The sequence below is a fragment of the Juglans regia genome, chromosome 9, assembly GCF_001411555.2.
Source record: "Juglans regia cultivar Chandler chromosome 9, Walnut 2.0, whole genome shotgun sequence".
In the NCBI taxonomy this organism is placed as follows: Eukaryota; Viridiplantae; Streptophyta; class Magnoliopsida; order Fagales; family Juglandaceae; genus Juglans; species Juglans regia.
In genome coordinates this window covers 5,221,523-5,293,611 of record NC_049909.1, presented here as the reverse complement: position 1 = coordinate 5,293,611, position 72,089 = coordinate 5,221,523, and the positions used below count along the sequence as shown (strand labels likewise).

The 72,089-nt window shown below is 38.8% G+C and overlaps 1 protein-coding gene, 1 long non-coding RNA gene and 1 other non-coding gene across 5 annotated transcripts; 1 reads left to right on the top strand and 2 right to left on the bottom strand.

Annotated features, from left to right (window-relative positions):
- Positions 1 to 20,811: 20,811 nt before the first annotated feature.
- On the bottom strand, positions 20,812 to 20,918 carry LOC118349538. The gene has a single exon (XR_004802493.1). It is a non-coding gene; the product is annotated as a small nucleolar RNA R71 (small nucleolar RNA).
- Positions 20,919 to 27,588: 6,670 nt separating this feature from the next.
- LOC108997342 lies at positions 27,589 to 30,658 on the bottom strand. Its single transcript, XR_004802385.1, has 3 exons — positions 30,267 to 30,658; positions 28,994 to 29,029; positions 27,589 to 27,819 (listed from the first exon to the last, which is right to left on the bottom strand). It is a non-coding gene; the product is annotated as an uncharacterized LOC108997342 (long non-coding RNA).
- Positions 30,659 to 35,227: 4,569 nt separating this feature from the next.
- LOC108997327 (ubiquitin carboxyl-terminal hydrolase 25) lies at positions 35,228 to 71,378 on the top strand. 3 transcript variants are annotated; one of them, XR_001997144.2, is made up of 9 exons: positions 35,228 to 35,768; positions 35,848 to 36,325; positions 36,426 to 36,501; positions 36,600 to 36,692; positions 55,372 to 55,458; positions 55,557 to 56,353; positions 57,157 to 57,285; positions 70,710 to 71,041; positions 71,136 to 71,378. XR_001997144.2 is itself a non-coding variant. In XM_018973546.2 (8 exons), the coding sequence occupies exons 1-8, from the start codon at positions 35,588 to 35,590 to the stop codon at positions 70,840 to 70,842; spliced, it is 1,965 nt and encodes a 654-aa protein (XP_018829091.2). In that variant the 5' UTR covers positions 35,228 to 35,587; the 3' UTR covers positions 70,843 to 71,378. The 3 variants fall into 3 exon arrangements, 2 of the variants coding, with proteins under 2 accessions (XP_018829091.2, XP_018829082.2); XM_018973546.2 differs by having other exon boundaries at positions 36,600 to 36,683; positions 70,710 to 71,378; XM_018973537.2 differs by having other exon boundaries at positions 70,710 to 71,378.
- Positions 71,379 to 72,089: the final 711 nt, after the last annotated feature.

Genomic DNA, 72,089 nt, shown 5'->3' with positions numbered 1-72,089 from the left:
TACGCACAAGGGCTTAGGGCCCAACGGCCCACTAAGACTTACGGATTCTTTCTAGAATCCGAAAACATGGCTAAACAAAAAGGAAAACAGAGAGTTGAGAGAGAAAGAAAGGTCTGCGATGGAGGCTCACTGAGGGAGAGGGGCTGACTCGAAGACGGTTCTGGGTGCCTGGGAATGGCTGGCGGCGCGACTAGGTTCTCTGGGTAGTGGTGGTATGAAGTCGAGAGGAGGAGAGCGGGAGTTGACGCCGAGAGGAGGAGAGCAGGAGTTCAGTCAAGCTGCAAACAAACCAAGAGAAAGAGGGGGACGACGATGGTCGTGGGCTTACCGGGATGGAGTGGGTGCCTCAGGGTTGTGCTGGTCGACGTGTTCTGTGGCTTACGGTCGAAGAGCTTAGTGCTCTATTTTTTGGGGGCTAAAACAGGGGAGGATGGCAACGGCTTGATGGCTTTTTTCCGAGGCAAGTCGAGTAGTGATTCTGCTATCTGGGCAACGAGGTGGTCAGAGGGAGGAGCTGCGTCGTGGTTATGGAAGGAGGCCAAGTTTTTATGCTCTTTTGTGGGGCTGGGGTAGTGCTAACGCACGGTTTCCGTCGTGCAGGTGGCTCTCGATTTCTTGTTTCCTAGACATGGCCTGGAGGCCTTGCATGGAGTTGGGGGCAGCGTGCAAGGGCTTAAGGAGTGTGGCTTGTAGTTTGGGTTGGCGTGGAGAGGATCATAGTGCAACGTGGGGAAGAAGGCATGGGTTTGGTTTCCATGGAAATTTTCGGAGAGGAAACAGCTTGGCGGCAGTGGCTATGCCTTTCATGCAGAAGAGAGCTTAACTATTTATAACCTTGCCAGTTGAGAGTCAAAAAGGAAAACCCTAGGATGAGAAACGTGAATGCGGAGGAAACAGATGAAGCCGTGCATGCATTTTATTGATACGTGATTGGAAGACTCACGGTGGAGGGCATTGTGGCTTGCATTCTTTGGTGAGTGAAACGTGTGTACGCATATATGTTTGAGATCTTAAAAGAAAACCCTAGATAAAAATAAAGGAATAGACGTGCATGTGCATGTGGGTGGCTTGTTTGAAATTCAAAGAAGAAAAAAATTCGGTAAAGAGGAGTTGTATTATGAAGAGGATTCAAGTGCTTGGAGGGAAAATAATAATAATAATAATAATAATACTGATGGAGCCTTGATAAAAAAAAATATAATCTATTCGATAAATTTCTAATGGGCTTTAACTCATTTATTGAGCTTAATAAAATTATTCAAATTTTATCCCTAAGAAAGAAAATATAGGGTCGGGTCGTTACACAAAGTAAATAGAAACTCAATCCAAGAATACACATTAATTTGTATAATTTATATTCATATATTAGCATTTTAGTCCAATAATAGGGTATTTAGAGTGCACTTTCATACACTCATCACACACCCCAACTTGCTTATTGCTAGTCCCTAGCAATTTCTATGCAAAAGAGATGAAAGAGACTAAAGCAAATATTAAAATAGCCCATCAATTCACATTTCCAGATTCACATATCAAAACAATCTAAGGAATCCAATAACTCATCAAGATCAATATACCTGTAGCAATTAGCAGAGTGTGTGTATTCTCCAAGTCAAAACCATCTTACCACAAGTCTTGACACATGCAACATCAAGAACATCTCAAGCAAAATGTCAAACTCCATAACTCATGGGTATAATAGTGTTTCATGTAAGGGCTCTCTCTATGGAGTTGAGAAGTGGTGTACACACAATCACATAGAGATTTAGGTAATTATGAACAAGCAACAAGCAAGCATTGATCTTATGACTGGAACACTAACAAATGAGAATTCAATCATTCTTTCCACAGGCTTACTTGGGATCAGAACGGTCAAAACAAAAGGTTGTAATGTGGCTTAGGTTAGGCTATATGACAAGAAAATGAAAAAGATTCAAAAACTTCCAAGTACATACCTAAGAAATCTTATTAAACATCTCAATAAACCACATTTCTTACTTGATGTACTTTTCAACCTTTCAAATCATCGAGTAATGCCTTTTTTCTTTTTCTTTTTCTTTTTTTGTTCTTTTTTTTCGATTTCTTTTTTATAATTTGGTGAACAATTATGTCACCTTGGTATTTTTCTATTTCTACCCAGCTTTGGTATTTTTGCCTTTGAAGCTCACTCACTTGAACACTTTGTAACTCATGTTCTTCCATTTTTTCTCTCTCTCTCTCTCTTTTTATTCCTTGCAAAAAATAAGAATTCTATATCTAGTACATACTTGGAAGTAACAAGGGTAGGGAAAATCAGTGTATAGGTTATACTCTAATGTGGAGAGTTATGGATAATGTAGGTATATGAAGAATAAAAAAAAATATTATGTGTTTCTTGGCTCAAAGTTGGATAGTAGGGATCTATAATTCAAAGGGTTGGCTTAAAAGGCTCAAATGTTAATCCTAAATTGACCTTCATCATATCCCAAGTATATCCTCCATTACACCACAAACCATGCAATGATATTCTCAAAAGAAGTACTCAACTCAAAAAATAATGAACGCTTATCACAATTTTCAGCATTTGTTGGTTCTCAATCCTCTCCAAAACTCACAAATAAAAGACTTAAGCAAAAGAGTTCTCTAGATACAAATGTCAAACCATCATCTTACCACAAAATTTAGATGAGTGCACTATAAATCCTGTGAATACCTCAGCATAATGATCAAAATGGGTTGTTGAATTCACTAAGATGGTTATGTTTGAGAATAAGTACACATGTGAAATGATGATGTACGTGTGATGCTAAAAAAAACTTTCTTGTCACAGAGTTCCAACAAACATTTGTGAATGCATAATTAGCACCACCCCCAACTTAAACAAAACATTGGCCTCAATGTTTAAAAATCAAAACTGAATGGAGAGTAATTGAAGAGGGTAGAATACACCTTATGTGTGACGTGGGCAGCCCGATAAACATAAGAGATGGCAAAATGAAATGGCAAAATGACACTAACTAGAAAACAGAAAACAAACAAAAAAACAACAAACAAAAAGAAAGAAAATGAATGAAATGAAAACAAAACAAAACAAATAAAAAAAACATACCTGCATGGTGTGGCCAAGGTTGATAGACTGGGTCTGCAAGTGGAATGTCTTTCACTTCAGACATTTGCCTATCAATAAGGATTTTAAGGTCTTGACCATTTACTTTAAAGACCCGGCCATCCCTAGGGTCCTCTATTTCTACCGCCCCGCTTTCAAAAATATGTTTCACTATAAAGGGGCTGGTCCACCTAGACCGAAGTTTTCCTGGGTGTTTGTGGCGCCCCCAGCCCCCGCATGGGATTGGACGATGATTGAGACATCGGGACATGTAACACAAGGCTACACACCCCTCGTACAAGACAAATAATATGCTATGCACTTAAGTACACTAGCAGTATGCAATAACGTAGCAGCGAAAAAATAGTAAAAGTCGGATAATCTAAGCAACGCGATAAGCAATTGCAAAGCACATGGCACCGTACTAATATCATATCCCAAACATTGCCCAAAACTTAAACATGTATCATAACGATATAACATATCATAGAGTTTAGTTTAAAACTCCCAAAACACGGGACCTCCTCAAAACATAGTTCCACAAAAGTTGAGGTCTAAAACCATAAGTACTGTTTTCTTTTCTTTTTTCTTCCACAAAATGACTTTAAGTTCCCGTACTCTTCATAACCATTGTCCCATCGGGAGACAGACACCAAAAGACCCCATGGGATTGCTGAGGCTCGGGCGATATCAAACCTAATTCCTTAGCCATCGCCTTTGAGTCAGCCAAGGCCTTCGAGGCTCGCTCCAGATAAGTAGACAAATGGTCCATATTCTACCAAAACTTCAAATTCTTAAAGGATTGGTAGATTGTAGTATCGATCTCGGTCTCACTAATACTATTTAGGATCTCCCTGAGAAGCTTAGCTGTATGTATTAATGCATCAGCAGTATAGTCATGATGAGCCTGAATAGTGTACTCGTCCTCTTTCAGGGAACTATCTAGGTTCATGTTTCTTGGGTATCCAGAGTACCTGTAACAACTTCTACCATTCAGGATGGGGAATGGTAGTGAAAACTACCACAATGAGATTTCAAGAAATCACAACAGGTAATCACACAACATATGACAGTTAACACAAGCATACAAAAGGTATATCATGAAATGCATGCATGGACATGTACTTGACTTATGCCTTTGACCAAAACTTGACTTGTGAACTTGACCATTTACAAAAGACTTGTAATAGAGACTTTAGCATTTCAAAAAAACTTCTTAACTTTTTCTTAATCACGTGATCTTAATCAGAACTTGTCTTATCAGAACATATCACAAGATTTGCATCGAGTGATCCTTAGCACATAAGCTTATATTCTTATTCAGAGAGTGGATACAACACGGTTCCCTTTAGAACCACATGTTCCTGCTAGTTACCATACCATCAACAGTCCGTACACCATGATGGTCATAAATAGAGATTCATATTAACTCGACCTTACTTCGTCGAGTTACATGCCTTATGCATCCAGTAGAGTTAGGCACTTCCTCACTCCAATATCTTTTGAAATGAATCCATTTGAGGCTCGTCGACGGTACTTTGTCAACCTAGGGGTTACCACTCAATTCTTAAACACTCTAGAGTAGACATAGGAGTTACACTAGGATAGTCACCCGCCCTAGCACTTGGGGTCATGATAAAACTTTTAAACTCTTTTTTTTAAAAAACATTTTCTTGGAAAATAGTTTTCGAAAACACTTTTTTTTAAAACACTTTACCAAGCATAATATGTTCATTTCATAGCATGATAACATAAACCATATGAGATATCAAAACACATACATGGAACCATGAGAACTTGCTTAGGTCGAAACTCATAGGTACAAAAAATGAAGAATCATCACTTAAACATATTCCAAACTTCAGGCATATAATATAGAAATCAAGACATAGTGAAACAAAACATGAAATCATAGGTTTTTTACCATGGTCCATAACTTCCAAGACACGTTCAAACCGAAATATCTTGTTGCATAAACCATCAACCTCAATTAAGTGAAAACTGAAATTTATAGGAGTATTTCATGGCATTTTCATCACAAATCCGAAGCATATAACTCCTTCCATAGATTTACTCAAGATCATATTAGCATATTCAAACAAACAATTAAGGGATAGCAAACAAAGCAATCGAAACAATGAAAGGATTTACACAAATATATACAAGCATTAACCAAGAGTAAGTTGAGTGTATACTTACAAAAATTCGCATAAAGAAATACTAGCAAGCTGTAAATCCGAGCATACTATATTAGAAAGAGTAACTAAAAACCCTATCTCATGTTCTTGAGTGTGTGTGTGTGGATTTCTAAGGCATCACTTGATCTTAACCCACTCGACATCAAGGGTTTTTGGGTAAAACCCCTTCATTTCACTCATGAAGTAAAACTATACCTAAGGTAAAGCAAAGATACATGTGGTGGTCAAAAACATGGAGGATGAACTCCCTCCACTAATCGGCTTCTAGGGTTTCTTGAAAATCTTAAGTCATTTTCCAAGAAATTGGTAGAAAGTGTGGATGTTCTATCATTTTCGAAGTCTAGTAAGGTTTGAATCTCATTTTCGAGTTGAGAAAGTGACATGTGTGCACAAAACTTCAGAGGAAACTGATCCTTACCTTGCCTATTGTTGATGGTGTCGAAATTCTCTTTCTTGAAAGGATCCTCCTTATTTGGTTGGAAAGCAAATACGAGAATGTGGGGGAACCTTCAAGTGAACATGTGAGAATTGTGTGGAGAGAGTGAGAGTTCATGCAATTTCCAAAAAATGGCAAGGGAAAATCCCCTTGGCGTGTACCCCTTCCTTTTTATAGTAGACTATTCACTTCCCTCATTGGTTTCTTCCAAAGTCCTTGCATGCATGGATGACAAGTGGCATAGGTTTCTTCCTCTCCTTTCTCTTTTGCCGAAAATGCCTCTTGGAATTCCCCACTTGGATTGCATTGGGAAGGGACATCTTGGGATCGCGTGTAGGGTTTCTCTTCTCTTGGCCAAAATTTCCTTCTTTCCCCTTTATGCCCTTCATTTCCTTAAGCAAGTGAATATTTCTTCAAGGGTAACTTGGTAAAACATTACATGTCTCTTCCTTTTCCCAACAAGTAACCTTTGGCATGGATGACAAGTGGCATTGGGCATGTGCCATAGCCCTAGCTGTCCACTCCTTCTTTTCCCAAGTTGATGCTTCATCTTCCTAGTGCTGCTTCCCTAGGTGACCTTTCATGTGCCATTGGTGCAAAATAATCTAAGTGGCAAGTGAATGGGGTGCTTGGGAGTGTGCTAGCCGAAACCCTAAAAGCATATTTGTCCTTGTTACAAAAGTCTCTTCACATATTCTTCTAGAAACTTGGTGCATGCTTGTTCGTAATCCAGTCTTGTGGGATGGATAGGAGAGTCAGAGTTTTAGAGGCCAATAGTCCGAAGTTTAATATTTAAGTTTCTTTCAATGAGGCAGATCGAGGGAGCAGAGACAAGAGCTACATGCTTCATCAATCGACTCCAACGAAGAACACTAGTTTTATTTTTATTCTTTTCAGTTTCATTATGAACTAATTTTATTTTCTAGAACTTTAATGTTGTCTAGGATTGAACATACAATTTATATTCTAAGTTATTTTATTTTCAATATTTTCATGATTGAGTGTTTATTTCTTGTTCGTAATATTTGCAATCTTCTAGCTAATTATTATTCGATCTATTGAATCACAATGAGACTAAGAAGAGATTTATGATTATAGCTCGAGGATTAAGCAACATTAGTTGAGCAAAAGTAAAGATATTTTACCGCAATTAGTGTGATTTTCAAGAAAAATCCAAAGAGCTTAATGAGTTTCCAATTAGTTAAATTCACATAGAGATATGAAGTTATTAATTGGAAATATTTTTAGTATTGTTCAAGAGAAAATATTAAATAGTTAAGGGATTTTTATCATCAATTTGTGATAATTAGAATTCTATAACAAGGAAAAATAAATTGTGTGGGATTTGCTAGGTGAAATCAAACGATCTATATCTATTCTTATTATCTTGAAAATCTTAATTTAATGCTATTTTCTTTAGTTTAATTTAGATAATCTATTCTTTAAATTTCGGTTTTCCAAATAGTAATTAATTTAGTAAATTTCAGTACTCAATAACATAATTAATCTTTGTGGGTTAGACATCCATTTTTTTTAAAACATTTTACTAATTGTTACAATTCTATGCACTTGCAGATATTTTCAGCATAACAAGTTTTTGGCGCTGTTTCCGGGGACTAGTTATTTGTTAATGATATTGATACTAGCTAGATTTTTATTACTTTGGATTTTATTTTTAAACAAAATTGGTTTAAATTAGATCTCAGTTTGGTTTTTCTTTTCAGGAACTAGAAGTGCATACTCTGATCTAAATCATTAGAACATACATTTTTCCATCCCGAGATTGAAAGAACCTTACTTCGGATTAATAAAGAAAAGAAGAAAGAGGTCACTGCATCTAAAGTTAATGTGGCCGACCAGGAACACAAAGCTTTAAAACACTATGATATGCCCTCTGTTAATGGGGCGACGTCTAGTCTAAGGAGACCTGTAACGCCCCGGTCCCGTAGGGATCGAAGAGTTACTCCCTATAACTTAAAACTCACAATTCATCAATAAATTTATAGACTCCAAAATATAACGTCATCAGAATACTACAAAGTCTATTAATAAAATCCGCCACTTCTCAGAAATCTTCTATGAGTAATCCACTATGCTTAAATAACCATCTCACCGATACTCCATAATCCTGAACCTTAGCTGGTCTATTCAAAAATCATCTGAAAAATGAATGGAGATAAAGGCTGAGTTATCAACAACTCAGTAAGCAGAGGACATATACCAGTGTGTAAACATGAGCATTGTCACAGAGTTCAGAATGCAGAAACAAAAAATTTTAGTATCAATATGCAAATCTCAAAAAAATACAAATTATTAGAAAATCAGAGCGACTTCTCAAATATTTCATATTCAGAAACCAACTTTCTTATTCAAAGACTCATTTGGCACAACATGACTGAACAACTTCGTCTTATCATATCATATCAGAACATAGACCATGTTTAACCCCCGTGGTAGGATTGTGCATCCTGCGGAAAGCCAAGCAGAACATAAATCACCGTGTTTCCAAAGCGATTGCACTCAGAACAGAAAACCACTATTATATCCCGTGGCGGGCCAGAGGTCACTATTATCTCCCATGACAGGGCCAGAGGTCACTATTATATCCCGTGACAGGGCCAGAGGTCACTATTATCTCCCATGATAGGGCCAGAGGTCACTATTATATCCTGTGATAGGGCCACATATCAGAGTAAAACAGAATCAGAATCACCATATCAGAGTCAAAATCAGAGACAGAAAGTCATGCCAAAGGTTTTTCAGATGCCACATCATAACAGAGTACAGAAAGGAACAGAATCAGATCACAAAACATACTTTATGTACAAAATTTCATATTCGCTCTCTTTTTCAAAGTTCAGAAACAGAATGTCAGAAATAAGCTCATGTATACACCAGTCATGACAGAAAATACTTTCTTCTTAAACAGAATCTCATGAGTAATGCAGAACAATTATCTGAGGTTGTTTTCAGATTTCTTTTCATAACAAAACATGTACATTTTCCAAAAAGGACCTCAGTTCATTTTATTTTAATGCAAAGTCTAGCATAGGAACCCCGCTTACCTGAACTTCTTAACTTTTCAGAATTTTCCTCAAAAATGCCGAACAAATATTAATCACCACCTATAAAATAATCACATAACTTTCATAAATTTCCAACCAACCACGTATTTCGTTATTAAAACTTAAAAATGCTAAAAGAACCTATTTTAAGAGCCTCAAACCTAAAATTCTCATAATACCTAAAATACCAACATTTTCTAAGACTATCAGTATCCACTTAATCGAATTCATACTGGAGAAGAAAATTTATCGAATAAGTATTATGATAATTGTAGAACTCAACAAAAATTAATATTCAAAATATCTAAAATACCAACAATATTTTATAACTAACAAGAATACATTGGTTAATAAACTTGTCCTAAAATAAATCATGAAAAGCTCACCTCTTAAGAAAAATAGATTTACTTACTTTAACTAACAATATTATTAAAATACAATACAATATTTATTGAAACTTAAAACAAAAATCTATTTAAATATAAACTCAACACAAAAATACTTCTCAGCCGAAAACTCAAACCGTGAACCTTCATAATATATATAAGGTTAAAACTAGTAAGTGCCCAAGTTAAAACTTTACTTATAAATATACACACACACATATATATATATATATATAAATATATATATAAACACCCTATACGTAAAATAGATGATAAACAAACAACAGAATAAACGAAAAACATGCAGCGGGGGCAGGGACTCACCGAGATGGTGAACTGCGACGGCACGGCGGGCGACGGGAGGTGGTGCACTCGGTGGCTATGCACTGGACGAGAAAGAGAGAGAGAGAGAGAGATGCACAGTGAGAGAGAGCTTACGGGATAGTAAACCAACGTGAGAGACAGAAAACAGAGAGGGAGATACCGTGCGGCGGGGCGGCAAGAGGCGGACCTGGGGTGACGGAAAACTTCCCCGGCGGTTTCTGGAGCCGCAACGTGAAGAAGCTCACGGTGGTTAAAGGTTGCAATGGCTCACGGTAGGAGGAGAAACATCCTCTATTTCGGGAGTGAAAAACAGAGGCTTGCGGGATGGCTATCAAAGGCTACGTGTTCATGGCTGGGTCACGGTGGCAGCGTAAGGCAGCGTTGAGGAGGAACAAGCGGCGACTTGACTTCCTTGGGAGGCTGCGCTTTCCAGGAGACGGTTGGGTAAAACCGTGAAGATGCAGGATGGCTTTTGGCCGTGCGCGGGCAAGTCTTTTGCCGTGCGATCCGCTTGCTCAGCGTCTCACGTGGCGCAATAGTTGCCCGCAGTTGCTGACCTCCTTGTATGAGCTGGACGCTCTCACGGTAATGGCATGCTGCTGCGGCTGAGGCCGAGACGGACGCGATGGCGCACAGAGAGGCGTTGAGCCTAGGCGAAGGACGCTAACGGTGGCGTCGGTTTTACGTACGTGGAAAAGGAGGTTGGCGTCGAACTAGGAGGGGCTGCACGATGGTGATCTCTGGAGGCTGGATGTAGCGAGGATACAAGGCAGTTTCGAAGGTCTGGATGAAAGTGTAAAATTATGCAGGTGCTAAGAAAAACCCTAGAGAAAGAAATGAGATAGACGTGCACCGTGTAGTGTCGTGCGTGGGAGAAAAAAAAAACAGAAATGAAAAAGAAAAAAAAATAATAATAAAACAATAACAATTAAAGTCCAACAATAAAATTATTCATTAAAGCAAAACGCAAATTTAAAAACAAACATTAAATAATATCACCAAAGCCCATCAAAATAAATTTCACAACTTAAAAATTATAAAATAAATCCAACGAGAAAAAATTCGATAAATTTTTAAAACAAGAACAATAATATTTAAATTAATTAAAAAAAACTTCCACTTAAAATAAATAAATATGCTAAAATATGGGGTATTACATCCTCCCCCCGTAAAAAAATTTCGTCCTCGAAATTTGCTTAGCTAACTGTTGCTACTTCCAAAGGGTTAATCACGCTTCCGCTACGCACTCTATGGAGTTGAATTCGAGCCTACATTGCTTTGTGTTGATTCCTGCCTCGTGCTGTGAAATCAATCCTCTGAGGCGGTTTGGGGTTCATACTCCCATCTGGTTGCTTTGGACAATCTCTGACGAGGTGGCTGTGCTTTCCACATCGAAAACATCGTCCAGTTCTCTTTCTGCAATCCCCAAAGTGTACTACATTGCATGACTTGCAGGAGTTATTCCGTTGATTGTCCTGCACCTGTCTCTGGCTTGGGTTCTTAACTCGCTTCATCCTCTTCCATGGTCCTTAATTCTCGTTCGAGGGAAACCCCAACGGCGTCGGCGTCGGCGTCGGCCCCTTCCTCTGCTCCTGAAGTTCAACACTTCTCTTGAGGCCTCGCTCGACTATTGTGGCCTTATCTACTAATTCTGAGAAGTTCTGGATCTGAAGGGCAACCACTCGCTCATAAATATGGTTATTTAGTCCCTCCTCAAATTTGCGGGTCTTCTTCTCCTCATCGGGTATAAGATATAAGGCAAAGCGTGATAGTTCAATATATCTGGCCGCATACTGGTGCACCGTCATAGTACCCTGTACTAAATCGGCAAAGTCCTTGGCCCTAGCGTCCCTAATCGATCTTGGAAAGAAACGGTCAAAGAAAATTTGCTTGAAGTATGGCCAGCTAACCACTCCCCTCCCATCAGCTTCCCTGATGGTTCTCTCTGATATCCACCATCATTTAGCCTCACCGGTCAGCTTGAAGGCAGAGTACAATACTTTCTGTTTGTCAGTACAATTCAAGACAATGAGTATCTCCTCAATGTCCTGGATCCAATCCTCAGCTAGGGTCGGGTCGCCACGACCATCAAAAGTGGGAGGATGCATCTGATTGAACTGCTCAATGGTGCATCCGTCCTCTTCATTTCCTGCATTCAAGCCCCCAAGACTTCGAACACGACGTCGAGCAGCCATCCTGGAAGACTCATCCTTGGTTAAACGTTTCAAAGGAAGAAAAAATAATAAAGTAATAACTGCACGAAAAATATAACTACTACTTAAGCTATAAATCACGAATCAATAATCTGTTACTTGTAGTTCGTAGAATTCTAAACCCCAATTCAAAAATTTATTTCCTAAAGTCCAAAATTTCAAGACCTCATATATCTGAGTCTACGGAACTTCAAACTTGGCCTTTGATCAAGCTTATTTGCACCTATAAAATCTAACCCTTAAATCTTATCAAAATCATTTTCTACATTCCATTAAAAACCGAAAGGATCTAAGACCTTAAACGTCATGAAGATCGGTTCTTGAAATTTACAAAGTTTAATACCTCAAATTTCCTAGAATATAAGCCTAAAAGCCTAACAGATTCTAAAACCTTAAATACAAATTTCATCATCTCTTAGTCCTAGGATTTCTCACCTCAAATCTGAAGTTTCTTCCTAAACCCACAGATATCTAAACCTCCAAGGTTTATAGTATGCAGAATTCAAACCTATCTCTGATACCAACTATAACGCTCCGGTCCCGTAGGGATCAAAGAGTTACTCCCTATAACTTAAAACTCACAATTCATCAACAAATTTATAGACTCCAAAATATAACGTCATCAGAATACTACAAAGTCTCTTAATAAAATCCACCACTTCTCAGAAATCTTCTATGAGTAATCCACTATGCTTAAATAATCATCTTACCGATATTCCATAATCCTGATCCTTAGCTGGTCTATTCAAAAATCATCTCAAAAATGAATGGAGATAAGGGGTGAGTTATCAACAACTCAGTAAGCAGAGGACATATACTAGTGTGTAAACATGAGCATTTTCACAGAGTTCAGAATGCAGAAACAAAACATTTCAGAATCAATATGCAAATCTCAAAAAAATACAAATTATCAGAAAATCAGAGCGACTTCTCAAATATTTCATATTCAGAAACCAACTTTTCTTATTCAAAGACTCCTTTGGCACAACATGACTGAACAACTTCGTCTTATCATATCATATCAGAACAGAGACCATGTTTAACCCCCGTGGTAGGGTTGTGCATCCTGCGGAAAGTCAAGCAGAACATAAATCACCGTGTTACCAAAGCGATTGCACTCAGAACAGAAAACCATTATTATATCCCGTGGCGGGCCAGAGGTCACTATTATATCCAGTGACAGGCCCACATATCAGAGCAAAACAGAATCAGAATCACTATATCAGAGTCAGAATCAGAGTCAGAAAGTCATGTCAAAGGTTTTTCAGATGCCACATCATAACAGAGTACAGAAAGGAACAGAATCAGATCACAAAACTTACTTTATGTACAAAATTTCATATTCGCTCTCTTTTTCAAAGTTCAGAAACAGAATGTCAGAAATAAGCTCATGTATACACCAGTCATGACAGAAAATACTTTCTTCTTAAACAGAATCTCATGAGTAATGCAGAACAATTATCTGAGGTTGTTTTCAGATTTCTTTTCATAACAAAACATGCACATTTTTCAAAAAGGACCTCAGTTCATTTTATTTTAATGCAAAGTATAGCATAGGAACCCTGCTTACCTGAACTTCTTAGCTTTTCAGAATTTTCCTAAAAAATACCGAATAAATATTAATCGTCACCTATAAAATAATCACATAACTTCCATAAATTTCCAACCAACCACGTATTTCGTTTTTAAAACTTAAAAATGCTAAAAGAACCTATTTTAAGAACCTCAAACCTAAAATTCTCATAATACCTAAAATACCAACATTTTCTAAGACCATCAATATCCACTTAATCGAATTCATACTGGAGAAGAAAATTTCTCGAATAAGTATTATGATAATTATAGAACTCAACAAAAATTAATATTCAAAATATCTAAAATACCAACAATATTTTATAACTAACAAGAATACACTGGTTAATAAACCTGTCCTAAAATAAATCATGAAAAGCTCACCTCTTAAGAAAAATAGATTTACTTACTTTAACTAACAATATTATTAAAATACAATACAATATTTATTGAAACTTAAAACAAAAATCTATTTAAATATAAACTCAACACAAAAATACTTCTCAGCCGAAAACTCAAACCGTGAACTTTCCTAATATATATTAGGTTAAAACTAGTAAGTGCCCAAGTTAAAACTTTACTTATAAATATACACACACACACATATATATATATATATATAAATATATATATAAACACCCTATACGTAAAGCAGACGATAAACAAACAACAGAATAAACGAAAAACATGCAGCGGCGGCAGGGACTCACCGAGATGGTGAAGTGCGACAGCGCGGCGTGCGACGGGAGGTGGTGCACTCGGTGGCTATGCACTGGACGAGAAAGAGAGAGAGAGATGCATGGTGAGAGAGAGCTTACGGGAGAGTAAACCAACGTGAGAGACAGAAAACAGAGAGGGAGATACGGTGTGGCGGCGCCGGCGGTTTCTGGAGCCGCAACGTGAAGAAGCTCACGGTGGTTAAAGGTTGCAATGGCTCATGGTAGGAGGAGAAACATCCTCTATTTCGGGAGTGAAAAACAGAGGCTTGCGGGATGGCTATCGAAGGCTACGTGTTCACGGCTGGGTCACGGTGGCGGCGTAAGGCAGCGTTGAGGAGGAGCAAGCGGTGACTTGACTTCCTTGGGAGGCTGCACTTTCCAGGAGACGGTTGGGTAAAACCGTGAAGATGCAGGATGGCTTTTGGCCGTGCGCGGGCGAGTCTCTTGTCGTGCGATCCGCTTGCTCAGCGTCTCACGTGGCACAATGGTTGCCCGCAGTTGCTAACCTCCTTGTATGAGAGGGACGCTCTCACGGTAATGGCATGCTGCTAAGGCTAAGGCCGAGACGGACACGATGGCGCACAGAAAGGCGTTGAGCCTTGGCGAAGGACGCTAACGGTGGCATCGCTTTTACGTACGTGGAAAAGGAGGTTGGCGTCAAACTAGGAGGGGCTGCATGATGGTGATCTCTGGAGGCTAGATGCAGCGAGGATACAAGGCAGTTTCGAAGGTCTGGATGAAAGTGTAAAATTATACGTGTAACGCCCGTCCTTGTGGTGGGACTTTTTCTAAAATATTTTTATAAAAAGGATGACGGGAATTACCGTCCTGTTTAAAACTTTTCACTTGCATCCCCAGGGTGCGAGACTCTACGTTTATAAATAAAATGTGCTTTGATCATAAAAGAGGGTTACAGCGGAAAACATAAATCTTATAATAAAAAGGCCTCGTACGTTTAAAACTCGTGCCTAGACTTCCGTGCTCTTCTCCATGGGCCGTGTCCGTCCTGATCGTGCAGTTCCTGTGAGGGGGAGGGACATGCATAAAAACTAAAATGAGTCGAAGACTCGTAAGCATTACTTCATACGGTTAGAATATAACAACATAGGTTTTCATTCATGCATTCATCATTCGTACATACTATTACGTGCGTGCCTACGTGTCTTGTGTGCGTTCGTTTGAAAACGTCACTGGACGGGGCTTTTCTTTATTTTAAACGTGTCCCCCGTCAGTGCCTTCATTTCGTCAAGAGTCGCTGTACGGGGTTTTACTTTAAAAAGGGCTTTCTCGTCGTAAAACGATTCCCCCGTCAGTGCCTTCATTTCTTAAAGAGCCCGTGCTCTTGTGCTCTTGTGCATACATGTGCGTTCGTGCGTGCGTGCTTACGTCCATTCTTTCTTATCGCTTTCATAGGCCAGTACACACAATTACGCCCCGTGTGTTTGGGGTTAGCGGTCTTCCTTTGGACCCGGATTCCGCCCGTGGCCACGGGTTGGAACCCCTTTTTCATAGAGGGCAGCACTGGGTGCACTTCCAGCGCTACTTACCCGGCATTGCAATCTGCCCATTCATCGGTACCCTTTCGTTCATGTCATGTGGCCGTTACGTGTCTTCATACATTCATGCTTTCGTTTCTTTCTTTCTTTTTTTTCATTCGTTCGTTCTTTCCTTTAACAGTCCTTTCTTTTCGTGAGAAAACATTTCTTTTCGTGAGAAAATATCGTTTGGGGCGTAAGCCCGAAAATGGTCTTTCCGTTTTCTTTTTCAATTTCATTTCGGTTCTATCTTCTCTTTAACAAAGAACATACATGGGCTTAAGCGTTAGCTTCCGTGGCATCCTATAAGTGTCACCTTGAACGTCGTCAATCATGGCATCCGCGAGTATCACCTCGTGGTGCACATGAGAGCATCGGTTCGTAGGATTCACAAAAGCATCTGCTTTCATGCCTTTCATGCATCTTCATCAGTTTATGGATTTTTTTTTAGAAAATACATACAATAGATACAACGTATAGTCATCCATTCACATGCGTACAATTAATACTTTTGGGTGCATAAAAAGGGGCTGCCAATGAGGGGCCGTACATACTTATACTTTTGAACATTTAGCATTTTCTTTCTTAAAACGTCTTTAGTCTTTTCGTGAGCATTTTAAAGGAAAAGCGTTTCTTGTATCTTTGATAACTTTAGAAGAGTATGAACGTAACACTTACCTGGACTCCATGTTACTTGCATGTCATTCAGTCCATTCACGTGCTTGTCAGATGGCAACCTACATGCATACACATAACCTTAGCATCATTCTCTATCTAATGCATAAGTAACTTAAACTATAAATAGAACCACGCTATACTTAGAACACTCTCCTTCTATCCCGTGCACTTATGTGCCCTTCACTATGTTAGATCCTTCGGGGACCACTTATGGTCACCACAACTTCCAACTCAAAATCTTGTCTCGAGTGCTCATCCACTAAAGTGAACCCCTTATTCACCTTAGGATTAAGACATTAGGACATTCGTCTTACTCTTCTTGCAACCACATTCGACGCATGATTCCGACCGATGAAATCACACATCTCAATCCTAACGATGCATCCGTCACTATCTTCATGCATCTTGGCCCACACTAAATCCTCATTCCCATCCATAAAGACACATGGCTCTAAGCCAACTCTGAGGCTTAAGTACCGTGCAACTATGCTCATGACAGATTACCCATTACATATGGTGAATCCGTCCGGCACGTGTCTCTCACCATGTTACACAGGTACCTTACCCCTTTATCACCTAAGATCAACGTATATAACACGTTGATCACCTGCTCGTAGGGACAAGGGCCATACTCCAATACCAATCTTCTTTTAACCCGGCTAGCATGACTCTTCACGCTACCCGTCCCTTTTGACAGTTCATCCCAACACTTAACACGACAAGACTCCATTCATAACTACGTTTCATGTCACGTTATATAGCCCGAGATTGCTCCAGTGCTACACCGTGACCTTGTCGTGTTACCTAACATTCTATTACATCACTCCTGACTCATCACGAGTACGGTTCCTCACGTACTCCCGTCACATCGTGACATCTCGTCACGTTCCCGTTTCGCCATTTCTACACTTCAACACTTCACCCATCATAAGCATGACTTCCAATAACCACGTCACTTTGTGACGTTGCCCAGTCATGCTTCCGCTGCGTACTCTTATACTTGTTCCACTACTTTGCGCATATTCTTGGCCATAAGTCCATCACAGTGACACCTGTCACTTCAGACTACAAGCTACACCATAACTACTTCGGGACACTGTTTCACAGTTCTCGACGCTATCCATCACATTCCACGCCCATAAATCACATAACCATCCTTATCTCTACGACACGCCACACGGAGTGTCGCTGCTACGTGGAGTACACTCCACGTATACTCCCTTCATACACACCACGTTACCATTATGGCATACCTACCATATGGTACATCACTCCATCACAGGGACTACGTTCCACTCGTACTCCCTTTACATAAGCTCCATCACCACTATGGCCTACACGCCATATGGTGCATCCTCAATCATATGGAGTACATTCCACATGCACTCCATCCATACACACCATATCACCACTATGGCATACCCGCCATATGGTACATCATTACATCACATGGAGTACACTCCTCGTATACTCTCTTCATACACACTACGACACATCACCATTATGGCGTCCTTGCCATATGGTGAATCACCCATCATATGGAGTACATTTCACATGTGCTCCACATACATACGACATCACCAATATGGCATACACGCCATATGATGCATCGTCCACCACATAGAGTACATTCTACAGGTACTCCTCTTACATGCACTACGTCACTGAGTACACTCCACTTGTACTCGTCCCGTTCCACAATACGCCAGGAGGGTATATTTTACATATACTCTCCTTGTCTCGCATTACACCACACATAAAGTACACACAGCGTGTACTATTCCCATCCCATATGCCACATCACCATTATGGCATATCCGCCACATGGTGCATTACTCCACCACATAGAGTATACTTCACGTGTACTCCTCACATATACTATACCCCACACAGAGTACACCCATCGTGTACTCCCTTCATACACATCACGGCATGTCACCATCATGGCGTACCCGCCATATGGTGTATCTCACCATCACATGGAGTACATCCCACATGTACTCCTTACATATACAACACGCCACAGGCACACAGAGTACACTCAGTGCGCACTGTATCCATTCCACATACACCATGCCACCATTACAGCACATATTCCCAAATCACACTACACAGCACACTTCCTAATTACGCCTAACACATCACAGTACACTACACGGCACAATGCACCTCCAAACAATACAGATAAGCCCAACACTTCACTACTCAGAATGCCCAACACTTCATTACAATGCCACAACTCCCCAAATACTAACAGCACAGTCCACAACCTAGTCAACTAATCAATATCCAACATAATTAATAAGGGATAGAGGGTTATACCATCGACGGGATAACCCGTGCGTTGCTCGTTGACCGTCATAGCCGATGATGTCGGAAGAGTCGTACGTGGCGGCTAACTCACGTACGGTGACTATTTAGGCGTTTAGATAGCTAGGTGTGGTCTTGGAAAGGCTCGTGATAGCCTTGTGATGATGGTAAAGAGCATAACATGGCAGATCTAGCCATGTACAGTGGCGGTCAATCACACGCAGTGATTACCCATCACATAAAGTGATGGTTTAGACCTAGGGCTTGGCTAAATGAGGTGTGGTGAATCTCGTGGTGGCGTCGAGGTGGCGCCACGGTGGCTCACAGTGGCAGATCTGGCCATTCAATGGAGGACAAGCCGTGGGAGAGTGAGAGAGAGTGTGCTCTCGTGGGTGGCAGATCGGGGCCGTGGGAGGTTGGGTTGGCTTGGTGGCGGCCTGAGGAGGCTGGACATCGCGGTCATCAGCCATGGGTGGCGGTGCACGGTGGTGCACGGCGTGCAACCCATGCGTGCGTGAGTGAGGAGCCGTGAGGTGGAGGAGGGGGTTTCTAGCCATGGGTCACATGGAGGAGCTCGGGGAAAGGGAGAGGAGGTCCATGGCGTCGCATGGTGGTCGTGGGTGGCCGCGTTCGGCGGCGCACGGTGGGAAATGGGCTAGAGACCCATTTCGGGTACTTGCCGTGGAAGGAGGGGGAGGATTGCTTCATAGGGGCTGGCTTTGGTGGAGGATGATGGCCGGTGGGAGAGGAGCTCGCCGTGGGAGCGGTGGAGCCATTGGGCGGCGCACGGCGGCGCTACGTGCACTAAGCCCATACGGGCTGTGCAGTCCCGAAATGGAGAAAGGGAGAGCGTGAGGGGGAGAGGTCGGCATGGATGGACTCGCCGGAGGGAGAGCAAGCCGTTGGTGCCGGCGGTGTGGCCTGGCGACGCATGGCGGCGCCGGGCTGTGCGTTGGAAGGCTTCGGCGTGGAGGGGATGCGTACCTCGTACTCCGAATGAGAGAGGGAGGAGAGAGAGAGTTACGGGGAAATGGGAGGGAAAGAGGGGGGTCTGGGTATTTAACCCAGTCCTTCCGTCTGGGGGTCTACACAACGATCTAACGACGAATAATTTATTTGAACTAACATTTAGCACTTTAAGGTAAATTATTTTAAACTAACTTCTTCATCATTAATAGAATGATGAAGTCTCACTTAACATATTTAAAGGGTTAAACCATTTATTTAATAAAAGTTCTCAACATAATTTAAATATCATAATATCTTAAATAATTGAAATCATTTTAATAATAATATTAAAATGATTTCCGGCAATTGTAATATTTTTGGAGCTCTTCAATAATATTATGATTGTCGTATTTAAGATCAAATATTAATTCAATAGTGATGAAAATACTCCTTATAAATATTTCCAGCATATTTAAAACACCGGGCGTGCCCTAGAAGTCACACGATATCTTTCGAGACACGCTATCATGGTTCGACACGCATAACGTGACTCGCAGTCGGTAGTGAGAAAGGCAGATGATCACATAATCTCTGCCATTAGGGTTTGCTTACGTCATCAAGACGAAACATACGTCAGAAGAGAGAAGCGTACGTAAGAAGAATGAGCTGGGTATTACAATACGGGTGCTAAGAAAAACCCTAGAGAAAGAAATGAGATAGACGTGCACCGTGTAGTGTCGTGCGTGGGAGAAAAAAAAAAAGAAATGGAAAAGAAAAAAAAGAAAAGAAAATAAAACAATAACAATTAAAGTTCAACAATAAAATTATTCATTAAAGCAAAATACAAATTTAAAAACAAACATTAAATAAAATCACCAAAGCACATCAAAATAAATTTCACAACTTAAAAATTATAAAATAAATCCAACGAGAAAAAAATCGATAAATTTTTAAAACAAGAAAAATAATATTTAAATTAATTAAAAAAAACTTCCACATAAAATAAATAAATATGCTAAAATAGGGGTATTACAAGACCAGCTATACAAGCCAATTACTTCGAGATCAAGCCGGCTATCATTCAAATGATTCAACAAACCGTCCAGTTTGGGGGGCTGTCACAAGAGGATCCTAATGCCCATATTGCAAATTTCCTAGAAAATTATGATACTTTTGAATACAACGGAGTGACAAATGATGCGATTCAATTGAGACTTTTTCTTTTCTCATTTATGAAAAAACCAAAAGGTTGGTTGAACTCTTTGCCACCCGGCATCATCACCACCAGGGAGGGATTAGCATAAAAATTCTTAACAAAATATTTTCCTCTGATAAGACAGCGAAATTAAGGAATGATATTACTACCTTCACCCAATTTAAGGGTGAATCATTATATGAGGCGTGGGAGAGATACAAGGATTTATTGCGCAATTGTCCACATCACGACCTCACAGCCTGGCTTCAAGTACAGATATTATACAATGGTTTGGGACCCACAAATCACTCTATGGTTGATGCGGCCGCGGGAGGAGCATTAATGAGTGAGACCCATGAAGCTGCATATGAACTTCTGGAAGAATTGGCATCCAACAACTATCAAGGGTTTGCACTCTGTTTCCCCCCATTAGCGTCGCAGATGGCAAATCTATCACAACAACCAGGTAAGATGAACGCTAATGCTATTCAAACTAATGTTGTTTGTGATCATTGTGCAGGAAATCATTCAAGTGTAGATTGCCAAGTGGAGAATCCTTTTGCCCAACCGAGTTGTGAACAAGCCCATTACGTTTCAAATTTCCAACGTCAAAACAATCCTTATTCAAACACGTTCAATCCCGGATGGAGAAATCACCCTAAGTTTTCATGGAGCAATAATCAAGTGCCAGCTAGACCACCTCAATAGTTTCCACAGCAAGAGAAGAAACTGACACTTGATGATATGTTTATGTATTACATGCAAAAGACCGATATAGTAATCCAAAACAACTCGGCTTCAATCCGCAATCTTGAGGCGCAAATCAGTGAGCTCTCAAACATGCTTACCAAAAGGACGGTAGAGACTTTACTGAGCAAAATTGTGACCAATCTAAAGGAACATGTAAAAGCCATAACATTGAGAAGTGGGCGAACATATGACTAGCCGCAAACAGTAAATATCGAGCAAGATGTAGAAGCTGTCGAAAATGTGGAGTCTGAGATGAAGGAAGCCGAGTCCGAGGTGAAAGAAGCATAGCAGGATACAACCAACTAGCAAGCTGAAAAGACTAAGGAGAATAAAGGGGTTGCAAAACCCAAGAAATCTAGGGAGTTTATATCTGAAACTTATTCTTCTTCAATTTATGATCCACCAATTTCTTTTCTGCAGAGATTAAGAAAAAATAAGATTCATAATCAGTTCTCTAAATTTATGAGTATATTTAAGCAATTGCATATTAATATTCCTATCTTTGAAACTTTGGAGAAAATGCCTAAATATGCAAAATTTTTGAATGATATATTATCAAACAAACAGAAGTGGGAAGAGCATGAGTTGTAATGCTGACTGAGGAGAGTAGTGTAATTTTACAAAAGAAGCTGCCACCTAAGTTGAAAGATCTGGGAAGTTTAACGATCCCTTGCACTATAGGAAATTCCTATTTTGATAAAACTTTATGCGACTTAGGAGCAAGTATTAATCTAATATCTCTCTCTGTTTTCAGGAAACTAGGTCTTAAAAAAGCAAAGCAGACCACCATCTCTCTACAGTTAGCGGTGAAAGTTGATACCCGAGAGGACTCATAGAGGACGTACTGGTGAAAGTTGAAAAGTTCATCTTCCTGGCCGACTTCATTGTGCTTGATATGGAGAAGGATAAAGAGATCCCTTTGATACTGGGCCGACCTTTCCATGCGACGGGGAGAACCTTAATTGATGTCTAGTAAGGGAAACTCATTTTGAGGGTCAGCGATAAGCAAGTCACTTTTGATGTGTTTAAATCTATGGAATTCCCTTCCGAGTTACATTATTGTTTTCAAATAAGCAATCGAGGCACAGTCAAGGCCGACGAGACTTATGGAGCTGAATTCCCAAAGCTACCACTAGACGGTGCATGGCGGCACAGCAATGTGAAGCCCATTTGGGTTGTGCACTGCCGAGGGAGAGGAAGAGAGAGCGTGAGAGAGGGAGACCGATGTAGGGAGGCCGCCGAAGTGAGGTGGTGCCGGCGATGGCGGAGGTGAGGCTCACCGGCACACGGCGGCGCCAGGCTGTGGGGTGGAGCAATTCGGGCATGGGGGTGTCGTGCAGTGCAAGCCGCGAGGGAGAGGGAGGAGAGAGAGAGAGGGCTAGGGAAAAAGTGAGGGAGAAGGAAGAGGGGCTGGGGTTTTATTCTAAAACCCAACGTCTGGGGATCTACAAAACGATCTAACGATGGAGAATTAAAACACTAATTTGAAAATGCATAAATATTAACTTAATTAAAAGCACTTAGAGGAATTAAGATAGAATATTATTTAAACTAACTTTAGTTTATAATATAATATTCTTTCATCATTAATAAATGATGAAGTCTTATTTAATATCTTCAAAAGAATAAAACCATTTAATTAACTTAAAATCTTATTCAATAGACTTAATCATTAAAGTGACCATATGGGTGCTACACAGGTCCTCTTGAGCCGTGTGTCCCTGCCGATTACTGCATCACATCACAGGTTTCTATACCAGCTGTGAGTGCGTTAATATGTACTCCACAGTTGTTGTGGCCCCACGTATTCTACGAGTCACAATTGCTGTGTCTCACGTAGTGTATGCTCCACAGTTGTTGTGGCCCCATACTTCATGCTCCACAGTTGTTGTGGCCCCATGACTTATTTGTTTGTGCCACACTTACTGTGGACACACGTAACATAATGTGTGGCACCATCGGCGTTAGTGCCTGACGCGCTCCGGTGACCAGCTAATTAGGCCCCATTCGCAACCTGCTGACTGTACTTCGTCAACCCAGGAAATTTCACACCTATTTAGATACTCCAGCGTGAATAAAGAAGTTCCACTAGGATATTACCCCATCTTAGCACTTAGGGTCGTGATTGACATGAATAACTTAACTGGCATACATGACATTTCGTAACGTGACGTGACATAAAAGACAAAAGTCTTGACGTAGCATAACGTGACATGAACGTAATATGACAGACATGACATACTTCAAGACATAAATGTAACAGAGTACATTTCATAACATGGCATACATGTAACATGCAATATTTCGTAACATGTCATACCATATAACAAACAACATTTCTTAACATGGTGTAACATGTGATAGTGAATATTACGTGACATGAAATACATGTAACAGATGGCATACTTAACTTAACATGACATATTTGCAATGTATAGGAATACGTGACAGAATATCTTGTGTAACAGATGAATAATTCATGACAGAATAAATTCTGTGTAACAGATAAATATGTAATGACTTAGCATGGCACATATGATAACATGCATACATACAATTTAGTTCCCTTACTTTTCACTTATATACATTAAACTGATAGTAAGTTAAAAGCTAACTTACCTCGATCGTCGCGTTCTACTAGAATAAAGCACGAAACACGAGGAACTGTAAAAGGGTATTCTAAAAGTTAGAAATTAATTACTAACAATTAGAAATGTGAAAAGAGACAACTTAGAGTAAAATTACCATTTTACCCTCTACATGTGGGCAAATGACCATTTACCCCTAACTTAACGATTTGACATCCTAATTCCAAAAATTACCAAAATTTACATTCTTCATGTAAATTTTGTTCCAAACTCAAATATCAACTCAGAAAAATTTAAAACCAATCACAACTATGAAAAATTCACTATGGTCGAAACTTACATAGATCATTTCTCTTGATTTTGGTTGCAATTTCTTCCATATTCAAAACTCATGATTAAACCAAAATTTTGTAACAAGGATCTTCCTATCCTAAGTTTAAAAACACCCTTAAAAATATCCATTAAGAAAAAACTAATTATCAACACCAAACTTTTTTGTAAAAAGATCCAAACTTTTTAACAAAAAGTAAACCCTTAAATCACAAGTTTTGACCTTAATAAAAACATCTCCAAAAATTCCAAAAAATCAAATCTTACTTCTAACATATTCATAACATCATCCTAAGATCAACCATGCTTTAAATCATCAAACAAAACTCACCATAAATCACAAAATAACACTTGGAGTTTTTGGTTTTAAACTTAGTCCAAAACAGAAACTGTTTTTCCCAACTAACTTTGATCAATCTCTTGATCCATGGCTTAGAAACATGTGATCTTCAAACTAACACATCACATGGTTTACAAATGTGTCCTAAAGAAGATCCAGCTATCAAACTTAAAATCACATGGCTAAAATTTAATAAAACACGGATCTAACTCACAAACATCAAATTTTAGGCCTAACCGAAATCCTCTTGCATAGAAAATCATATATTTAAAACTAATACTAAATATCTTCGAAATAACATCCTAACATGTATATAAGAGGCTTAGGATCATCATATAAAAATATCAAAGCCTTTGGAATAAGATCAAACCACGAAATATTCCAACTTTCACAAAACAGAAACTGTTTTTCCACTTCCAGTTTTCAAGTTTCTAACTCTAAGAAAATCTAATATCAAAAGCTTTATTCATGCAAAAAAAACTTAATGAACATTCATAAACATATGTTAACAACACTCCATAAAATTTTCGGACCAAGATATATCCATTAGCTTGGTCAAAACTTCCAAAACATAACATACTCTCTAGTTTTACGCCCGGAATGATCTTTCCATGGTTAAAAATACTTTTGACCAATCAAATGAGCATGGAATGAGACTAATAAGATATCCACGGAAACTAGACTCAAATACGAACAACTTTTATGAAGGAGTCATGATGAGATAATACTTACAAAGGATCGAAAATAGCCATGCAAAAAGACCCAGAAATCTGCCCGAGAGAGCTCTTTTGGGTTTCTCTCTAAGAACGGGGGAAAGAAGTGATAAAATGGAATGAAAAGTGCCTTGCACGACTATAGACTCCTGGAGGGGGAATTTTTGGGCTAGAATGACCCTTGATTGGAGGTGGCTATGTGACATAAAGTGGAGAATAGTGAGGGGCAAAGACTGCCTGCAGCAGCTGTGAAAGATGGAGGTTGATGGAGTGGATTTCTCCTTCACATCAAGGCACTATTGGGTGCAGCCAATGGCAGTGGGTGGTCTGCCTTGTGGGGGAGGAAACTTCTCCAAGAAATTTTGCCAAGGTGGCCAATTTCGTGGGCCTTGGTGGGCCCCACCAATTGGGCTTCAATTTGGGGTTTAAAGGGGGTTTGGTTAGAGTTTGAGATGCTATCAAGCCTAAAATCAATTTTTTCTTGGCCCAATCAAATTCCCAAGGTTTAAAAGGTTGAATAATGATTTCATAACAAGAATTTGATTAATTAATAGCATGTGGAAGTGATTTAATCAAGTGATTAAACACAATGCTAGAAATCGGATTAAAAAGGGTTTGGAGGCCAACTTTAGGGTTTGGGAAAACCATTTAGGGTTTTGGTTTCAACCAAACTTTTGGGGTTTCAATTGGATTCCAACCATTTAGGGTTTTGCTAGGGTTGAAACCCTCTTTGGTCTGGCACAATTTGGTTGAACAGATGAAACACAGCTTTGCTTAGGTGGCATGATGTCACACCTTGACTTCCTTCACAAATCCATCTAATGGTTCCTCTTTGTACCAAGTCTCTAATATTATTCATTATGCGTGGCTAAGATCTTACCAAGTGTCCAAATAAAATTCCTCCAACCTAATTTGGACATTTCACACTGTGATTTTGAAAACACTGCAATGGGTGCGCTTATTGAGGTTACTATTCACTCCAAAAAAATACATAATAAACTTAGTACTAAAAAATTCTAAATATTCATATTAACTTATAGTGAAAATCGTTTACCGAAATTCAACCCCGAAGTGCCCCTAAAAATAATTTCACAATTTCCAATAGACGTTTCGTCCGGAATTATGAAAAATGGTTATTGCGCCATAAAATTCTAAATAATCCACTGAGTCTAATGGCGCAGACCATAATGCATTCTGACACTTGTAACTATCTCAAATAATTAAACTCACAAATCTAGCACCATAGTGAGTGATAACACTGATTATGACGACAGACTAAAACCTGAGCGATTGGTCGATTCGTAAAAACTTATGGGTTTTTCACGAGATTCCTAAAGTCAATAGAAATTCCACCAATGAATTTCTAGCGGGCTGTTACAATCTTAGTTTTAGTTTTAGTCTTTGATTTTTGAGTTTTTAGTTTTGAGTTTTAGAGAGTTTAAGTTTAGGTTTCAATAGTTAAGAATTTATTATTTGAGTTTCCTTCAAGGAGACAAATATGGGGGAGTAGAGGCGAAAGTTGCATGCTTCATCAACAGACCCTTCTCATCAATCTCCTACATGTGTGCATGAGTGCCAAGTGGCATGTGAGGAGTGTGTGAGTAAGTGCATGGCTGCCGAACCCTTCTCTTCCCTAGGAGATCTTCTTTTCACCATACCTTTTGACAAGCATGTGATTGGTCCTTTTTTACACAAAGAACCATGCCCTAGCTGTCCACCTCAAGTGCTCTTATAAAAAAAATATTATTCTAAAAGCCCTTAGGCGTGTAGCCTCCTTCCAACCTTGATCTTGCTCTTTCCCAAGAAAACTTTTTACCTACCTCTTATGCATGCATGACATATGGCAAAAAACTACTTCCCTTTCTCCTTGTTGCCGTCCATGGCCTCTTGGCCTTCCTTAAGTTCTACTTTTCCTTAATCTCATCATTTCCTTCTAGAACCTCTTTCCTATAGTGACGTGTCAAAAAGTTTTCTCCCATAAACAAAGATCTTCATGCATGCGTGACACATGACAAAAAGTGGTAGATCTTCCTATGGTAAGCGTGTAAGCCAAACCCTAGTTCATTCTCAACTCTCTTCCCTTATTTCCATATAGATTCATCAAGTCCTATACATAGTGTCACAACCCCGTCCCAGGAAGGACGAAATCCTGACTTACATGACTGTTCTTTTCTTTCTTTTTCTAATAACATGCGATCGGCATGGACATGACACACGTGCACTCTAAATTTTTCATTTAATAAAAGGGAACACCTAATGGACATTCTATTCAAACATTCATCCATAAGAGACTCTCAGAGTCCATCCCAAATTAAAATATCTATACATAACATAACCCATCATTCGTAACATAATTGTCCTCGTTAGGGAAGGTCCTAAGCGTTTGCCTCTCCCTCTGCAGTAATGCCTTTCTCCCTAGCCTTTTCATCATTACCTGGATGTTTAAAACATTTAGCACAAAAAATGAGTCGAATATTCAGTAAGTAGTACACCATGCAATAAACATACTAGGCATCTATTCTTTTCTTTTGAAACATACATACATAAACATTTTCGCTATTCTTGACAATGCTTTCATGCATAATAGTTTAAGTAATAAGTCATACTTTCATGCATAAACATTTCATTGCTTTCATGCATAAACATTTTTTAGCTTTCATGCATAAACATTTCTTAGAAATAACTTTACTTTACGTTTCACTTTCTTTGGCCGGTACACACTATTACGCCCCGTGTGTTGGGGTTAGCGGTCTTCCTTCAGACCTGGATTCCGCCCGTGACCACAGGTTGGGAATCCCTTTTCAGTCAGGGGGCAGCACTGGGTGCACTACCAGTACTACTTACCCGGCATTGCAATCTGCCCATTCCTTTGGTACCTTTTTCATTCATATGGCCGTTATATAGTTTCATATATTAAAGCATTCATTCATTCAGTCATTTCTTACATTCATTCATGTCAGTCCTTTTCATCATTTAACAGTTCATTAATGAAAAACGTCATTTTAGAACATGAACTTAACATCATCTTTTCATTTAACAGTGCATTCATGAAGAAACATCATTTTAAAGCATGAACTTAACATCATTTTTCATGACATTCATTAAGCGTCAGTTCATAGGGACAATTTAACATCAGTGTATAGGGACATCTTAAAACGCTTTCTTTGCATTATTTAAAACATGAGTTCATAGGGACATTTTAAAACGTTTTCTTCGCATCATTTAGAGCATCTCATAAAGCATAAGGCATAAGATGTTCATCTCCTTCCCTTTTTGCAATCAAAACATTTTCATCATCTTTCTTACTCCAATGCACATGCATTTTTATGAAAAAGATATATTTTCATACTATACTACATATAAGAATAATCAGTAAATTTATTGAGAGCATGTATGAAAATCTCATTACTTAGAACTTACGTGCATGCATTACCTTATACATACACACAATTATAATCGATAGGGTGCTTAACAAGGGCTATCAAGGAATGGCTTGTACATACTATATTCATTTACTTTTTTCTTTAGAAGAACATTTGCAATAAGAAAGAGAGACATTCTTTTCATAAAGAGAACTTGGTGTAAGAAGTATGGTCATAACTACTTACCTCTATGCTCCTCGATACTTTCATTCATCAATATTCCTATTCCAATAAATAATATAAGTGTGTTAATACTCGTATCATATTCTTTAGCCCTCCCTTTAAAAGGGAAAGCTACGAAATTACAATCTAATGTCATTTCTATGCTTAACATTAACCCAATTGACTACTCTTCACCTCAATTTATAAGAGAAATAACTTAAGTATTAAGACATGCTAGCTATCCATGGAAATACTATTTTAAAAGCTTACATGAAAAGTAGTTAATAACTTATAGGCTTCGAGCAAGGTTTCTTTGGCTCAAACTCGCTTTGGGTTATGGTCATTAGGAGATAAAAATCTAGAATTCTCGATAATGAGCTTTAAAATAGATTTAGGCAATTCAAGTAGGCTAAACAAGCTTAGGGAACATGCCCTTTAATCAACTTTTAGTCCCTCATTATAAAAAGGTTAGCTCATCAATATTTTGGACTATTGAGTTAGGTAGAATTTAACCAAACGAGGAGGGACAACATGCATGACATGGACTTAGAAATGCTTGGACAACTTTGCATATCATAATACCTCATGCACAATTAATCCCTTATATCTAAACTAATAAAGCTATAACCTATTCACATAAGCAATATATTAATTATTTTAGATAAAACCCCCCATTAAAATTAAAGTAGTATAAAATATAACAAAGTTACCCATTAAGAAACTTTAAAACCTTTAAACACTTAAACTTATGATTTACTCACTTAATACTTTTAAAAGCAAGATATAAAATTATAAGACCAAACAAAACCTTTAAATCAAACCTCTAGCATCCTAAAATAGATTACCAACCAAATCTCAACACAAGGCACATGATACCAACTAAAATCACTATAATCATCTCCTATGATTAAACCAAATTTAATAACAAAATGGCATTTTCGAAATATAGGAAAATACATAGAAAAACAACTATAATACCATCCGGTTTGGGCCAAAAAGAGGGCATACATATTTATTTACAATATAAGAAATTAACTACATCAAAACATAAGCTAAAACAACATAGTAAGCTTCCAAATCACACTAAAATCAAATGAGTCAAATTAGGATTTTACATTAAGCTCTTAGCCCCTTTCAAGAGGCAAGATAGAGGACCAAATAGTGGTAAACCCTTGTGGAAGAAGAGCAACACAATATCACTGTTTTAAACCCAAAACCGAAACATCATGGGTAAGAAATGGTGAAATTTGAAACCCACATGTAAATCATACTAGGGAATAATTTAAAAGTCTATTACCTTCAATATTTCACCATTTAGAAGATGAAATCAAATTTTAGTTCCAAGGTTTAAGGAAAAACCCGAAAATGAGTAGGGAGGGAGTATACTCGTATGGCTTGAAGAGGATGAGAGAAAATATTTTTCTTCTTCCCTTGCTATGGAGTCACAAGGCTTGAAGGTGATAAGATGAACTTACTTTCTTGAAGATGGAAAGAGAAGAGGAAGGAAATAGGTGAAGGTTGGCTATGGCTTGCTTGGAGAGGGAGATGAAGTTTTCCATTTTCCTTGGGTGTAGATCGACTGGTAAGTGGGAAGAAAGGAAATTGATTTTCAACTCTTACCTTTTGGTGTTGCTTTGGACGATAGGTGTGAGGTAAAGTCAATTCAATAGCTTCCTTGGGAAGCTTATGAGTCAAAGGCTTAATGGCTTTTCTTAGAAGCCTTATACGGGTGAAAGGGTGGGGGAAACTTTTGCCTTGGTCAAAGCTTATCATCTAAGCTTGGAAGATTGATGGTGGAGATGAATCCACCTCAAGAATGCTTTTTACCAACCAATCCAATGGTAGAGATTAATTGGGCCATTTTCTAAATAAATAAAATTGAAGAACTTAAGGAAAAATATTTCAAAGTCTTAAAAATAATACCCTTGATTTATTTTAATAAACCAGATTTTAAAATAAAACATACTCATATTAAAATAAAATAATTGGAAGTAATAAAAATTTTTATTTCAAAATATTTAACTTAAAGAATTAATAAAATGACGTAAGGACCTACGTAGTAGGACTCGGGTATTACACATAGCCTCATTGGACGACAAATATCATGCAAAACCTCAAGTAGGGCGTGAGCCCTAATTCCATTGAGCTTCAAAATCCTAATTTCCTACAATGGCCTAAACTCTTATGGCTTGTAAAAGAAAAAAAATGTTTTACACAAGAGCCTAGAAAATTTTGGTCATCACAATCATCACAGTTTCTCATATGCATTGTGAGTACCTGTTGATGACCGTAGTTCAACTCATGTTAAAACTATGGCCCCTCTTGGATAGTGAGATGAGTCATTCGTTCTTATCTCAACCTTCTGTATCCTCCATTATTATTAAGACTCACTGGCATCTATTCTTCCCTATTAAGTATGAAATTCAGCACCTGACTAATCCCTAAAAATTACTTGATGCCTTTCTCTTGTCAGATTGGCATTACATTCCACAAAATATTAAGAAAACGTAGCATTTTTTTGAATTTATATTAGTAGACACAGATTCAATTTTTCTTTCTGAAATCATTTGTTCTCTTCAAACTCAACATTTTCTACTTGCATTTGTAATTATTGTCTTTCATAAAGTTACCATTAAACAAGTCCTTACTCTGAAATAATGAGAAAAAAATCCTTATTTGATAAGAAAATTTTCTCATTTTTATGACCCGCCATATTATGATTATTACAATTACCAGTAGGTATTGACAAAAGTGTTTTTAAAACAAAACAAAAATTTGCATCATTCATGGTTCATCCATTTTGACAAATTACAAGAGATCAAGAAACTCTCGTGATGGTTTTGACTATAGTGGAATTATTATGGACCTGAATATTTTATTCTTCATATCTCTCTCTAAGAAAGTTTTAAGATTTTCTCATCACAAAATGATTATCCACATGCATTTAAACATTATCTTCCATTTCTTCTTTTCTTCCTCAAAACAAAATTAAACTAGATTATGAAATAAGAATATGTTATCAAATTTCACCCCTCTTTCAATACCATTATGTTTTTAGCCTGCTTAATCTCTATCAAATGGTAGAAAAAATATAATTATAATCACGTTGTAAAAGATTTTCAAAGATTACCAAAACTCTTGAAATTCTAGTTTAGTGGAGTAGATTTTAGGCCCAATTAGCATCCATTAGTAGCAGAAAAGATTTGAAAAAATTAACTGAGACAATGTTACAAGTCTCAGACATCGATGATGAAGAAAACTCACCTCCACATCAAGTTAGATTATCTTTCTCACAATAGACCACCTCATCATTAGCACAACATGTCTCTCATTCTTAGGCTAACTCATCCCTTCATCCTATTCATCTAATGGATTCTCAAGATCCATTCGATCTGGATCTTTCAGAGTACGACCCCCATATTATGATGTGATTGCAATAAAACAAGTTAGAAAGAAGCATTATTGGTGCTGTAACACCCCGTATTTTAGTGTATTTTTATTGAATGATTATTTTTATGTTATTCAAAAAATTATTCTTTTGTTTTAAAATTACTGGATTTTAATTGGGTTATTTTTAGGATTTTTAATTTGGTGAAAATTATCTTTATGTGCTTTCTTAATATTTATTTATTGTTATGTATTTAAATTGCTTTTAATATTTAAATTAATTACTGTGAGATTTAATTATTTCAATTTGACTTTACCATTACGTTTAAATTATTTTATTTAATTTGTGGTTTTAAAATCATTTCCGTTGGATCATTTTCGTAACCCAAGTTATGAGGATTGGACCTCATTTCTTTTTCCCTCTTTTTCTTTCCTCTCCTTTTCTTTTCCTTCTTTTTCTTTTTCTCCTTATTTCCTTCTGTCTTCTTTCTTTCCCGCGCGACCCAACTCTCTCCTCTCTCCCGTGCGACTTCGGCCTCCACCCAACCCGCCGCCGTGAGCCGGCGGTGACTCTCACCGCCCATCCCCTCGTGTTCCCCTCCCGCCGGTCGTCCTACCCCACCAACCCCACCTCCGTTCGTGCCACCGATAGCCCCCGCGAGACCCACGAAGCCGCGGCACTCTTTCCGCCGTTGCGCCGCCGTCGCACCGCCATTGGCCACCATCTTCCTACCACTTCATCCCCGACCTCTTGGCAACCCTTTGGACCCAACCCCAGCTCCGATCCGTCACCGGTGAAGCCCCACCAAGTCCATTTCCGATTTGTACATTTTTGGCCTTAAACCACCATTTGCGCCGTCATCCACGGCAAACCACCACCACCATTGGCTTCACCGACCTCTCTAGGCCCTACCCTACCATTTTGGGATCTTCGTTTGTCTCCGTTGAAAAGTGGGTATTTGTGACCCACGGCCACAGTGTATTTTACACTGTGGTGTTGCTCAGACGTCGCCTTTTTCAGCTTCGTGATCCTCCGGAAATTATCATATAGCGCTGTAAGTATTTCTCCAAAGAATTCTCATGAATTTTATGTATTTTTGCACTAACCCATTTCACTGTATTTTTTGCCGAACTGAGTGCCGGACTGAGTCCGAGGAGTACGGGGGTCGGATGGATTTGTGATTGGAGTTGTTGGTTTGATTGGATTGGATTGGATTGGTTATTGGTTATTGGTTATTGATGGATTTTGGATTGGTTGGTTCATGTGCATTTCATTATTTCATGCATGTTCATGTTTGTAAAGGAAAACTGGGTTTTCGTGTATTGCATTCATGTTCATGTGTTTATGAAAACTGGGTTTTCATGTGAATGATTTGTTGGGTGCGTGTGTATCACGAACCCCAAGCCGAGATGGGGCATTATCTCGGTGGAGCTCCTCTGGTTACTCGGGAGCGGAATAAACTGAGTAACGTCCCCTGGATTGTCGCTGGGCGACAATGGGATCGGACGAGAGATTCGTGCCGACTCCGTGGTCCTTCTGCTGGCGGGGACTAGAGGATGTCTGGCCATGTACGCGCTGGGCGCGGAACTGGGCATCGCTACGAAGCCAGGACGTGCGGATGGTCCCTAGGGGAGGCCATGGTGCATAGGGTATTGACGGATTAAATGGACTATTTTCTGGGAAAATAGTGTGAGTTGGATTTTGTGTAAATCATTTTCTGGGAAAATGTTTTACGGATTATTTTTGGGCCAAATGGGATTTTGGCGTGTGTTGATAAATTAATCATTTTCGGGGAAAATGATATTTTGAGGAAAATGCATATTTCTTCATATGCATGCATGTTGGTGGTATTAATGCATTTTATATTCCTGAGTATATTTTTTGGGTTATACTTACCTGCGGTACCATTCTGTGGTAACGCAGATTTTGATGCAGTTGAGGAGGAGGAGGGTGAGCCTGAGGAGACGGCTCCGCCCGAGGAGTGATCTGGGATCACTAGCTTGTTATTTATTTTACCCTTTGTATTTTTGGGACATGTGTTAACTTTATTTTGGATGACTGTATAACTGTTTTTAAAACTTTACTGATGTTTACTTGTATTTAAATTCTGGTACTTAGTTGACTAATCCGCTGCGTTGTTTTTGTACACCGTTGCATGTACACACACTGGCATTTCGTTGGGATGTGTGACCGTGTTGTCATCATCCCGGCGTCTCGATTCCCGTGTTTTCTCTACATGGGGGTCAGAGGCGCCACAGGTGCCACTTATCTATTATACGCCGACGCATGAAGATAAACAACTTTAGGCGTTCGTTATCAAATTATTGTTTGACTCGACTCAGAAGTATTATTGATGCCACTCATCCATTATCTGCCAACACACGAGGAAAAATAACTTTGGACGTTTATTATCATATTATTGTATATAAAGTTACTTTTTAGTATCTACAAAATGAAGTTTGTAAACAAAGAAGACATTCAAAAAAATCTCAAATGAAGCTCTTTCCTTCTCTCAATCCTAATTTCCGAAAAATTTCTTTATAAAAATTATTTCATATCTTTTACCTCAAATCTTATGAGAATTAATCTCTTTATAAGTATTATGTTTTCAATGAAATCAAGTTTATCAATTATGATTTCCATATTTCATAATTGTTATATAGTGTATATAGTCGGTTATACCACATTATCATTATTATTATTAATCTAGATATTATATTATTATCCTGGTTTATACGTTATTAATATCAATGATATTGAAATTGTTATATTTTATAATAATAAAAAGATTCATAAATAATTTTTTTTTTTATAAAATAATAATAAAATAGATAAAGAGGTAATAATTAAGTACCGTACCAGCCCAAAAGGCAGGAGAGGGGGAAAGATGACAGGTGAATTATGAACCCTCGCAAAATCTGAGTGAGAGGGAGCGATTTGGATTTTGGGGGTTTTGCAAGCACGGTGGCGCTTCTTCTTCTCTGAGATATTCTTCCCCTTTCCCTCGAGTTTTCCTTTTGAAAACGTACTGTACCCGGGGGTTACGAGGGAGTCCAATTCATTTATCTCATTCGATTTGATTGGATTTGCTTTCTTATAAGGCACCCGAGAAGACAGACAGGGAGAGCCATGCAATTGTGGTGGTCCTGGTGGCGTTGGGGTACTTGTACTTTAGAGACGAAACCGTCCGATGCGTCACAGGAAACGGAGGTGGGAGGTGGTCTTCTTTGATGGCCTTGCAATTGCAAATGACTTGGCAGCCGAGTTTACTCAGTCAGAAGCGCAAGAACGGCCCCCCTATAGGGCTCAAGAACCTCGGCAACTCCTGCTATCTCAACAGCGTCCTCCAGTGCCTCACCTACACCCCTCCCCTCGCTAATTTCTGTCTCAAATGCCAGCACTCCTCTCTCTGTATGCACTACTTTCTTCTTTTCCTCCTTTTGCCCTAATTTCATGGCCTTCTTCTTTATTCGTCTCAATTTTCGCGCAGGTGATTTGACGCGCGACTGTCCGTTTTGCATTCTGGAGAAGCGGATTGTGCGCTCTCTGAGCGTGGATCAAACCCCTGACGCGCCCTTGAAGATCCAGAGCTGTCTCCGGATTTTTGCCGAGCACTTCCGGTGCGGCCGACAGGAGGACGCGCACGAGTTCCTGCGCTATGTGATCGACGCCTGCCACAACACATGCCTCCGCTTGAAGAAGCTGCAGCTGCGGCGTTCCAACTCAAAGGGAGGCGAGCAAAGTACTTCCACTGCGACTGGTGCTACAACTACGGTAGTGAAAGAGATCTTTGGGGGTGCGTTGCAGAGCCAGGTGAAGTGTCTTTCTTGTGGCAACGAGTCGAATAAGGATGATGAGATAATGGATATTAGTCTTGATGTTTTGCTTAGTAATTCACTTAAAGAGGCATTACATAAGTTCTTTCAACCCGAGGTTTTGGATGACAACAATAAGTACAAGTGCGACAAGTAAGTCACTCCTCCAAAATTCAAATGGCGATTTCCTTTGTTTGTGACCTATCAAAAAATATTGTTATCATTATCGTTGAAGGAACTTATGCTTGTTTAGATGTAAGAAACTGGTGGTAGCAAGGAAGCAAATGTCTGTACTTCAAGCCCCCAACGTCCTTGTAATCCAGCTCAAGGTGGGTCTATTTTAAAAAAATGGATTAAAATAGTAGCTTGGTAACAATAGGTTTCATTGCTTTCTAGTGAAACTGACGCTGATGGATTTTGCTGGCAGAGATTTGAGGGCATACTTGGTGCTAAGATTGATAAGGCCATTGCATTTGAAGAGGTTTTGGTGCTTTCCAGTTTCATGTGTAAGGCAAGCCGGGTATGTTTTAGTTCTATTTTTAATGAAGTTCATCCAGATGCCAAATGGTTGCTAAAATCGTAATTTTTTCTTAGTCATTAGATTATAAGTTTTCCTGTATGCTTGGGCTTTTGCCTACTCTTTTGATCAATAAAAACTTGTTTACCGATAAAAAAAAAGTTATTAGATTCTAAGTTTGATAATATCTGCACAAACTGACACACAGTGAACTGATTGAATTTTCCAAGGCGTAGAAGATATATATCATCATTCATGGGCTTTGATAAAAGTTATTGAATTTTCCAAGGTGTAGAAGATATATATCATCATTCACGGGCTTTGATAAGAATTACAACCTAGCCAATTGGAAAAATAACAGTGAGAAAACTTCATGATGCTCTTTTCTTCCTTGTTAAAAAAAGGAAATTTTGCGAAGCTGCAAGCCATAAGAGATATGTCATCACATTGATCATGTAACAACCACTTCCATTAAGAATAGGATGCCTCATATCATTCATGCCCTAGTGCAAATATCGAAGAATTCTGTAAACCCAAAACCAAAAAAAATCTTTATCAATGTCTCTACAAGATAAGATAAAGAACCAAATTATTGTTAAAAACCAAAATAGCGTACTAAAAATAACGTCTACTTGCTGCAAGCACTTTAAATGGTCTCTCTAGGGAATGACTTCAACTCTAGATTCTGCGGTCTATACAAATTATCTTTGATTGTATTCAAGTAGTTTAAACAGAAAAATAAAATGATAATTGAATACACAATATGTAAATATGTCATTAATTAAATAGAGTTTTAAGTATGTTGGCTATTAAAAGGACCCCAACCGCATTCATGTGACCAACGAGTTGAGTCGCTTCGGCATCCAGGGGTGATCTCTTAGGATATGAACATCACTTGTTAAACTCTAGTGTGCTCGAGTGAGCTTATCCCTGTGGACCATACAATATGGTTGCACTCGCCTTTTAGCTCTGGAGCCATTGCACATTATATCATGTGACAAAAAACTTTAAAAACATGTCTTTAATCCCGTTAAACAAATCCCGAAGACTGTACAAATGCAACATGTCTTTAATCTTGTTAAATCTTGGACCCATGCAATGTATCCCATCACACGGATCATGTAGATAATCGGCTTTTCACCAATGGGGTGTCACCACAAGACATTGTTTGCACCTAAGGGTTCGAACCTTAGACCTGGAGGGAGCAAACCACTAAGATCAAAGCCCTTACCACTTGAGCCAATCCCAAGGGGTTACATTTCATGCATTTATACATCATCTTTCTTTCCTTTTTGTTCTTTCCATTTTCATAGCAATGGTAAATTTATATCACTTTTAATGCCCCTCTTTCATTGGGCAATGACTTGAAATAGTGTGGCTTCTATTGTTTATATGGTTCGAGATTTTGTTAGCTTTCTCTCCCCTTGTCTCTCTCTCACACAAACATAGATGCTTCAAACTCAATACCTTCCTCATCGGACTCCTTCTCTTTCCTCACAATGTTAGAGTGATCTATCGCTAATGGGTTTTTACAAGTGGTTACACATTGAAGCTAATGTATTGAGTTAATGAAAGTTGTAACACCCCCTTCCCAATAGGCTTGGGAATGCTACTAACTTAAACATCATGTGAGCCGGATATGACTACTAACAACATTCCATAAACATAAAAACAATCCCAAATTTGATTAATAAAAATCATGGGCAGCACTTCATGAAAAACCCTATTCTGCGGATGTTCATTTTTATTATTTTTGATAAGTAAGAACTTTTATTGAATGAAATTAGGCGAAACTCATGTACACATGAAGTATGCAAAAGAAGCACCTAATTATATTCTAGAAACCTGAAAAGAAAACAAAAACTCGTGAGCTTTCCCTCCCTTAAGAACAATAGCCGAAACCACTGCAGCAAAAATGTCTAATAAAATGTCTTCCAAAAATATTAAACGAATAAACTGAATAAAATTTATGTCATAAAAACAATTTTATTCTAGAAAGTCTAAAACTAAATCAACTGCTCCTTCTAATCCTGGCCTGCCTACTCGTGTTCATCATCCTCATCTGGGTGGTTAAAAAAATATGAAAAACTAAACATAAGAAACATAAGATTTTCATAAAAACTTTCTTACTTAAAAAAAAAAAGGTTTTCATAAAAACTTTCATGCTGAGAGCTTAAAACCATGACTGTACATACTGATGCTTATGCTATGCATGGTTTGATTTATCTGAATCAACTGACTGATTTGACTAGCCAACACACTTAACCCTGTATGTGAGGTTGTGCACCGGCCCCACGTCCCTTGGCAGCTAGGAGAGTCGTTGATAGTATTCTGGCATACTATGGTGGACCACGCTTGAGTCGTCCGTGGCTTGCACATCCACCCTGAAACTGAACTGCATTTGTACCATGCATCTGAATGACCATTTGATTAATTGATATGATCTTATTTTGCACTTGAACTTAAGATAGCTTACTTGCCTTATGCACATGAGATGCATGACATAATACATACAGAATTATAATTTCTAAATCTGAATATGATGCGGAATGACATGATCGTATTCTATGTTGGATGACATTTTTTGCATATGACATGAGTGGTACATAAAAATGGCTGTTAAAGAACTGGTGCTAATACTAATTTATATAAACTGAACTGTGATGATCCTAATTTGTGATAAAATTACTTACCTCTTAGCATTGCTTTCTGAATCTCACTTCGTAGCTCGTCACCTATACGAAGTATTAATGTCACTAAATTTGTCTAGGAAAACGTGTCCTACTATCCCACTTAATTAAATTCATATCGTAGAAAATATTCTGTTTATCATGAAAATCAATGAATATTGATGTCTTAGATTATTTAAAATATTAATAGCATATTTTTACTTCCAAGATATAACTTAGTATAATACTTGGGATATAAGTCATAAAAAAAACCTAAATTCTTAAAATAGATTTCATTTCTTAACATAATTATTCAATCTTATAAGAAATCTAATAAATATTAATATCATTTAAATATTCTTAACATATTCCTTAATTTCTTTTTAAAGTATAACAAAATAATTTTATTAAAATCTGACTAAATAGACAAAAAGAAATATTAACTAAAATAATGGGCTCAAGAGTATACTTTAAAATACATTTCAAATTCTTTAAACATTTTCTTATAAAAATGAGCCTATAGCTAATATATTTATTTAAGTAAAAACTCTGGCTTAATTATCAGCCCAACCTAACTTGAAATAAAATGACGTAATAATCTCCATAATTAACATATAGTTAAGTGTAAGGTTATAAATGTAATTACACTTGAAACAATCCTACGGGAAGGGATTAAAACGGGCATAAAAGTAATCTTATTTAACACCTGCAGAAAATTGAAAACCTAAAAACACAACTTATAATTTGTAGAGAAACAAAGGTATTGGGAAAGTGGGAGAGAGGCGTGCGTTTACATGGGACGAAACTAACCGAGGGAAGGCGATGACGACAACTTTGGAGTGTCTAGAAGTGGTCGACGACGTGACTAGGTTCCTCTGGTCAGGGTGGTGTGACGCCAAGAGAGGGAGAGAGAGTTCTGTCAAAGCTTACCGAGGGGGAGAGAGAAGGGTGGTGACGACCGTGGCTTACTGGGATGGAATGGGTGCGACGGGGTTGTGCTGGTTGGTGTGTTTTGTGGCTGAGGTGGTTCGGTCTTCCTTGAGGTGGCGTCGGCGTGTTCTAGGCAGTCGTGTCGCCGTGGGTGATGGATGGTGCCATGTGGGTGCGTGGGTTTGGTTTCCGTGGTAGTTCACTGCAGAGGGAGGAGCGGCTTGGACGGACAGGTGGTGCAAGGACAACCTTGCAATTTAGCTGTGGAAGTGGAGAGGTTGTGAGGTTTGTTGTGTGTGGAAGAAACGACATGGAGGAGCTCTCGGTGGGCCTACGGTTTCTCTGTTTTTCGGTGGTTGCTCGATGGTGGTTTGCAAGGGCTGTGAAGGAGGAAGGGGTGGTGGGTGGTTTGTGCGTCTGCCATAAGCTGTGACCATGGGGGAAAGGTGTGGGTTGTTTGGTTCGATGATGATGGTTCTTGGTGCACTGTCGTGTGTGTGTTGTGCGGTGTCCTCGTGGTTGAGCTACGATGAGGGTGGGTTGTGAAAGTGAAGGGTGCTATGCGTGAATGAGGTCCAGCTTCTCCAGATTTGTTTGTGTTTATTTCTGGGAGTCTAGGATGAGTTTTATAAATGGAGGCGGATGGAGATATCGTGAGTGATAAGGAAATTGGACAAGTTGGAGTTGGGAGTTGGTTTCCCATCAGGAAATTTATTCAACTAGGAGATATACATTGAGGCTTACGGGTGGAGATAGGAAGAAACAAGGCTTTATAAAAACAAAAGAACTCTAGTGGATATTGCAAAATTCGAAGGGTCATACAACAATATGATAATAATCCTATTAAAATTAACAAAGTAAAATCTGATAAAATAATAATAATAGTAATAATAATAATAATAATAATAATAGAATATTTATAGTTATATGAAAAATACATAAAACTTATCTTATGGTCTAATCTTAGGATCGGGTTGTTACACATCCCCTTCCCTAGGGTCAGGAATGTAATGTATATACGTAACTAAAGCCAGGCAAGAGACTTGCATAATTTAACAAAAACATTGTTCATCTCAAAAGAAATTTTTTTTTTAGATAAGTAAAAAATATTATATATAAAAGGAGAAATCAAGTACACTGAGGAGTGATTTTGATTTAGAGATGAGTTGAGATGGGTTGAGATAGTTTGTGAATATTAGAATAAAAGTTGAATTATTTATTATATTTTATGTGAAAATTTGGGAAAGTTATTTTGAGATTTGAAAAATTTGAATTGTTTATTATATTTCGTGTGGGAATTTGAGAAAGTTGTAATGATAAGATAAGATGAATTGATGTGAGTTGAGATGGGTTACGAATACAAATGAGGCCTGAATGTATACAAGAAAACTCTTTGCCCAAAATGACCCAAAAAGCCTCTAATGACCCAAAAAGCTCGTGAAAAGAACAACCCAAAATACACCAGACCGGTCCCCAACTCTTGTTTCTCGTAGAACTAAAACTCTACCCAAACACCCAACCCCCAACTGTTGATTCCCCCGTCTTCACAATGACCTCCCTTTAGACTTCCCTCTAGTCGAGCTATCACCCTTAGCATCATAGTTGATTGCCCAAGAAAGACGCTGTAACTCCCTGCTTTTCTTGAAACTTTTGGTTTCAAGTGGCTTGCCTCAATCGCAACGATTAGTTCATTGAATTGTTCTTCACATCCTCCATGTGAAATTTTCACAAACTGCTGAATCTTGTTAACTTTAGACAGAATTCAGTCCGCTATTGGTGGAAGAGACATCAAGGGAGCAACGTTATCCTCAGACACAGTATCCAATTGCACTTCCGACTCTAGACATTCATCTACATGAGGCACCAACACCAAACCCTTTGGTTCTGCAGCAACTCTATTAGTTCGCTCCAATGGTATCATGGTCCCCATTGGAGATTCTGGGGTGACGGCAAGTCCCTTCACCTCTGGGGTTCCTACATCTCCTTCAGACCTTGGCACACTATTTTCCTTCAACTCTGACAGGGAGCTTCGGAGACCAAGGGTGTAGTACCGACTATCTGTCTATCCTGTGTTACATGAGGCGAATGACATTCCATTACTGATGTCTCTACACCGATACCCGATGTAGACCCGGCTTCAAACAACCCGGATTTCCTTTTGATCCACCATACTCTCTAGGATCTAGAAATAGGGACAGAGCCGAATCCGATCTTCCGTTTTCCTTTAACTAGGTTTAAATGATTCGAGCCTATCTTGTTTCTTATAACCCTGTTGCCTCTAATTGAAAGCCAGTCAATTTTCAAAGACAAGAAAGCTATTGCTGCCTTCAGCTCGACAAGTTGGGTTTCCATCTCTTTTAAAGAATTGTGCATCTCAACAAGCTGGTCCTGAGACGTGATTTGTGCATCTCAACTCCCGAAGCATGACCCGTCTTTAGAGATGCCGCATAGGATCGCCTCGCGACTGAAGATGTACTAGGATCTTTGTGCACCTCCAAGTTTTCCTTCGCTAACACGTCACTGACATGTCTGCTACGCGACTCCCTAGTAGAGTCACGTCTTGCAGCACCTTGTTCTTCCAAAACACAGTCATATCCAAGTTCTCAAACAAACTAAATGAAAAAGAAATCATAAATATAGTCTAAGGTTCATTAGTCCGCTCCTTCTAAATTTGGCCCGCCTGCTCGTAGTTTTCATTCTCCTCACCTAGGTGGTAAAAAAAAAATGAAATAAAACTAAAATGATTCGAAGACTCAGTAAGAACTCATCACAATGTAAACATAATAAATAAAAGGCTTTCATAAAATTTTCATGCTAAAAGAATAAAGTTCTTGTCATATCATGCTAATGCTCATGCTATGTATGACTGTCTTAATTTATCTATATTAACTGATTGGCCCACACACTTAATTGTGTGTGCAAGGTTGTGCACTGGCTCCACATCCCGCTGCAACAAGGGGAGCCGTTGAGTATTATTACTATGGTGGACCACGCTTGAGTCCGTGACTTGCACATCCACTTTGAATACTGAACTGAAAGGCCATCTGATTAACTGATTTGATCTTATCTTATCTTACACTTGAATTTAAGATAACTTACGTGTCTTATGCGACGTGAGATGTATGACATACATACTAATATAAATAACTGTAAAATGCTGAATCTGAACATGATGCGAAAAATTAACATGATCATATGCTAAGATGACTGATATGCTTACATAGATCGTAACATGCATGGTACATAAAAAGAACGGCTATCAAAGAACTGACTTTAATAGTAATAGTATAGCTATGTGCTAATCCTAATATGCGATCAAATTATTTACCTCTTAACGCTGCTCCCACAATCTCACTTTGTAGTTCGTTACCTATATGAAGCACTAGTTCTCTAATTTTCTAAAAAAGCCTGTTATCGCATTCCACTAAATTAACCACATTTTAGGGAAAGCAATTTAAAATATTTGGTTATTTACTTCTAATATCATATAATTATTTAAACACTAATATCATATTTAATCTTCCAATTGTACTTAGTAGCATAATTTAAACTTACTACAAATTTCTTAGACAAGTGATTACGCCCAAAGTAACGCGGTAGTTGTAGCACATCTTTGGGGTGTCGATTCCACAGAGAGACAAATTACAAGAATAGTAGAAGGAACAAATAAATTAAAGAAAAATGTTAAATGATTAATAGAGAATAAAGATTATTTTAAATGCAATTAAAATGAAGCAAAGTGACTAATGGAAAAAGTACTCAAATTTGACAAACAGTAAAGCGTCGGGAATCCCTTGCACAAATCTGGTATTTTAATTGCTCTTAATTCATTGAATAACTCAATTGAGAACTCAATTCTCAAAATTCCTAATCGGAAGGTATAGATTTATAAATCAAGATTAAACCAAATGTAACCCTTTGAAAAATCATTCACCACTTTTAAAATGCGTAAATTATTATCACTATTGAGAAAATGCAACGACGACAATATACTCAGGAAGCGATATTGCAGTAAAGAATTAAATCAATATAGAAAAATAATTAATCCAAATATAATCAAAGAGTCAATCCATTCAATAGAAAAAGCATGTCTGAATCTATAAATAGAATAAATTCTATGATTATTCGGAGAAGAAAACATCAACAACGAATTGAGAATGATAAAACAAAAGAGTTTTAGTAATTGAAAATCAAATACATAAATTAAAGATAAATTAATAATACCATCTACTGTGCAAGTTCATCTCTAGCCCTACTTGAGAATTTAGTTACCCATAGTTGTAATGGACAACACAAATCTCAAGAGAAAAATAGAGCAAACGACGGCCATGAAAATTAATTTCAGATCTTTCTCCTTCAAATTGAGTCGTCTTCCCTCTTCTATACTCTTATAGGGTAGGAAAGAAACCCTAATGTCTTCATATTCCTGCACATGAAATAACCTAAATTTTAGGACTCAACTTGACAGCCACGTACGCGCTTCAGGAGTTTGAATATGAAAATTCTTATTAGAGACAACTTTGTAGCCTTTTAAGATACCTTTCTAACACATCAAGAATCGCATCAAGCCGATATCTGAGCGAAAAGTTATGATTAAAATAATAAAATGTGTCCATCCTATCTCCTATCGCATTTTGGACTCTGATCCGAATTACTCTCAAATCTCATAATTATCCTTATTTGAAGAGTCCTACACTCGTTGAAAGTTCTTAGATTGTTCCAACGTTTTGCCCACTTGAAAGTCTTTTGAATTTGAATGGGTTTGGACTTACTCTTTTATAGACTCTGAAATTAAACATAAAAATCTGTTTGGAAGTATCCTAAAGTAAATAGAAACTCAATTTAAGAATACACATTAATTCCAATGATTTCTATTAACATTTTAGCATTTTAGTCCAGTAATAGGATATTTAGAGTGCACTTTCGTACACTCATCAACAAGTCACAGAAATCTCACCTAATAACATAAGTTTAATTGCGTTCAAAATGTTTAAGAAATAAAATCTGAATTCTCATAAAATACTGTTGTAATCTGGTTTATAAAAAGATTAATATTAAATGACATAATTTAACTCCTATGTGTTTTTTGAAAAAATAAGATTTCTGGGCTATTTGTTTAAAATAATGTTTATGAGTTGACTATAGATTAACCCAACTTAAAAAGTAGTTTTGTGTTTTAACAACTAAATCAACCCAACATTAGAGTGCAGCCCTTAATAAAACTATTAAACTGAAGAATAGAATTATCATAAAAGTAGAGCCCGCATGATAAAACAACTTAAAGCCCATTTTACAAAAACTCTCAAGCAAAATTTACGGGAAACTTTACAACATATGTTTAAGGGCTGAATTGGAATTACACATAAATAAGGCTTCTAGAGACTTTCTATGGAAGGTTAAATTGAATCGTCTAAAGGGAAATTTCGTGATAAGCAAAACATGTAGAGACTATTGTACTAAGCTGAAAAGCAAATGAAGTCTGACGCACAATGCACAAAAAAATAAACTTAAGAAACAGAACATTTCAGTGGAGGAGAAAATGTTGTGCGATAGTGAGGAAATCAAACTCATCGTGAGAGGTAACATATGTGATAAATCTGGTGAAGATCAACGATGGTGCAGCTAAAAGTGGGCTCTGATCATAGTGGAGTTCAGAAAGAGAAAATGACTTAGGTTGCGTTTGGGTAGTGATGTGATCTCAGATATTCTGTGAATAGTAGTGAAAAGTAGTGAAAAAGTAATGATATAATATTGAATAGTAGTAGAGTATCGTAGTGAAAAGTAGGTGAATAGTAATGATAAAATAATGAATAGGAGGTAGAACAATAAATATTTCTTTTTCGATTCATCCCTGGAGTTGAATATCTCATTCAAGAGTTGTTTTTGATCCAATCTTCATGAATCAATAGAAAGAGTAAATCGCTTATGATACGCCAGATTCGGCTTGGTTATTGATAGAGTGAATATATTCGCCATTTCTTGAAATCTCTCTTCTGATTCAAAATCGTAGTGTAACGTGTATCCCCCTTGTTCTGGTCACGAACATACTCTACTACTATTCATTATTTTATCATTACTTTTCACTATTATTCATTACGATACTCCACTATTATTCAATATTCTATCATTATTTTTTTACTACTATTCACTATTTTATCATTATTTTTTCACTAATATTTACAGAATATTTGAGATTACCTCACTATCCAAACGCAATCTTAATCTCTGTAGTGCTCACTGAGAATCAAAAGAACGTATATAGAGAGAGACAGAGAGTCGCTGAGGCTTACTGCTGGAGGAAAATGATGCCGAGCATGGACAAATCTGGGTGGCCCAGACTACAATGGTGGTGGAGTAAGTAAATGATTTTCTGTGGCACAGTGGAGGAGATCTGAGGATTTGTGTTGTTTAAACTAACAGAAACAGAGAAGAGGGAGGAAAGTAAGGTTGACATGCTCACTTGAGTAAAAATATCACTAACAGAAGATGACCCGTCTGCAAACTCAGTGGTTGGCCGAGAACCTCGAATCCCTAGTGGTGGTCGACGGTGGTAGAAATAAAATTTACAAAGTATTTGTTTAATTACAGAAGGGAAAGAAAGCAATAGAGATCACTAAAAAATATAAGTGCAATAGAAACTCACCGAGAGAAATTACAGAGTTCGGATGCTAGATTGAAGGTTACAACGGCAACACTAAAAACTCAGCGTATGGTGGCGAGGTTATGAGAAAGGAAAATTTTGCTTGATGCTATAAGATCAAAAATAGAGAATTAAGGAGATGGGGATTTGTGGCTCTCCTGAAATCATTGAGAATATGGAATATAAATTGATGGATTCGACTCTTACGTTGTAACGTCTCAAAATCAAAGAGATCGTCGGAGGAATGAAAATGGAAACAACGGTTGAAAATTTGAAGGTTTTTAAGGAAATAAATTAAGAATTAAAATCAGTAATAATAATGATACTATTAAAATAAAATTAAAAATAATTTAAAATCCTTAATTAAAAAAATCGTGGATGTTACATGTGCTACCTATTTCAACATGCTAGTAGATCCACCACTCTCATAGGCATAACCCAACTCAACCCAGCTATACTAAGAACACCAACCCATAACTCCCTATCTACGAGTAAGGCCCCGTTTGGATTTAAAGATGAGTTGAGATGGTTTGGAATAGTAGAATAAAATATTATTAGAATATTATTTTTTAATATTATTATTGTTTTGAGATTTGAAAAAGTTGAATTGTTTATTATATTTTGTGTGAGAATTTGAAAAAGTTATAATGATGAGATGATATAAGTTGAAGTGAATTTTCAATTCAAACGAGGCCTAAATGATCAATTGATTCACTATTATTCTTACACATGTGGAACCACTTCATAACAATCATGCTTCTTTTCCTCAAATTATCAACCATCAAAATCTTTCCAAGTGCGGCTGTCCAAATAGAAAAGGCAACTCGAGATTGCACAAAAGCCCTCCAAATACTCTTCCACGGAAAAGAGAATTGTTGTTGAACAGACAACACTTTATAAGAAGATTTAATTGAAAACTTTTTGCTCCCCGTGTGTTTCCACAACATTCGATCCCTCTCATTTACTCCTATATTCCAAGAAACTGAAAGAATCTTCAACCTCATCAAGTTCCCAATCCTGTACATTTCTAGTGAAAATAACATTCCAATGCATAGTCCCATTAGCACGACTCAACTCCTCTGAAATAACAGCTTGTTGATTTCCAACCAAGCTGAAAACAACCGGGAAAACAAAATGAAGAGCTCTCTCACCACACTATTCATCGAACCAAAAACAAATTCTTGCACCCTCTCCAACCTTAAACTTAATATGTTTTACGAAATTGTCCCACCCCTTTCTAATATATTTCCATAAGCACACACAATAAGATCCCCTACCCTCCTTAGAGCACCATTCCCCCCATTCATACTTTCGATCAATAACCTCTCTCCACAATGAATCCCCTTCCATTTGAGACCTCCACAACCACTTACCTAACAGTGCATTTTTAAAATTACTCAAATTTTGCACCCCCAAACCTCCATTCACAATTGGACAATACACCCTATGCCAACTCACAAGATGGAATTTATTCATCTCTCCCATGCCACCCCACAAAAATGCTCTAAACAACTTCTCAACTTGGTTTGCCACACCAACCGGTAATGGGAATAATGAAAGAAAATAAGTGGAAAGATTGGAAATGGTGCTTTTAATAAAGGTTAATCTTCCCCCTTTTGATAGGTATAGTCGCTTCCAACCTTAACAATCTTTTCTCAACCTTTTCTACAACACCATCTCATATATTCTTTCCTTTGAACGATGCCCCCAACAAAAGCCCAAAGTACTCTTGATTTTTGCCTCCAAGAAGTTTCTTCCATCAACAAAAACCTTCTCAATTTCGGTTACCACCTCATTCTTCCTTAACATTGACTCATTTTCCTCCCCATCCTCCAAAGCGTGTAACTCATCCCAAAGCAAATTTTTCTGCACTTAGTATGCCTAAAAACTTCATTATTCCACTTCTTTAAATCAAACTTTATAGCTTTGAGTTTTCCTGCCAATATAAAACTAGGAGTTCTAGGAAAGGAATAAGAGGCCCACCAATTCCTTACATTCTTCACAAACCCATCGGCTGTAAGCCATATATTCTCAAATTTGAAATAACGCATACCCCCCATGTAAACCACCATAGTCAAGCAAAATGGGAAAATGATCAGAATAGACACGGGGGTACCATAGTCCCCTTGTCGCAAACCCCTAGAGCTGTGAAAGAAACCTTTGGGGGTACCATTGATCAAAGTGGAGAAACTAACGGTTGTGATGCAATGTTTTATCCACTGACACCATTTTTCCCTGAAACCGTGCCTGCCAAGAATGTACAACAAGAAATCCCAATTGACATGATCAAATGCTTTCTCCATGTCCAATTTACACAAGAGACCTGGGGTGCCGCTTCTAACTCTAGACTCCAAGCATTAATTAGCAATAAGAACGGAGTCTAAAATTTGTCTTCCTTTAACAAACGCACTTTGTGACTTCGAGATGATCTTCCCCATAACTTCACTTAGTCGCTTCGCAAGAACTTTTGATATGATCTTGTAAACCCCGCTCACCAAACTTATGGGCCGGAAATCGTGTACCTCCACCGACCTTGCCCTTTTCGGGATAAGGGCGATGAAAGTGGCGTGTAGGCTTCTCTCAAATTTCACGAAAGAGTGAAATTCGAGAAAAACGTTCATAAGATCATCTTTAATAATATTCCAACAAGTTTGGAAAAAAGCCATTGTAAAGCCATCGGGGCCCCGCGCTTTATCTTTAGCCATCCCGTTAAGCACACTAAGAACCTCGTCCTTCTCAAAGGACCTCTCCAACCAAGCTGCACTTTGCTTGATCCATTGAATCAAAATCTAGTCCGTTTACCTTGGGTCTCCATTGATATTGCTCCGTTAAAAGCTTGTCATAAGAATGCACAATGTGATTTTTTATCTCAATGCTGTCCGTCAAAGCCTTGCCTTCCGAATGTAGGACCTCAATAGCATTGTTTCTACGATGAGAATTAGCAACTCCGTGGAAAAACTTTGTACACCTGTCCCCTGTCTTCAACCAAAGGGCTCGAGATTTTTGTCTCCAAGAGATCTCCTCCATAAGGGTGATTTTTTCCAGCTCAGCTACCACTACCATTTTCCTTACTTTTTCATCCTCCGAAAGAGTCCCCCCCACTTCTTTTACATCAAAATGTTGCAGCTCTTGAGAAAGAGTGAATCGCTGGTCATTAATATTCCCAAAGATTTCCAGATTCCATTTCCTTAGATCATTTTTCAAAACTTTTAGTTTTCCAGCCAAAATGTAACTAGGGGTGCCCGTGAGTTGATAGGAGTTCCACCATGATCTAACTTTCTCTGAGAATCCATCAACTTTTAACCACATGTTCTCGAATTTAAAATATCTCCGTCTCCCGTGAAGACCCCCACAATCTAGTAAGAGGGGAAGTGATCGGTGCAAAGTCTGGAAAGCCTTTTATGGCAAAGGTTGGGGAAGTGGACCTCCCAAGAGGAAGAGACAATGAACTTGTCCAACTTAGACCAAGCCCTCCCGTTAGACCAAGTGAAATCTCCTCCCGCCAAATGAAGATCAACCAGTTCCAACTCAAAAATAAGTGCTGAAAAATTCGCCATGGCTGGGCCCATGTTGGAATCCCCTGATCTTTCACTTGGAAACCGTGTGACGTTGAAATTGCCTCCAATACACCACGGGATATCCCACCAACTACACAAACCAGCTATTTCGTCCCACAGAAGTTGTCTTTTATTGTCAAGATTTGGCCCTTAAACACCTAAGAACCCCCAAACGAAACCATCATCAACATTTGAGAAAGAGCATGCTACTTAAAATTCACCAACGAAATCCTCCACCAAATTGACTACTCTTTTATCCCACAACACTAATATGCCCCCTGAAGCGCCCTTAGAGACAAGGGTGGTCCATCCCACTTAAGGACAATTCCACAAGCTTCTTATTAATTGCCTATCAATATACTTCAACTTAGTCTCCTGCAAACAGATCACATCTGGCTTCCATTCCCATAATAAGTTCTTTATTCTCAGGCGCTTGTTTGGATCATTCAAGCCCTGAACATTCCATGAGAGGATCTTGGGCTTCATGGACTATCGAGGTTCACCCTATCATTGTGTCTTCCCCTACTCGCGCTTCCTTCTCTTGCATCATAATTAATGGAGCAAGCAAGCCTCTTGAGCTCCCTGCCTTTTTTAGCGGCGGATTTAGCAAGTTGTGGCTGTCCTGCTTCTATGGCAATGATGAGGGCTTTAAACTGCTCCTCATAACCTTCACGTGAGATCCCAAGGCAGTGTCGAAGAGCATCAACCTTTTGTAATACCCAATCAGATTGTAATCCCGCCCCTAAAGGTACTGGTGGTAGCGAGCATAGAGGACTAGGAACATCTCCTCCTTACAAACTAGCTGTAGATCAGACCCGTGTGAAGACTCATCATCTGAGAGAGCCCCTTCAATTGATGACTCATCCTCCCCTTCTTCCACAGTACACAAAACCATTGAAGGGGTCTCCAAAACATGGGAAGAAAAAGGCAATCCCTGGGCCCTAATGAGAACATCTGAGAGTTGAGAAGGACCAGAAGTGTGTGGAGGTCGAAGCCTCCATGCAACTTTTCCTCCTATCTGAGGTCGGGGGTGAACCCAAAAAATTAGCCAGAGGCCTGGAAGAGGCCATCGGCACTGTCTGTGTCTTGGATGAGCACGACAGCTCTTTCTGAGTCGCCCAGGATCTCAAAATGGTTCTCTCAGCTGTCGGCGGTGGGTCTATCCTGATAACCAGGGGCCTGGTTGAGGTCGTCGGCGATTTCTGGACCATCGGCGAGCTCGAGAGCTCTTTTTGTGTTGTCGGTATGATCCCCGAGGCCAGGGTGCAATCGGCGACACCAGCCGACTCCTTCTGCCTTGGAGAGCTTTGGTTCTCTGTCGCCGTGAGTTCGACGGCAACCGTTGGTGAGTTCTGAGCTGCCAGTGAGGCGGCGAAGTCAACCGCCGGAGGGGTTGAGCCTTTACGGCCCAGGCGCTGGGGCTCACGGGCTCAAGAATGCCCCTTGGCAATCCAGGAGGCTTGAGGCTTAATGGGCCTGGTGGGCTCGAGGCCCACGGGCTCAATAAACATCATTTCATTTAATTTTATAAAGCATCATAAAGAGACATTCTTTTTTCATTTTCATATTATTAGAAAACTCTAAATGAGTATGAACATAATACTTATCTAGACTTCATGCTATATTCATTTCATGCAGTCCATTCATGCGTGTGTCAGATGGCAACCTACATGCATACATAACCTAACGTCATTTTCTTTTCAAGTGCATTAAGTAATTAAAACTTAGAACTTGCATAATACTCAAAGTTTTGAATACTGTTTCCGTGACCGTTTCGATTAAGGCATTGAAACAAAATATTTCGATATCGGTACCGTTTCGGGAGAGTTTATATATAGATAAATATAATTATATATGTATAAATTATATTTCAAAATAACATCAATGCAAGTCTTAAAAAATTAAAATACATATTTATAAAACTCAATAATACTTGTAAGTTCTTAATCCAACTATTAAAAAAAATAATTACTCATCTTCATCAAGAAAAAAGTAGGGATTTGATTTTCAGTCCTTGAGAAAAGGAAATTAAAAAAAAGTTTAGAAAATAGTCTTTAGATATGAGAATTAGAGTGAAAATTATGAAAATACATTAAAAATACGAAAGTACAAAATTTCGGCCGGTACACAGAAAACCGGTCGGTATTGACCGAAACACATCGAAATGGCCGGTATTTGTCCCGGTACGAAACACCTATCTCCCCCATATTGGTTATTGTCTGGTACGGTACATACCATACCGGCCGGCACTGTTACGGTATTCAAAACTTTGATAATACTATCATTTACTTAAACTTCCTTCAATTAGACATTCTATCATCCAAGTCCATTCGCTATGCTCGTTTATCACTCTTCTCTAAATTTTCAAATTCATAGCTTGGGACCCACTTGAGGTCACCTTCTCAACACATAACATTCTACTTCAAGTTCTTATCCCTTAAGGTGAACAACCTTGATTCACTTTAAAGGCTAAGACACATTATCACCTTTATTACACTCTTCCTACCAAACCATCCCTTTCAATGCATAACTTGAACCAACCAAGTTATACATCTCAATCTTAGTCAATACATACATCTCTTCCTCCATTCATGCATACTCTAACCAACACTTCATCATAACCCAAACCAAGCATAATACACAACTTTAAACTAACTTTGAGGCTTAAACATCATGTACTCATGTTTAGGACAGATTATCCATTACACATGTACCTTACCCACAATCTACACATGTATCTTACCCCTTTATCGCCTAAGATCAACATATAGTCTACCCAATCACTCACTTGCTTTTACAAGCTTCCTACTAGCCAATGCAATCCCAACCAACATAACATTTCACACAACACGTCCAACTACATAGCTTATCCCGACACTTCACACGACATGCCATCAAATCACAACTACACCACATCCTATCACGTCACATGGTTCCCAAACACTTTACGAACTACACAGTGATCCATAATTCAACCCATCACTTCACATTCACAGTTCACTACATAGAGCACATTTACAATAGTCTCGCCACTTCACAATCACAACCCCATCACAACTTCACATCACAGCTTTGCATTTAATCCCAACACTCCACAAAGCATAACCACATCACCAACTTCACATTTAACCCCGTCGCTTCACACTATTTACAACCACAATACAACTACACAATAATGCCCATCACTTCAATTACACATCACATCATCACTATTCCATTCACAAACCCACAATTCACAAGTCACAAATACCAATAACAGCGAACCGTTCACAACACAACATATTCACAACACCATTTCAATTTCAGCTTCAGAGCATAATAATTCTAAATATAAGGGATAGAGATTATACCATAAATCGGGGGTTGAGAGGTTGCTGCTGTCGCTTGCTGGTCCTTCACAGTGGGCAGCTTAGGGCTGTGAAACAGGGGTAAGTAACTTATGGGGAAAGGGAGATGCCGTGTGGGGTGGCAAAGATGGTGGCTCACGACTAAGCAAGGGGCAGTTTGGAGGAGGGTTATGATGGCATGGGGGTGCGATGAGGCTTGGTTGAGCTGGGTTTATCGTGCGGTGGTTCGCAGCAACGGTCGACTACAGGGAGGGGCGAAATCGAGAGAAACAGTGGGAGTGTCATTGGGCTAGGGCGCTGGCTATTGGGTTGAAGAGAAGAAGGGGAGAGAGAGGGAAAAGAAGGAGTGGTTGTGATGGGGGGCTTTATCACTGTCTGCCTGCTGTAGTGCGGCTGCCATTCCCTAGCAGTGAATAGCCTTGGAGGAGTGAGGAGAGATCGAGGCAGGAGAAAAGAGCTTCTGAGGTTGAGAGAGAGTCGAGATTGGTGTGATGAGCTGGCAGTGTGCAAATCTTAGTCAAGTGGCAGCAGTCTGAGCCTGAGGAGGTGAGGCCCCAGGAAAATGAATCGAGAGGAGGGAGAGCGATAGTGAGGAGAGGGTCGAAGAGTGGAGAGGAGTCTGGTGGACAATGGAGGTAATCTCGGCAACGTGCAGCAGCGCGGTGGAGGCGAGGGTCATCGACTGGGAGGAGAGAGAGAGAAGAGGAGGGATCTAGGGTTTTAATCCTAGCCCTACATTTAGGGGTCCCTAACCTAGATCGGTGGATATTAAACACAAGGAAATGAAATGAGACTAAATTAAAATCAAACTTTAATTTATTAATCCCAAAATAATACTGTTCATCATATAATAAAATGATGAGCTTTCATAAATATTTCTTAAGAGAAATAAAAGCATCTAAATAAATAGAGTTTTTAACATAAAATAAAATAATGAATATTAAATAATATTCCTAAACAAGTAAAATCATTTAAATGAAATGATTTGCTAAGACTGTATTATTTTCGGGGCTCCAAAAATATAAATAGGCTTACTTTAAAATTAGGCTTGGTCCAATAATACTAAAGATACCCCATTTAAAATAATCGTGGACATTTAAAATATTTCGAGGATTTTAAAATACTAGGTTCGCTTTAAATTCATTTGCTAAATTTAAAACACAACTTCGAGATTTAAAACTCATAGGCGAGACTCGTGACCAATTGAGAGAAAAAGGAGCAGTTGGTCACACAGATGGAATGTTGAGGCTCTTTTTTTCATTTGATGATATTGTTTCTGATTTCTCTATTTTTCAGTTTTATGATTTCATGTTTTTTCATATTGGCCACTTCAGTTTCTGGCTCATAACCGAAAGCAGAGTTATTGCTGAGCAACACTGTCGTATATAGCTTGGTAGAAATTTTACAGGTTGTTCATGTAGATGCCTAGCTGTACTAGAGTCCCATGGGATATGTTTTAGTTTATACTTGTCTTATACAATTTGATACATTACTAAAGTTGTTTTTTAATTTTTTAATTTTTGCATTTATCTGATTCAGGATCCACTACCAGAATATAAACTCTTTGGTACTATTGTGCATTCGGGCTACTCACAAGACTCTGGTCACTATTATGCCTATATTAAGGTCTCTTTTACATGTCCTGCACTCTTTGACATTAACTGATTTTCAAGAACGCAGCTGAAATAATAGCTTTTGCTGATCAGTATTCCCCATGTGTTCAGGATGCAATGGGTCAGTGGTATTGCTGCGATGATTCGTTTGTCTCGCTTTCGACCCTGCAGGAGGTTTTGTCAGAGAAAGTCTATATTCTTTTCTTTTCTCGCACTAACCAACGGCCGACATCTGCCAGCACTGTTCTTACTTCAAATGGAATAAAGTCTAGAGATTGCAATGGCAGTGAGGCATTTAAGAGCCCAAGGGCCATCCCACAGAAAGCGGCGTATACAAAAGCTTATGTTGAGCAATCTTCTCAGAAGGATATCTCAAACATATCTAAGGTTGTTAAGGTGCCTTCTAGCCCACAGATGAGGTTTAGCATAGGAAACTCTACTTCCAAAAGAACTCCTGCTACTGGTAATGTAAACGCTGAACTTCATAAGAGTCGGCCCATGGAAACAAATGGGTATGCAAAAGACTCCATTCATAAAGAGAAAAGTGAAAAAGATGTGGCTTTGACCATAAACGTTAATGGTTTTAACAGAATCAGAACATTTGATGCTGCTGATAGTAAGCATAGCACAGGATTCCCTTCAACTGGTGAAAATGGCAATAGTCAGAGCAGTATTAACTTAGGGAAATCAGATCTCGGAGATTGTAATGGTACAAGGACTGGGGTGATGAAGGGAGGGCCTAACCACCCTGAACTGGGTACTTCTCGTGTCAACGGTGGTGCTGAGACTTATAAAAAAATTGGTGGTTTTGAAATCTCGGGCTCTAAGAGAAAATTGGAGGAGAGAGGTGGTATTTTTTTTGCACAGGATGCTCGTTCTCAGGAAGAATATGAAGAACTGAAAGAAAAGTATATTCACTTACTCCATTGCTTCTAACCTGCTTATCTTGTCCAGAATTTAATTTGCTTAAAATGCATTTCATGCTCTCCTAGTAAGCTATTCCTTCATATTCCTCAATTGGTTGAGTTATTGATGAACCGATTCTACATCCAAACCAATTATTAAATAGAAAGAAACAAAAATTTGAGTTGGGTCGAAAGTTTTTGAAATTGAACCATAGTGGAGTCTTTTGGTCGCATAAAGGATAGAAATGCGTTTTTTATTTGAGTTATTGATGAACCAATTCCTCATTTGGTTCTGGCCCAAATTGATATCTTTGGACCTCCTGGATTTCCCAATTATATTAGTTTGGAAAATATTTTTGTGTCTGATGATTTGCTTGATACAATTGCTGTGATTTCTCTGTTGATGATCCACCTTTTTATATATAGAAATTCTTGTAACTCAGGATTGGATCTATGTGCTAACCCTCCACTCTTGTGGGGGTGGATATGTCATTTGGTCGTACTTGGGACCATTTTATATTGTTTTACCTTGTCTCTGATGAATTTCTGCCTATTCGTTCACTTGGGGTCTTGCATGGGGCATTTTGTTAGCACATTTCAAGATTTCCTCTGTGATTCTTGTAATTAATTATTATTTTGTTTATTAAAATGTACTTGACAAATGTTTAATAAAATATTATGTTCCGTTTTGGTTCTTATATGCCAGTTTTCATTTCAATTCCTTTCCTACTATTAGGTCACTCATGTTTGCCTTTTAAATGTTCTTTTTTGTTGGCTTAAAAATTTCTTTGTTGTATCTTTTGTAGTCTCAAACAAGAAGCCTCTTCTTTTCTACGTTCTTGTGGTTGGTCAGAAGAGGTTTATAAATTCATGAATACAACAAAGAAGCAATGTCGAGAAGCTGGAAATTATCCATCAAGTAGTTGTGAATTCAAGTAAGTTTCATTTATCTTTTATACCTGTATTTTGGGCATATTGGCTTTAAGATGCTCGATGTTGGACTCTCCATTTCTACAAACATGCATGTACTCAATTCTTATTTTAAATTTTTAAATTTTCATTTCTGAAGTGTTTCAATGCTTCTCTAAGCTTTTTCCCAAGACATTTTTTTTGTTCTTGAATATCTACATGTTTTAGCCACTTGAAAGAGTTTCTTTCAGTTTGTTTTTATGTTTGGCTCATAATTATCCTTTCTTTGGGATTTGATTTAGCCAAACCCTTCTTCTAGGGTTTCTTATATGGTATCTGTACTAGTAACAATTATGTGATATCAACCCCTAGGGGTTGGCTCAAGTGGTAAAGGTCTTTCAGCTTGGGGTTATGCTCCCCCTAGGTCTAAGGTTCAAATCCCCTTGGGTGCAAACAATCTCTAGGGGCCATTGCACTGGGGGATTTTCTCATTGAATTACCCGAGGACCCGAGGTGCACTTGTGGGAAACTCCTTACTGAGGGCCTGTGCACCTCCGGAATTAGTCGGGATGCTGGTCCTGGACACCCAGTGCCAATCCAAAAAAAAAAAAATTGTGGGATATCTTTTTGAGGCTGTCCATCGGTGACTCTTGCCGGAGAACACCATGATTTTGATCTTTACTTTCTGCTGTCATTTCCTTTGGTGTCGTTGTTATGAATGGGTATTTTGAATTGGATCATGATTGAATCGAAGCTTTCTGAGTTCTTGCTTGTGGAGAGTACTTCGTAGTATGAACAAATGAGAGGACAGGTATGTTTTTCATTTGGTTTCACTGGGGAACATTAGTGTTGGTTTGTTGATGTCTTATATGGCAAGGGATGAAAAACTGTTGCCTACCCCTTAGGATCTTGAGTACTCCCTGAAACTTCCTCCCGAATTAACCTTTGAATATGACAACAACCAATTGACAGTAATTTTGTAACACCCCCTTCCCGTAGGTTAGGAGTGTTATGTAGTTCCGTAACTGTGCCCGGTAAAGAGACTCAACATAATAAAAATACATAATTTATTGAAGATAAATTCCCAAAAGAACAAAACATAAAAGTATAGTCTCATAGAAAGAAAATTTAAACTGATATTTTTGTGAAAAAAAAAAGAAACTTATTAGCCAAGTCTGAAAATCCCTTGACACATGATCTATACATGGCTGTCAGATCGTCAACACTATATCTTCTTTACCTGGACATTTTAGAAACATTAAAAAAAAAAATAACGAAAACAAGTTGAATAGTCAATAAGTAGTAAACTATATAGTGAATATAATAAATATAGGGTTTTCTTGAAAGCGTGCGTACTTAATACTTATACTAACATAAACATGTAACATGTACTATGCCTAACTCATTAAACTTGTCTTTCCCTTTCTTTAATGGCCAGCATGCCTTAACTCCGTCGTGTGCAGGGTTGTCCATTGGTTCCATTGCTTGTGGCCACAAGAGGAACCGTTTAACTTATCATAACATACTATGGTGGACCACGCTTAGGTCCATGGCTTGCACATCCACCCATAACTACATTGGTACTATGTATCTCTTATGGCCATTCTTAAAACATATCATGATGCATATAAAACATAATAATATGACATTGAAACTCACTTTCATCATATTATAACTGGGTACGTAAGGGAGCTTTCAATAAAGGGACATAAATACATAATACTTTAAGAACATTGTTTACCATGCATGTAAGGGTATGATTATGCTACTTACCTCTTTGCTTCCATTGATAACAAATGTGCCAATAATCGCCTACTTGAAATTGCTGGAAAAGGGTTGGACTTGATTGGGTGGGGCTGGTTCTTTTTTCAATCTCCTGAAATTGCAGCAGTTATCTAGGGTTAGGGATTAGTTTTCTTGAAGAACATCACATGAGATTGCTATAAAAACTGTCCAGACTCACAGCAGCCTCTATTTTCTAGTTTTCAGGCCATACAGTCCTTTGAAGAAACATAATTTTACTTATAAAAAAAAAAAAGAAAAACCGGATGAACAAAACCAAAACAAAAAGTTATTTCAATAGACATATTCAAACAAAACCACGTCGTGCTTCAGGTTTCATCATGTCTTTTTTTTTGGTTTTTCTTACAAATAGACTTTTTTAAATGGACCATAAGTAATAACAAGCATGGCGTGAAAATTAAACAAACCTAGCGTAGAAGCATGGGTGATAGAGAAGAACATATATTTTGGTCTCTAAAACCTATCCTCATCGGTGATACCTCCAACTCCCAATCTTCTGCCACCCTAATGAAGTCTACATTCCGTTGACACGAGAGAAGAACAAGAGATTAGCTACTGAAGCATCCTTCACCCGTACAAGGTCAAAAACGTCAGAGAATGTTTCTTTGAGGCTTTGTTCGCTACACCATTTGTCGTGCCAAAATTTGACTCAAGAATTGTCACCTACTTCAAGACGTGCATGACTTAGGAAAGTCTCCCACCCTTTTCTAATATGTTTCCACAAACCCACCCTATATGGTTCATGTACAGCATTCGAGTACCATCCTCCCCAAACTTCGAATCAATAACTGACTTCCATAGGGCCCATTTCTTGTTGGTACCGCCACAACCATTTACCCAACAAAGCTTTATTGAACTTCGCCAAATTATGGATTCCCAAGCCACCCCCAGATATTGGTATGTAGACCATTGACCAGTTCACCAGATGAAATTTGAACTTGTCTCCTATCCCACTCCACAAGAAATCCCGTTGTAGCTTCTCAATATGATTGGCTACCTTTGTAGGGATTGGGAACATGGACATGAAATATGTAGGTAAATTAGAAATGGTACTTTTGATAAGATTAAGCCTACCCCCCTTAGACAAGTATAAGCTCTTCCAAGAAGCCAATCTATGTTCCATCTTTTCAATCACGACATTCCAAATCCCCTTCGATTTGAATTAAGCACCCAATGGTAAGCCAAGATACTTCATAGGTAGAGAAGATACCTTACATTCTAGGAGGCGGCGAGCTAAATTCACCGCATTGGGAATAACCCCCACCGGCACCAATTCAGACTTGGCAAGATTCACTCTCTATCCAGAGACAACTTCAAAATAGAGAAGAACCCTCAAGGATTGAATGTGCCCAAGATTTGCTCCACAAAAGATGAGTATCATCGGCAAAAAGCAAATGAGAAATATCAATAGAGCCATAATCACCATTTCGCACTGAGAAGCCACCTTCCACAAGGCCCGAAATCATCTTGCTAGGAGTTCCCATGACAATAATGAAAAGTAATGGAGAGAGTAGATTCTCCTATCTCAAGCCACGAGAGGAGTAAACAAAATCAATTGGTGAAGCATTCACCAAGATAGAAAAGTGAGCTGTAGAAAGGCAAAATGCTACCCAAGCACGCCATTTCACCCCGAAACCACATCTTGCAAGAAGATAGAGCAAGAAGTACCAGTCGACATGATCGTAAGCTTTCTCCATGTCTAGTTTGCACAGTAATCTAGGTTCTTTCGATTTGAGTCTTTCATCCAAAACTTCATTGGCAATTAATGTTGAGTAAAGAATTTGTCTACCTTTGATGAACGCATTTTGAGGCTTTGAAATTAACTGCTCCATCATTGCACTCAATTTGTTCGCTAGGACTTTAGAAAGGATCTTGTACACCTCATTGACTAAGCTAATAGGGCGGTAGTCTCTGATATCCACGAACCCCATTTTTTTAGGAATGAGAGCTAAAAAAGTAGCATTTAGACTTTTTTCAAACCTTTCATTAGCATGAAACTCTTGAAACACTCTCATGAGATCATCCTTGATCACTTCCCAACAAACTTGGAAGAAATCCATGGTAAAACAATCAATGCTTGGTGCCTTGTCACTAGCCATGCTACGGATCACTTTACGCACTTCATCTTCTTCGAACGGCCTCTCAAGCCACCTTGAACCTTGTTGGTGTAGTGATTCAAGAGTTGATACATCCACTTTTGGTCTCCATGTGTACTGTTCTGAGAGGAGGTGCTCATAATACTATACAATGTGGTTCTTGAGGACTAGCTAGTCCGATGAAAGGGCACCATCTACCATCAAAGCCTCAATTGCATTGTTCCTCCTCCGCAAATTAGCCACTCGATGAAAAAACTTCGTGCACTTATCTCCCTCCTTTAGCCACGGTGCCTTTGATTTTTGCGACCAAGAGATCTCCTGCATCAATGTTGATCTTTCAAGTTCCGTGACTACCTGACTTGTACAGATTCTCTTGGATTTAGAGAGAGATCTTGCTTCCTTCTTGCCCTCCAAACCCTGTTGCTCCTCCAAGAGAGAGCACCTCTAATGGAACCACATTCCCAAAAACTTGTTTGTTCCATTGTTTCAAATAATTCTTTAGTGCTTTTAGCTTTTTTGCCATTATAAAACTTGGAGAACGTTGGAAGCAAAACGACGTCCCCCATTGTCTGATCCTGTCTACAAAATTGTCAGTTTTAAGCCACATATTCTCAAATTTAATATACTTTCTGCCCCCTTGGATGCCTCTACTGTCTAAGATGATAGGGAAATGATTTGAGTATAACCTGGGTAGTTGTTTTTTAAGTACATCTGGAACATATAACTCCCAATCTGGAGTTATCAAAAACCTGTCAATCCTCGAGCAAGATGGGTGTTCACGGCTGTTGGACCATGTGAATGTGCCTCCAATTAAAGGAATATCCGTAAGCTCATGTTCAAAAATGAAGTCAAAATAATCCCTCATAGTGGGGTTAATGTGATACACCCGATCTTTCACTCGGGAAGTGGGTGACATTAAAGACCCCCCCCCAAAAAAAAAAAAAATACAGCTTGGGTAACTCCCACCAAGGAGCCCCGCCAATTTTCCCACAATGATTGTCTTTCGGAATCAAGATTAGGGCCATATATTCCTCTCCTGCAAATGCCCACAGAAATCCATCTTCTATATTCTTAAAGGAGTAAGCCATGGTAAATTCTCCTACACATTCATCCATTCTCTCCACCATCCTCTTTTATCATACATAACTAAAACACCCCCAGATGCCCCATTAGATGGCAAGTATGACCAGCCAACATGACGGCATCTCCATAAGCTTCGAACTATTTCTCTAGTGATAAATTTCAGCTTAGTTTCTTTGAACCATAAATGCCAAGTCAAACTTGTTTTACTCCCTCCTGCCTCCTTTTTGTTGCTGCAGTCTGAATTTGTTAGCTAAAAGGGCATGTGAAAGGGCCATATATAGAAAAAGGGTTTTCGGTGCAGAGTACACATTGTCCATAAGCACAGTCACATCTATGTGTTCAAGTAGAGAATGAGTGGAGAGTTCACTGTGGTAAGGTTCCCACTACAGTGCGAGATTATAGAGGGAAAGCCTATCAAATTTGTTTGTCCCAAAAATTCCTCTCCTCTCTAAGTTCTGCTTGTGTCCCATTTTGAGTCCAATATTATTGAAGGGTTTCAATAGTCTTCAAAGTACATAATTTGCCTCACCAAAAACCTGAAAGTCTTTTTAAACTAGGAGTATTGAGATGGTCATTTGTCAAGGTTTCTCACATGCTCACACTTCAGATTTTGAATAGGAGGTTAAAACACAATGGATTTATACAAGAGATGAACCTAATTACAAGCTAAGTGCTGTGAAAATCAGCATAAAAGTCATGAAAACTAATCCCATTCAGTACTATCGCCGAAGCCCAAAGTAACAATGTATGAAAGAAAAAGTCCCTGAACCCTCCCATTGAACGTTCCCTATTATCAAAACAGCGACCATTCCTTTTGTTCCAAGTACGCTACATTAAGCATGGAGGTACGATCTTCCAAATGGCCGCGATTTGATGATTACCCTGAATTCCCCTCCGACATGACAATAAGTCGACCACCCTCCAAGGCATGACCCAGGCAATGCCAAGCCTAGTAAAGATTTCATCTCATAAAGCCTTAACCACCTCACAGGCATGACCCAGGCAATGCCAAGCCTAGTAAAGATTTCATCTCATAAAGCCTTAACCACCTCACAGTGAAGAAGAAGATGATCCGTTGTTTCTCCACTTCTTTTACACATAAAGCACCAATCTATTATAAAAAGACCGCACTTTCTCAGCTTATCAATGGGCAAAATTTTTCCATGAGAGGCCAACCAGCCAAAGAAAGCAACCTTAAGCGGAACATTACTCCAAATGCTCTTCCAAGGGAAAACAATAGAAGAATGGGGTGACATAACCTTATAAAAGGATTTGACCGAGAAGTTCTTGCTCCCCAAATGAATCCAAAGCAACCTGTCCTCCCCTTCGGCTTTTAAGTTCAACGCATATAATGCACTTTAAAATTCTGTGATGTCTCCGAATTCCCAATCTTGGACAGCTCTAATAAACCTCACAGGCCATTGAAGAGAACCAGCTGTAATGTCCATGTTATCGGCCACTGAAGCGCATCCTTATCCAATGCAATCTTTACAATCCAACGCAATCCTGTAAAGAGAAGGAAAAGCGTTCTTTAAGTCAGAATTTGATTTGTGTTTCCCTTCCCACCTCAAATCTGAAATTGTTGAAGAAATCTTCCCAACCATTCTGAATAAATTTCCAAACTCCCACACCATATGCACCTCTTACTTCTTTTGAGCACCATCCTCCCCAAATACTCCCATATTTGACATCAATAACATTCCTCCAAGGAGCATCCCCTTCCCGATGATACTGCCATAGCCATTTCCATTTCCATAACAGTGCATTATTGAAGACCACCACGAGATAAAGGTGTGCAGATATTGTCCCACTTAATCAAGTGAAATTTTTTCTCCTCTAAGCCTCCCCACAAGAAATCACGAAAAATCTTCTCCAATTTATTCGCCACCCTTGCAGGCAAAGGGAGTAAAGATAGAAACTATGTTGGGAGATTAGAAAGCGTGCTCTTGATTAAGGTGATTCTACCACCTTTAGACGAATAGATCATCTTCCAACCTGCCGATCTGCGTTCAATCTTTTCAACAATCCCATCCCACATTGCCTTGGATTTATGAGGAGCCCCCAAGGGAAGACCAAGATACTTCGTAGGCAAGGATGACACCTTGCAGCCCTAGATAGCAGCCAATTCACCTATGTTATAAACCAAGCCAACAGGAACCATTTAAGATTTAGATAGATTCACCTTAAGGTCGGAGATAGCTTCAAAACAAAGCAATAGTGCCCTCAAGGAACGAATCTGGTCGGGGTCTGGCTTGTAGAGAATCAGCGTGTCGTCAGGAAAAAGGAGATGAGAGACATTTAAGCAACCGTTCCATGAACCACCCATTGAGAAACCTGAGATAAAGTCCCTATCCGCCGCCGCCTTCAATATTCTGCTCAACACATCCATTACTAAAACAAACAAGAAAGGGGACAAAGGGTCCCCTTGTGGCGCCCCCGACCCCCATGTAAGGAAAACACGGGAATCGAGACGCCGGGATGATGACAACACGGTCACACATCCCAACGAAAGTGCCAAGTGTGTACATGCAACGGTGTACAACAACAACGCAGCGGATTAGTCAACTAAGTACCAGAATTTAAATACAAGTAAACATCAGTAAAGTTTTAAAAGCAGTTATACAGTCATCCAAAAATAAAGTTAACACATGTCCCGAAAATACAAAAGGGTAAAATAAAATAACAATAAACAGTGATCCCAGATCACTCCTCGGGCGGAGCCGTCTCCTCAGGCTCGCCCTCCTCCTCCTCATCTGCATCAAAATCTGCGTTACCACAGAATGGTACCGCAGGTAAGTATAACCCAAAAAAAATCTCAGGAATAAAATGCATTTAATACAACTAACATGCATGCATATGATGAAATATGCATTTTTCCTCAAAACATCATTTTCCCCGAAAATGATAATTTTCCAACACACGCCAAAATCCGCTTTGGCCCAAAAATAATCCGTAAAACATTTTCCCAGAAAATGAATTACACAAAATCCAACACACGCTATTTTCCCAGAAAATAGTCCATTTAATCCGTCAATACCCTATGCACCATGGCCTCCCCTAGGGACCATCCGCACGTCCTGGCTTCGTAGCGATGCCCAGTTCCGCGCCCAGCGCGTACATGGCCGAGCACTCACTACGCAACGAGCGATGCCCAGTTCCGCGCCCAGCGCGTACATGGCCAGACATCCTCTAGTCCCCGCGAGCAGAAGGACCACGGAGTCGGCACGAATCTCTCGTCCGATCCCATTGTCGCCCAGCGACAATCCAGGGGACGTTACTCAGTTTATTCCGCTCCCGAGTAACCAGAGGAGTTCCACCGAGATAATGCCCCATCTCGGCTTGGGGTTTGTGATACACACGCACCCAACAAATCATTCACATGAAAACCCAGTTTTCATAAACACATGAACATGAATGCAATACACGAAAACCCAGTTTTCCTTTACAAACATGAACATGCATGAAATGCACATGAATCAACCAATCCAAAATCCATCAATAACCAATAACCAAACCAATCCAATCAAACCAACAACTCCACTCACAAATCCATCCGACCCCCGTACTCCTCGGACTCAGTCCGGCATGCCAAAAAAATACAGCGAAATGCGTTAGTGCAAAAATACATAAAATTCATGAGAACTCTTTGGAGAAATACTTACAGCGCTATATGATAATTTCCGGAGGATCACGAAGCTGAAAAAGGTGACGTCTGAGCAACACCACAGTGTAAAATACACTGTGGCCGTGGGTCACAGATACCCACTTTCCAACGGAGACAAACGAAGACCCCAAAATGATAGGGTAGGGCCTAGAGGGGTCGGTGAAGCCAATGGTGGTGGTGGTTTGCCGTGGATGACGGCGCAAATGGTGGTTTAAGGCCAAAAATGTACAAATCGGAAATGGACTTGGTGGGGCTTCAACGGTGATGGATCGGAGCCGGGGTTGGGTCCAAAGGGTTGCCAAGAGGTCGGGGATGAAGTGGTAGGAAGATGGTGGACAATGGCGGTGCGACGGCGGCGCAACGGCGGAAAGAGTGCCGCGGCTTCGTGGGTCTCGTGGGGGCTAACGGCGGCTTGGATGGAAGTGAGGTTGGTGGGGTAAGGTCGCCGGCGGCAGGGGAACCGAATGGAGGGGGCGGTGTCGACGGCGGCGGCTCGACGGCGGCGGGCTGGGGTGGAAGCCGAAGTCGCACGGGAGAGAGGAGAGAGTCCGTGCGCGGGAGAAGAAATAAGCCGAAGGAAAATATGGGAAAAAGAGAAAAAGGAAGGAAAAGAAAAAGAGAGGAAAGAAAAAGAGAGGAAAAGAAATGAGGTCCAATCCTCATAACTTGGGTCACGAAAATGATCCAACGGAAATGGTTTTGAAACCACAAATTAAATAAAATAATTTAAACGTAATGGTAAAGTCAAATTGAAATAATTAAATCACCCAGTAATTAATTTAAATATTAAAAGCAATTTAAATACATAACAATAAATAAATATTAAGAAAGCACATAAAAATAATTTTCACCAAATTAAAATCATAGAAATAAACTCACTAAAAATCCAACCAATTTTAAAATAAGAGGATAAATTTTTGAATAAATAATAAAAATCCTTCAGTAAAAATACACTAAAATACGGGGTGTTACACCCCTTGTCTCGAACCCCAAGAACAATTAAAGAAGCCTTCAGGAGTGCCATTTACCAGAATCGAGAATCTGACAGTTGTGATGCAAAATTACATCCATTGACACCATCTCTCCCCAAAACCTTATCTAACAAGAATATACACAAAAAAATCTCAATTAACATGATCAAACGCCTTCTCCATATCCAATTTACAAAGAATACCTGGGGTGTTGGCTCTGACTCTACTGTCCAAGCATTCATTGGCTGAGTACGAAGTCAAGAATTTGTCTTCCATTGACAAAGGTGGTTTGACTTCAAAATGATCTTCCGCATGACTTCACTCATCCGATTAGCTAGAACTTTTGAAATGATTTGTTATACCTCACTCACCAAACTAATGGGGCGGAAATCTTCACCTCCACCGACCTTGCCTTTTTTGGAATAAGGGAGCGTTAAGACTTTTCTCAAATTTCTTTAACGAGTGAAATTTGAGAAAAACTTTCATGATGTCCTCCCTAACAATATCCTAGCAAACCCGAAAGAACGCTATTGAAAAGCCATTTGGACCCAGTGCTTTGTTTTTCTCCATCCCTCTTAATACACTAAGGACAAGTTTGGGGAGTGAGATGAGATGAAAATTTGTGAATAATAGTAAGATAGTTTGTGAATAATAGTGAGATAGTTTGAGTTAATGTTTTATGAGGTTCTGGGAAAGGAGAGAAAAAGTTGAATAAAAAATATTATAAAGTTAAAATATTGTTAGAATATAATTTTTAATATTATTTTTGTTTGGAAATTTAAAAAATTTGAATTGTTTTTATTTTTTATTTGAAAGTTTTGGAAAGTTGTAATGATTAGTTTGGAAATATTTGTGTTTGAGTGATGTTTGGGAAGAAGATGAGATGGGATGAGATGATATGATATGATATGAGAATTTTGGGATGGAAACCTTTTCCAAACAAGCCCTAAGTACCTCATCTTCTTCAAATGATTTCTCCAACCAAGTTGCACATGACAGATCGATTGAATAAAAAACTAGCCCGTCCACCTTAGGCCTCCAAGGGTATTGGTCTTTGAGAAGCTTAAGATAAAAGTGAACAAGGTGATCCTTAATTTCAGTGCTGTCCGTAAGTACTCAACAGTCCGAGTGAAGAGCCTCAATGGCATTACTTCATCGGTGGGAGTTGGCTACTCTGTGAAAAAACTTTGTGCATCTGTCCCCTTCCATCAACCCTAGAGCCTGAGATTTTTGTCTCCAAGAAATCTCTATAAGGGCGATTTTTTCCCAGCTTAGTCTCAATAGCCATTTTCCTTGCCTAGTCTTCAACCGAGAGACCATCAACCTCCTTTTCATCAAAACATTGCAACTCCTGAAAAATAATATTTTGTTGGTCATTAATGTCCCCGAAGACTTCCATGTTCCATTTTTTCAAATTACTTTTTAGGGCTTCAAGTTTCCCAGCCAAAACAAAACTAGGATTGCCCAAAAAATGATACGAGGACCACCACCATCTAACCTTGTCCATAAACCCAAACGCTTTCAGCCACATATTCTCGAATTTAAAGTACCCCACCCGTCATGAAGGCCTCTACAATCTAATAAGAGGGGAAAATGATAAGAACACAACCCAGGGAAGCATTTTTTACATAGGTTAGAGGAAAGTGGGCCTCCCATGAAGGAGAGACAATAAATCTATCCAGCCTAGATCAGGGCTCCCATTAGACCAAGTGAAGTCTCCTCCAGCCAAATGTAGATTAACCAAATCCAGCTCAAAAATTAGAGATGAGAAGTCGGCCATGGCTGACCTGATACTAGAGTTCCCTGACCTTTCACTCAGAAATTGAGTGATGTTAAAATCCCCTCTAATACACCACAGGCAATCCCACCAACTACAGAAACCTGCAATCTCATCCCATAATAGCCTTCTATTACTGTCAACATTAGGCCCATATATTCCAGCAAAACCCCACCCAAAGCCATCATCCACATTCGTGAAAGAACAAGCCCCAAAAAATTCACCGACGACTTCACCACATTAATTACTCTCGTCTCACATCACTATAATACCTCCTGAGGCTCCCTTGGAAGCAAGAGAGACCCATCTTGTAACGCCCCAATGGAAGGCCCAAACCACTTGACCTATAATTCAAAAGGACTACTAGTCAATGATACAATTGAAGCCTGATTGAAATATTATAAAGAACAAGAACTTCTTCCTAAGGAATGTGGAATACTATACACCACCTACCATTCTTTTTATCATATGGGATATCACAATCTCCCCCCCGTAAATTTTCGACATCCTCTTTGGGCCCATTTGTCATAGGTGACATGGCTTAAATCTCATATTTTTTGTTGAGATAGACTCTGATACCATTAATAACACCCCAATGTAAGGCTCAAACCACATGACCTATATTTCAAAAAGGCTAGTCAATGATACAATTGAAGCCTCATTGGAACATTATAAAGAGCAATAATTTCTTTCCAAAGAATGTGAAATCCCATACATCACTTACCTTATCCTTTTATCATATTGGGTATCACACATACAAACATAAGGACCTTGCGAGAGAATGGATTACGTACGGACCCTGAGGAAAGAAAAGCTTTTGACTGGAACAAGTAAAACAACTGAAAACAGCTGTGCACCCCCAGGATTAGTCGAGGCCTTGTTCTCGGACACCTGTTGTCAATCTTAAAACTATAAATATGATCAATCTACTCAAGTAGTGAAGGTTAGATAGGTTTTGTGTGTTGTGCCCAAACAATCAGAACACGATGAATCTAAGCCAGTGAGTTGGCGTAGAATGAGCAAAACTAAATAAGAGAAAAATCATAAAGAGAAAGAGAAGGAATGTCTGTGAAGAGAGAGAGAGAGAAAAAAAATCAGTCGTTACCTCTGGTGTGACTACAGCGAATGGTGACAGCAGACTGTGCGGGGAGTTGAGCTTAATTGGGAGGTGAGAGGGTCTGCACTTCTTTGAGAAATGAAAACAGCTTCATACACAGCTGAAAGGGTCTGGAGTCGCAAGGCTAGGGTTCTGAATCAGATGAGATGAATCTTACAATTTAATCAGGTCGGTTTGGTCCCCCGACTTCGAAACCTGTGACAGATTGGGTGGACTATTCAACCCAATCCCAATATGATATAAACAGACATTAATCCGGTTGGGTTAGCAAGTTTTATGCACAGCCCTGGTTCCCAATTGTCAACAATGTGATAATTTGGATCTTTAATGGATTGCAACCCAATATTTTATGGGAAATACTCTAGTCACAAAGGGATTACACAAGCAATTCCATAAATTGACGTGGTTTGATGTGGTTCGTCAGATTGTAAAATAGATCTAAAGGATTAGATGAAGACACATCAGTTTGTGAGATTATTTTTGTGTAATTTTTTTGTAGATGTAGCACCCATATTTTATACTGCATTTATTGAATTGCATCAGGCATGTGTAGCCTTTGAGTGGTTCTTTCCGAAATCAAATGAAAATCGGCTTGCTAACAAAAGGCAATAGAAGCTGAAGGTGCATAAACCCATAAAATTTAGTTTTTCTGACCTTGTAGTCAATAGATAATGCTTTGTAACTAGTAGACTTAGGCAGTTTTTTCTTTTTTCTTTTTTTTCCTGGTCATTTAATACGGTGTAACTTGATTTGGTTATTTGTTCTGCTTTAGTTGGAAAGAGTTTTTATTTTGCTTTACTAATCTTACTTCTTTTGAATTTTTTACACTTTTTTATCATAAATGAGTATACTCCACTGTGTATCTGCTGTATATTTTCTGATGTTATTTTGCCTTGCCTAAGGTTTAAATTCTGTGTCATCTGCATTTTCTGTTTACAGGAAGACTTTAATTGCAGATGCCAAACCAACCTTTATTTCACAAATACCAGAGTCGTTGAAAGAGGATCTTATTGGCCGTCTGCGGTCATTTAACCAAGGAAAAAAGTTATTCCCCCGGACTTTAATAAACTGAACTTGGATGAAGGGATCCTGATGCATGAAGGGACTATGACCTGTAGTCATAGAAATTTTCAAATGCCTGCGTCAAATTCTGCTGGTGGCATAACAATTGTTGCAGATGTTTCATAATATTGTCTTCTGACATTGCCACAGATGAGTCTTGGTATATTAATGGGAATTGATGACAAGATATCCTCTAGCAAAAAGCAGGGGTATGTTGTATAATGCCCTTTACAGCAAGTTCTTGCCACAACAAGAGACTGTTATCTTTTCATTCATTACTCTATCCATGCTCACATCCTGTAGGTGCGCTCTCAGCCGATTTAAGATGCAAGGGCTGATTGCAGATCTTCCTGAAAGTTTTGTTTCTCCCTTGAGGCTGAGCAGTTGATTATGGTAGATCGAAAGATGAGTTTTACTCGGTTTGTACAATATCCTTTTCGGCGGTATCTTCAGTATACAATTCTAATCACAATTTCTTTTTCCTATATAATTGTGGCACTACAGACTCGGAGAATATGCTATCAAGTATATCCATTTACAATGAAATGGTTGTTTCCCGAGGCTTTCAAATACCCTCCACCCCCGAAAGAGGGTGGCTGACCCCCCATCCCCCAGTTCCCATTCCCCCTGAACAATTTTGAAGCATTTTATGTGTGGCTGTTTGTTAGTGCAACCAATGTGCAATTTTGTCTACTGTCTGTTCCTGCATGTGCTTAATGGTAAGCTGGTAGTTGCTTGTTAATGTGTACGGGGCAAAGTAGTGAACGTTTGCGCGCTCAGCTCTTATAGAAGTTGAAAAATAGAAATTAACCATGAACTTAACTAAAAATTAGTTTTCTATTAATTAGTAAGGCTTTTAGAATTAAAAAGGACAGTTGATAAATGATGTAGTATTGTTTCTAACTTATAAAGTATGAATCACTTTGATTGATATAGATCCATATATACATATATATAATTAAAAAATAATACACCGGTGGACGCATCTCGCTTTTTATAGACGAGCTACTTGATATAAATGGGTCTTTTTCACTTTTTGTGCTTGGTTATGGATTATGATACTAACTTTTAAATAAATGAGTACAAAAAAGGGCCTAGGGCCCTTAATTATAATTGGGCTTCATAGGCTTATCTTTGAAAAATGAAAGAACAAACAAATTGCTTAAAGATAGATGGAGGTTATCAAGCAAATGGAGGTTATCAAGCAAATAAGGATACGCGATAGTTCTTCAAAACTCTCCTTGCACTTGTCAGGCC

Coding starts and splice junctions, on each gene's coding strand:
- LOC108997327 (XM_018973537.2), top strand. CDS start 35,588: ATGGCCTTGCAATTGCAAATGACTTGGCAGCCGAGTTTACTCAGTCAG. Junction 55,459..55,556: donor ACTATTATGCCTATATTAAG/GTCTCTTTTACA, acceptor CCATGTGTTCAG/GATGCAATGGGTCAGTGGTA. Junction 56,354..57,156: donor TATGAAGAACTGAAAGAAAA/GTATATTCACTT, acceptor TATCTTTTGTAG/TCTCAAACAAGAAGCCTCTT.